At 37.1% G+C, this 72,089-nt stretch overlaps 1 protein-coding gene and 3 pseudogenes across 1 annotated transcript; 1 reads left to right on the forward strand and 3 right to left on the reverse strand.

Moving 5' to 3' along the window:
- Positions 1 to 4,215: 4,215 nt before the first annotated feature.
- LOC120316111 lies at positions 4,216 to 15,314 on the reverse strand (annotated as a pseudogene).
- Positions 15,315 to 19,419: 4,105 nt separating this feature from the next.
- LOC120316112 lies at positions 19,420 to 31,326 on the reverse strand (annotated as a pseudogene).
- Positions 31,327 to 32,480: 1,154 nt separating this feature from the next.
- LOC120316113 lies at positions 32,481 to 43,575 on the reverse strand (annotated as a pseudogene).
- An 8,659-nt stretch (positions 43,576 to 52,234) lies between these two features.
- Positions 52,235 to 59,689, forward strand: LOC120316114 (vomeronasal type-2 receptor 26-like). Its single transcript, XM_039361333.1, has 6 exons — positions 52,235 to 52,434; positions 53,779 to 53,956; positions 55,184 to 56,044; positions 56,770 to 56,997; positions 58,204 to 58,330; positions 58,759 to 59,689. Exons 1-6 carry the CDS (start codon positions 52,235 to 52,237, stop codon positions 59,652 to 59,654), a joined length of 2,490 nt encoding a protein of 829 aa, XP_039217267.1. The 3' UTR covers positions 59,655 to 59,689.
- The last annotated feature ends 12,400 nt before the right edge of the window (positions 59,690 to 72,089 follow it).

Consider the following 72,089-nt stretch of genomic DNA (forward strand, 5'->3'; position numbering starts at 1 on the left):
GAAGCATCTGTAGAACAGGCACACACAAGCCCATGAAGAAAAAGCTGTCACTCAACGTGAAGCTACAAGGGGTTCCATTATCTATGGAACTAGACACAGGGTCTGCCCTGTCCATCATTTCATTGCCTACATTTAGGAAGATTTGTTCCAGAAGTGGGTCTAAGGCCAAGTTAAGGCCTTCTGATATTGTATTAACAGATTTTCAGAACTCAAGAGTGTGTGTCAAGGGGGAGGCCACCCTTAACGTGCAATACAAGAGCTTTGAAGGTCCACTAGACTTATTAGTAGTAGGGGGTGAACGAACGAGTCTCATAGGACTCGATTGGTTTGAGGCCCTGGGGATACACGTCACAGGACTCAACAGCTTACAAACACTCGACCTACAGGAAGTCTGCAAAGAATTTGCAGATGTTTTCAGCCCCCAGCTGGGCACATTAAAAGGACCACCTGTGTCCTTAAAGCTAGACCCCACTGTCACTCCCATTAGGATTAAAGCAAGAAGGGTCCCTTTTGCTTTAAAAAGTAAGATTGACACTGAACTAGACAAACTAATCCAACAGGGAATCCTAGAAACTGTTGATTCCAGCCCGTGGGAGACCCCCATTGTCACGCCTCTAAAGGCAAATGGGGACATTCGCATTTGTGCTGATTACAAATGCACACTCAATAAGGCATTGCAGCAACATGCCTATCATGTTCCTGTGGTCAGTCACATCCTGGCCTCTCTCAAGGGGGGGCGTGTTTTTGCAAAGCTTGACCTAGCTCAAGCATATCAACAGCTGCCTGTTGATGATGATGCTGCCATAGCTCAGACCATTGTGCCCCACAGGGGAGCCTTTAAAGTAAAAAGGCTACAGTTTGGAGTAAATGTCGCTCCTGGGATTTTCCAAAGCGTAATGGAAAACACACTACGAGGTATACCAGGGGTCTGCCCCTACTTTGACGATGTCTTGAGTGCAGGAGACTCCACACACATTCTAGCTGAAAGACTTAGGGCTGTCCTGTTAAGATTCAGGGAATCAGGCCTCAAGCTCAGAAAAGACAAATGCAAGATTGGGGTGCCTTCTACTGAATTTCTGGGATTCAAAATTGATGCTGCTGGGATCCATCCTGCTGAATCCAAACTAACTGCTATTTTAGAAGCACCCAGGCCAAAGTCTAAGGCCGAACTTCAGGCCTTCTTAGGCCTCCTGAATTTCTACAATTCTTTTCTTCCACATTAACGCTAGTTGTAGCTGAGCCTCTTTCAAAGGCTTACTAGACAACAAGCTGTGTGGCTGTGGTCACAAGCACATGAGGCTTGCTTTAAAGAAGTCAAGGCCTTGCTCACTTCTAACAGTGTTCTTGCACATTTCAACGAGTCTCTTCCTGTGTGCATCGCTTGTGATGCATCCCCCGACGGGGTTGGAGCTGTCCTGAGTCACCTCAGGTCTGATGGAACTCAGGTTCCTATTGCATACTACTCCAGAACACTGTCTTCTGCCGAGCGCAACTACGATCAGATAGACAGGGAGTCTCTGGCTGTTGTTGCTGGAATTAAAAAATTCCACGATTTTCTATATGGCAGGCATTTCACGGTCTTCAATGACCATAAGCCTCTGCTGGGACTGTTTACCACACGTAAGCAGACTCCCCACATCATTTCCCCTAGAATGCTTAGGTGGTCTATTTTCTTGTCTGCATATGATTTTTCATTACTCCACAAAGCCTGGAAAGAAATGGGCCAGCTGGATGGCCTCAGTAGATTGCCTCTGCCAGTAGGTCAGAAGCTGACCCCGGCCAGCTTGTGCAACATTCTATACAATCCAAGCCTTGCCCGAGCTCCCTCTTAGTGCCAGGGATGTTACCGCTGAAACAGGTACAGATCAAACACTTTCACGTGTCCGCTCCTGGGTCCTGTCCGGGTGGCCTGAGCACTGCCCTAGTCCTGAGTTTCAGAGTTTCTGGTCCAAAAGGAACGAACTGTCCCTTTCTCAGGGTTGTATGCTTTGGGGAAACAGAGTTGTCATTCCCACCTCAATGAGGACTAGGGTCTTAGAATCCCTCCACGAGGGTCATCCTGGCATTGTTCGTATGAAGGCTCTTGCACGAAGCCACTTGTGGTGGCATGGTTTAGATAAAGATATTGAAGCTAAGGTACACGCATGCCACCTGTGCCAACGATCTCGCCCAGAGATGCCCCAAGCTCCTGTGCATAGATGGGAGGAAAAACAGTCCCCATGGTCTAGGGTGCACATTGACTACGCTGGGCCCTTTCAGGGCCAGTTCTTCTTGGTCCTTGTTGACAGCCATTCAAAATGGCTTGAGGTTGTGCCTGTCTCGACCACCACCACTGCAAAGACTATTCAGGTACTGAGGGGGATTTTGCTGCACACGGGCTGCCAGATGTCATTGTGTCTGACAACGGCCCTCAATTCACCTCCTCCGAATTCCAAGCTTTCTTACAGGCAAACCTGATTCGTCATGCCACATCTGCGCCTTTTCACCCGTCACCAACGGTATGCGCGGAACGCCATGGTGCGGCATCGCAAAGGACGCCTTGAAAGAGACTCACCTACGGGGACTGGCATCACAGGTTGGCTGACTTTCTTCCTTTCTTATCGCACCACACCGTGCACTTCTACAGGAGAAGTCAGCTGAACTTCGTTGGGTGGCCCAACTTACCTACTTAGACTTGGACCGGTTGCATCCGGACAGACGCCTTCACTAACCTCACATCTAGGGCACATAGACAACTACTTGTGGATGCCCGGTTTGGGCTCGCAATTACGGGCCTGGTTCATTAGCATGGGTCCCCGCTTCTGTTCCAGGATCACAGGTCCTCTCTCCTACGAGGTTGCCTGGACAACGGTCGTGTCCTGCGTCGGCACATCGGACCAACTTCGCTCTAGGCGAGACTTTTCTGCTGAGACTCTGGGGTCTTTTCCAGGAGGGGGAGGGGGACCCTTGGGAGCAAAGGGAAGGGCACGAGCTGCTGCCCATCTCCACTGATGGAGCCACAAACGGCCCATCCCAGGGTTCCGCAATGAGCTTACCTAACTACCAGGCATCCACGCCTACTCCAGCCAGGGAGTCACCCCGGGGGCATACTCACTTTCCACTCACATCACACAGCACTCCAGCAACGGAGGATACCCGGGGGCATCCCAACAAATCATTCCCCGCAAGAGAACTGGCACACAATTCCCAAGGTTGGCCTGACCTTACCCCAAATCCTACAGGGGGTCCAACATACACAGAGTTAGTCGAGGAACCAAGTCCCGACTACAACAACCCTAGCACAAATCAGGGAACACCTGATTTTGGGAAAGGTACAAAAACCACACGATCCCGAACCCAGAATTGGGTTTCAGGGAATGGAACAGCCTCCTGACAGGTCTTGGACTGGCCTAGGAGGTTCTAACAAGACGTCCCAGCAGTGCGGCTATCACTTCAAGGGATCCTGAGGGTCTACAGCTAGGTAGGTCACCAGGTCAAAAGTAACAGAAGCCCTGGCTGACGAGCCCGGTGGGCAACAAGCAGGGCCATCATCTGAGGGCACAGTCCTTGTGAAGACACCAGGGAACACAATAGAAGAAGAACAGGCTCACATGCCTCCCCACAGTCAGGGACTTAATTGCCAGTACTCCACAGCTAAGAAGGTCGAATAGAGCAAAGAAGCTCCCCAGTCCTAGACTACTACATAACATTGGCTGGCAAGTGCAAAGGCCAGTAAACATGGAGGCAATGGGGAACAAAATGTCTATAAAATAAATGTTGTATGTTGGTAGTAGTTTAGCCCGGGGGAAAGGGGTGTTATGTCCCGAGCCTTGCAAACGGCTCGGGCGTTTGCAGGCAGTCCCGGGCAGGTGCAAAGCTGCCCGGGACCAGACAGGCTGTCGCCAGCGCCGTGCGCATGCGCGGGTGCTGGCGCGGGAAAAGTAACCCATTTACCCGGGAGTTGCCTATATAAGAGGCTGCGAGGCGTTTGGGCGAGGCTGAAGCCATCTTCCTGTAAGCTGAACGCTGAATAAAAGAAACTGAGAACTCCAGCTGCTTCTCGTGTCTGTTTTCCCGCCAAGGACGCAACAGATATATATAAAATTTATTAATTATATGTATTGGGAATAATATTTTAAGAATACACATATCATAAATTATCCTTAGATCTAATTATTAGATTTGATTTACTGGGAATAGATTTATTAGGGATATAATCTAATAAATTATTGTTACATCTATTTCTTTCTTTTTTTGTGAAAAAGTTTTTTATTTTCAATTTTACATTACATTCATAAAAAATACTTCAGATAAAGAGTAAAATAAATTTATATACACAACTTTCGGTATTGCTCACCCATTTCCCCCCAAACCGCATCCACTCTCTAACCTCTTCTCTCACTTCCCTCTTTCCCTCTTCTTCCTCACTCTCCCCCAGTCCTCCTTCTCCTCAACCTTCCTACTTACTTCTCCCCTTCCTTCTGTCTTCTCACTCCGGATGCAGTCCAGGGGAAATGCCCGAGCAATTCCTCTCTCCAAATTAAAACATCAATATTATATACAATAAAACTACATCTATTTCTTTGATTAGATTTCTTAGATTGGATTATTATTAGGAATATGTGTGTACTTGTGTGCCTTCAAGTCAATGTCAACTAGAAGAATAATTTTGCAGAAAATATGCTATGCTCTCAATACTTTTAGGGTGGAAGGAGGAAGAAAATAAAGTATATCTGATAAAAGACATGTTTCCAAATTCCTACAGAGATTTGGAACCATGAATACAATTTTCTTCTTCTACAATTTGTGTTTTATACTTTAAGTGTTTTCCTCATCTTTTCCTCTTCCTTACATTAAAAGTTTATATATGTGTACAAATATATTTGCTGCAAATGTGAGTAAATGATATGATTATGTAGCAACCGTTTATTTTATTAAATGACTAAACTAAAAACAATTGCTAGAAATGTTGGTCCAACAAAATAATACAATATTTGACTTAGAGAAAGTGTATGATAAAGTAAATCAGCCTGAACTACTGTATGGAAGTTTCTGCTTGAATATGAAACTGAAACCTGGCTGCTGAATGCACCAAGATATATGATACAATAGAAGTAAAACATATCTGAGAAGTCATTGGATGTTTTGAGAACAGTTCAAAACTTAGTAAGTAACACACCTCTGTTTGTTTAATGTATTTATCAATAAATGTTAATGGTTTGCTGATGTAACTCATGCCATCTACATGGCATGGGATCCAAATATCTGTGGGATCAACTTTTCACAACTGTCTCTGCTTGTTCCATCAGATCCAGCAGCAGTAGCATGCTCTAGGTACTGTCTGTTAAGGAGTGCTATGTAATAGCACCCCAGGAGTATACCTTTTATGTAACTGAACCTCCCATTTCTCCAAGATAAAGTTGTCCCTTTCTGATTGTTAGGAAGTTCTCTTCGCATGCAGGGAGGTTGAGAGGTTAGACAACCCTAGAAGTTATTGTTGGTTGTTATTTTTGGTTGCCATTTTTTCATTGTTCTTATTTATTAGTTGATGTTATTGTTGTTTGAATATTTTACCAATGTTTCTCCCAAAATCTGTTATTATACAACAATGCCCGAGATGAATTAAGTGATTCCATGATTGTCTTATCCTAATGCTTGGATGCTGTGAGGGTTTGTATGGGGAAAGAAAGGGTTCAACTGAACCCTGGCAACACTGAGTGGCTTTGGGCTTTGGGACCTGTCAGTTCTAAAACTATGATGCTGAATGAGGTTGCATTGCCCAAACAGATCCCAGATGTAATTTTGGACCCCCCCCTGAATTTCTGGCTCCTGGTTGAAGAGAAGATAGCAGCCATTGGTAGTATGAGCCCCAGTGTTGCAGTGGTTAAAATACAGTATTGCAGGCTAACTTTACCCACAGTTTGGAGTTTGATTCCAACTTTTTGAGGTTCACTTAGTGTTCAATTCTTCCAAGGTTGGTCAAATGAGGAGTAGATTGTTGGGGAAGACATGCTGATGTTGTGAATCTCTCAGAGAGTCCTATAAAGCACTATGGAATGTATGTAGCTTTAAGTGTTATTGCTATTACTATACAAATATACAATTTATACAGTGAGATAAATATAGTATCTTGTCTTTGTTCAGCAGACAATATACATAGGTCTAAGATCTGAGAAAGAAATATTGTAATCAAATATATTTATTTCCTAATGGTGTATCAACATTTTCAAATAAGCCAGGTCACAAAACGGATGCTGTAGTAATTCCAGGAATATTACTTTATTGTTATAGGTTATATTAACAGACATTTGATAGCTAGTTCAAAAGATCCACTGTCTGCATTTTAAGAGCAGTGAGGTCACGTTGGGGCTATTTTGAGTATTTTTCTTATACTTTCTATTCTTCTCAACTGAGCAACATTTTATCTCTCCAACTTTCTTTTCAAGGCCAGTGCTAAATTCTTCAAGATCAATGAATATCAGTAACTGTTATTTTTTTGTTTTTAGATGGTCTTTTTTGTTTAGTTCTGGTCTCAGTACAATTATGTAACATTTAGGGAAAAATATAGATCCCAATATTCCTATACTGGAAGCCAAGATGGAGAAGATCTCCACAGCTACCATGTATTTTCCTTTGGTGCTCAGATAGGTTGGGACAAAAGACACCCATACGCTACAGAACACCAGCATGCTGAAAGCAATAAACTTGGCTTCATTAAAAGTGTCTGGCAGCTTCCGAGCAAAGAAAGCCACAATGTAGCTGATAAGAGCCAGCAATCCCATATAGCCTAAAATATAATAGAACATGTTGCCTGATCCTTCATTGCATGTGACCACAATCTCTTCTGGAAGAGAATGCATGTCCAGATTTGGAAAAGGGGGACCAGTACATAGCCACAGTATGCAAATACTTGCTTGAATGCAGGAACAACAGAGAATCAGAGAGTTGGAAAATCTTTTCCCCACCCATTTTCTCATTTTTGATCCTGGCTTAGTGGCCATAAAAGCTAGAACCACTGTGATGGTTTTGGCCAAAACTGAAGAAACAGCAACTGAGAAGATGATCCCAAAAGCAATTTGGCGAAGAAGACAGGTCAGCAATTGGGGTTGACCAATGAATAGCAAGGAAGAGAGGAAGCAGAGGAAGAGGGAAACAAGGAGAAGATAAGTGAGATTCCGGTTGTTAGCTTTGACAATGGGAGTATTCCGATGTTTTATGAAAATTCCAAGTACTACCACTGTGGTCACAGAAAATGATAAAGCCAGAAAAGTCAAAGTGATGCCCAAAGTTTCATTATAAGACAAGAAATTTAGATTCTTGGGAATGCATAGATTTTTTTTCCTTGTTTGGATATTGTTCTTCTGGACAGTCTAAGCAGTCATCCATATCTGTGAAAATATATATTTCAGAATTCAGTATTTCAAATTGTGCATATTTTAGTTTACCAAATTTATTAATTAAAATCATTCTATGTCCCCAAAAATATGAATGGAAAACTTCCGGTGGTGATGCTGCGTTGATGGCGGCTTTTTTTCTGGCTGCCAGCCCTGGGAGTGCGTGAAAAGCGCTCGGAGACAGCGAAAATCAGATGTCCCACAGCTTTGGGGGGAGAGTTTTTCTCGGGTAGAGGTAGAGCTCCCCTGGGCCTCCTTAATTATTTGGTGGTCGGAGGATGAGAGTTCCCTCGGAGCCTGAGGCTTTCTCTGCACTCCTAGACGCCTTTGCTCTGAGCTTTAGGAGCAAAGTAAGACGCCGCATCCACATCTGCATTTTAAAGGGACTTGTGAGTAATGTAAAAGCAGACAGAGCTGACCAGGAGGAGTTAAAATTGTAAGTGCTGGAAACTTTAACTCAGGGAGAAACAATCTTTTCCATATTTTAATTTGACTTAAAAGGAAAAATGGTGCTGGAATGCTGTTTCTTTGTTTGAAAGGACAGTATCAAGGAAGAGATATATTTGGCAACAAAGTTTGTGTGCTTATAGCGTCTCTCTTTCCTTTAAAATAAAAAAGGAAAGAATTCTTACAGAAGGGGAAACTGAAACTTATAAGTAGTGGATTTATACAGGAAGGAAAATGGCTTCAAAGTGTTTGGGAATTTCTGCTGTTTCTAAAAGTACAATTCTTTTTCCTGTGGCACAGCCTGCAGTGCAACTTAAACCTAAATCCTCCCCACCTCCACCCCCACCACATGCTTTTACGCTTAAAGATATTCAAGATGTTTTAAAGCAAGCAACACAGGAAATAAAGGAGGAGATGGCTGATCTCCTTGACAGTAAAATGAAGGAGGAGATGGCTGACCTTCTTGAGAATAAAAATAGAGAAATGAGGAAAGACATATTGCTTGCACTTCAAGGGTTAGCTACACATATTGAATACTTGGATGACCGGGTGGATGAAGTTGTGGAAAATATTGAAAAACTTGAAAGCAGAGTTGTTAGAGTCGAAAATAAGATTGATATAATAGAGGATGAAGCTACCATCTCACAATATAGAGATATGGAATTTGTATTGCAAATAAGAGGATTAAAGGAGGATCCACGAGAAGATCTGAAAGAGAAGGTGGCAAAAGCTATAGTTCCTATTCTGGGATGTGAACCTGAGGAATTATTAAGAGAGATGGATAAAGTATTTAGGGTTAATTCATGGATGGTGAGGCAGAAAAACTTACCCAGAGATGTGGTTATTTATTTTTCCAGGAGATCACTTCAAAATGTAATTATTCAGGCTTTTTACAAACAGATTTCAAATTGCAGGTCAAAATATTATAATCTTTAAAAAAATACGTCCAAAAATTCTTAGAAAAAGAAAAGACTTCACCTTTCTGTCTGAGGAGCTTAAAAATTGACAGGTGCAGTTTAGATGGGAAATACCTATTGGAATATTGGTGAATTATGCAAGGATACAATATAGACTTAACACAATTTCAAAGGCAGAAGATTTTTATACTTACGTTTTGAAAGCAGGTTCAACACCATTTCCATGACCTAAGAGAATAGAAGAAAGGCTGGAAGATAAACAATCAGTTGAAGGTGTAGGAGATTTATTGCAGGCTGAGCCTATTGAACAGAGTTTGGAGGCAAAGGATGATTCAAAGGAACAGAGGATGACTCGTGCTGCGTATAGATGTAAAGAAAAGCGGCAGAAGTAGATGGCTAATTCTGGATTACTACAGAGCCTGTGGGAGGGGCACGATCAAAGAGATCAACAGTTGATCTTCAAGTAGTGTTTCAGAGGCTTAGTCCACTAAGGATGTTAATGGCCTGAATTTACTACAGAAAAGAAAGAAAGTATTTCACTACCTGAAACAACATAAAAATGACATTGTTTGCTTGCAGGGACTCACATTGTTGCGAAAGATCAAAAGTACTTGATTAGTTCTCAGTTGGGATTGTTGGAGATATGGTAGTTTGGATACTATTTATTTTCGTATCTGGTGGACTTGTAAAATATAAAAGCTTTTTGGATTAAGATTTGGTGGAACATTCAAAAGATTTTCAAGAGAAAGATAAAGTTTACTTCACAATTATTTTTATTGGGTGTTATTACAGATTGTGATACTAAAGAAACTAATTTGATGTTGAATTTGATAACAGCAGCAAGGTTATTGGTAGGGTAATATTGGAAGCAGGATTGCTTACTATAGAAGAATGGAAACTTAAAGTATCAAACTTAGCAGAAATGGCTGAGATTTCTGCATATTTGAAGGATCATTCACAAGAAAGGTACATTTCAGTTTGGAGAAGATGGATAGATTATATTCAGAATAAATATGGGACTAAAAAGTTCCACTTAGTTTATGAATAAATTTTAGAATATTATTATTAATAGCTTATTATAGTGGAATTTCTAGTTTTAATTATATGATATTATTATTCTTAGAATTAGTATTGTTTAATAATTTGCATATTGTATTGTTTAATAACTAGTTTAATAACTAGGATATTATGTTTGTTTATGTTTTTATTAGTATTATGTTTACTTTTAATTTGTTTATATTTATGCTAAAGGCGAGTTAAAGCACATTATGGACTTGGTTATTTATATAGTTGGTTAATGTTAGTTAGATTATGATTATTATAATTGTAACCCTGTACTCAGCTCTGGGAAGTGGGGGAGGGAGAGGGGGGGTTTAGGGTGGGTTGGTTTTGGGGTTTATATTGTAACCTTTATAAAACTCTTCAAAAAAAATATGAATGGACAGCTATGGGTCTTGGAACAGAAATGTGTGTGTCTTTATCGATATACCCATTTGCACATGTACAAGCATTACAATACAATATTTCCTACCTCTTTCATTTGAAAACTTTCTTGATGGACAAGTATTGCAATCATAACAACAAAATGGCTCCCCTTCCTTCCTTTTCTTTCTGGAACCTGGTGGGCAATGATCATTGCACAGAGCAAGAGGTATTGTCTATTCATTATTGAGAGAGAGAAATGTATTTTATTCCCTTGAATCCAACTTTTTTTGGGGAAATCAGTACATGCAACATAAACTTCTAGAAATATTCATATGCATGTGTTAATTTTGTCTGCTTGTGTCTTTGTGTTTGTAGGAAATCTACAATAAAAACATCCTTTTTATGATCTGCAATCTCTTAATTGGATGTAAAGTCAGGGTTATTGGATGGATCTGAGTGTTTACTGGCCAGATGCTCTTCCTGATGCCACACGTTGTTCACAGCAAATATTTTTTTCTTTGCCCCCTGAGGGGGAGATAGGATTGAACTCTCAACTTTTCAAGTGGGAGGCAACTGTCTTCAGCACAGGGCCACTATTCTGCTCTTATAGGAAATCTAAAATAATCCCCCAAAACTAATTGTATAAAGGACAGGGAGAAAACAAACAAACAACAACAACAGTAGTAGTTAGAAGGGACTTTGGAAGTCTTCTAGTCCAACCCCCTGCTCAGTCAGGAAACCCTATACCATTTCAGACAAATGGCCATTCAGTCTTTTCTTAAAAATTTCCAGTGTTAGAGCTTTCAGAACTTCTGGAGCAAGTTGTTCCACTGATTAATTGTTCTAACTATCACCATGTGGCCTGGGGCTAATGTGACTTGAAAGTTTAGGCAATAAGGAGGGCCTAAAACCTAGACCGGCAAGACTCAATAATAAAAATGCATCTCCTCGATCAGAGGTATTAAATATACCCAGTAGTCCCCCTTCCCCTTGCAAATTAGCTTTACTAATCCACAAATTTCACAAACAGGATCAAATACATCAAGTTTGTCCTCATCCAGACACTTATTTTTAAAATATTGGGAATCATTAATTGCTGAGAAGAAGGGTATCTATTTTGGTTTTCAAACTGGAAACAATTGGCGTCCTACCTGGTTATAATGGGTCGGCCATATGATTTTTCTTTCATTGATGGAGAACTTTCTCCCTGAGAGTGCTTGAGGATCCATTTGTCCCACTTTTACTTTCACGAAGGATTTGTTAGGGATAGTAACCCAGTTGACAATGTCAAATCCAGCTAGCAATTCACCCTTCTTGTCAAAAGACACCTTGTCTCCGGCACTATTATTAAAGGAGACTTGACTTAGGAAATGGTAAAGCTGGAATAAATGAAGTTTTGACAAGTATTACCAAAGTGGTGGGAAAAGTGAAAAATGTTTTGCTTGGAATAAAGTTTTGCTATACTCTGAAGCTATTTAATTATTTTATCAGTCCATTATTGGTGGTTTCATTATTTCCTTCCCCAATTAAATATTTTAGTTCAGCTGAGTTTTTAAAAGGATACTAAGAACTAGCAGATAATGTATTTCAAATTTAAAAATAAATAAATTTTCTTTTGGCATAGAAATATCTTGGTACACCTATGTCACTGGTATTTGAAAGTTATGATTTACTATCTGTCAGGGGAATACTACGACTATTACTACTACTACTACTACTACTACTACCACTACTACTACTATTTCTATTGAATTACTGTAAATTTATATGCTGTCTGCTTCCCAGTGACGCTGGGCAGGTATCCAAGTGATTATTGAGCAATTATGTATACTTTTCCTGATATCATTTATTGTGCAATTTTTTATTATTTATTTAGAATATTCTGCAAAATGACGGATTTGATATCCTAGGTACAAATTCTGGATTTTGTAGCATCATGCATTTGCAAAAATAAACCTCTCATTTCTTTCAAAACTTACAAAAATGATAGTCTCAAAAAACCTTCAGTCCTTTTATTACACTATGGAGTCTACTTGCATATATTTTACCTACATTGTTTTCAGGTAGTCCTAGACTTACAGCCATGCATTTATTGATCATTCAAGGTTACAATCGCACTGAAAAAATAACTTATGATTGGTCCTTGCATTTATGACTATGGCAGCATCCTCAAAGCCATGTGATCCAAATCTGGATGCTTGGCATCTGGTATATATTTAGACAGTTGCAGTGTCTTGGGGTCATATGATCACTATTTGTGACCTTCCCATCCAGCTTTTGATAGTAAAGTCAATGAGAGAAGCTGGATTCACTTAACAATCATGTAATTCTCTCAACAACTACAATGACTCACTTAACAATCAGGACAAAAAGAGTTATAAAATTGGGCAGGACTCACTTAACAACTGACTTGCTTAGCAATGGAAATTTTGATCCCCATTGTGGTCATAAATCAAGTGAATAATCACTGTCTCACCTTCACTGTATCTCCTTTGGGAATGCATAGTAATGCATTATATACAGCATGAGAATCCTTCTTATATAAATCAAAGCATTAATATTAACAATAACATTGATGATCAAAAAAATCTGCCTTCGAGCTGAAATGTTACCTGAAAATATTGTGATTTAGAAGTCCTTGGATGATCTCTAACCAACAATGCTCCATATTTCTCTTTGGATGAATATAATGTATGCAAAGCGTGCACCACAGCATAAACAGCATTATAAACACTGTAGCTTTGACTAGTCATGCTCATTTCAAAAAAAGGGTGTGAGAGGTTTTCTAGTCTCTCACTGCCAGTGCAGCTTCCCTGGTTCTTCATGTCTGTTGCAGAAGCTGGAAATGAGCATTTAAATGCTTGTTCCCAGAAGACTCTGATAAAATGATCGGTAAGAGAATGGGGATCCTGGAAGAGAAGGAAATTCTGAAATGCTGACATCTCAGAGGTGTGACTTGCGAAGGACAAGGCACCATGGAAGATCTGCATATTTAAGTTATTTAAAAAGGGCTCCATTGAAAAATCCCAATGGGCTGTCATCACCCATACCTTCTGAACAGGCAGCATCATGTCTGATTTGGCAAGATTGAGCACTAGCTGCAAATCTAACATCATGTGAGCATCAGCACTTATAACACAAACATTGACATTTGATTTACTCAGCAACAGGGCCATCTCTCTTAAGATGTTATTGAAATTATCAACAACATCTAAAATGTTGCTTTGGAGTGGCATTCGTTCAGCGAAGGCAATACAGATATCATTATCAGAAAAACTTTTTCCCAAGGTCTGCACAAAAGTTTCTCCTTTATCATCGTCCATGGCCATGATCCCAATCCACTTCCATTGAAAATGAAGCAACAGCTTGACAATCCCAGTATACTGATGTGCTTCATTTGGTACCATGCGGTATAAGAAAGATGGGTGAATTATATCATTCACTGGTGGAGCATATAAACAATAGGTGACCTAAAGAACATAATTCCATTTATATTGGGGAAATACAAAAATATCTACAGGGTCAAGTACTTTTCTGTAATGCTAGTTCTTTTTCTCATGTTGACAACCTCAAATTGCCTTCTCTTCTCCACTTTAACTTCATAAAAGTGTAGTGAAATAAAAAAAAAATGGCATGCAGTCACCCCTATGCTGAAGCTCAGTCAAAATATTCCATGTCCAACTCAAATCTTGCTTTTTCTTTATTTACAACCTAACCCTAACCCTAATCCAAAATAAATGAATGAATGAATAAATAAATAAGAAAATAAATAAGAACCATTTGTTCTGCATAACAGATTCCATATTACCATGACTTCTTTTTACCTGCCGTTATACATATTATTTCTTTTGTCATCCATTTTCCCATCTCTAGCTAACAACACATGAAGTACAAACATTTTTCTACTTGCTCTCATTTTTCACTATTTATTTCTGATTTATAATTATTCCTTTTATTTCCCTGGTTACATTCTAAGATCAGTCAGTGCCAACTAAGTGCTGTCACCTAGCATAACAATTAATATGAAACTTTCCTGTTGTCATGTTTGTCTGTTATGTAAGTTTATGTACATTTAAAAGAATTTTTAAAAGAATCAGTGATTATTTATGTACACTAGAAAGATTATTTTTGATCCCCTTCTGTGATGTTATGATATTGGGAATAAAGAATGTAGAGAGCAAAAGGAACTGAAAGAAAGAACAGGAAAAAGAGAATAGTTAAGGCCAGCATAAATAGACACAAGGGAAAGATGATAACCACCATATTAAAGATAAATGCCAGTTGGCATTGTGAGAATGTAAAACATAAATCCTGTTGAGAAGGACAAAGTTTTATCCTTCCAACAAAGAACCCCTTTTTCATATTATTCATTGATAACTTGTATAATTAAATTGTGTTTTAAATGGTTGATTAACACTTTTATAAACAAACTTACCACAGAGCAAATGAGAAAAAAAATCTGACAACTCTCTCCCTTCCTGCAATATCACATTACCAGAGAAGGAGAATGAAATAGCATCACTTTAGTACAAGAAAAAAAATGAAGATTAAACATATTTCCTGGTGCTGGCAATGAGTTCTTAAAACTCTTTGTATTCCCAAACAATACTTAGAAGAAGTCATATTATTTCTACTCAGATCAACCTGCTTTTGGTACATCACTATAGAGAAAATGTAATCAATACAATGTAGATAGTAAGTTTCTTAATAAATGCAACTACTTTTTTAATAAATGCAGATAGTAAGTTTCTTTTTTTAGTATATCAACTTCTTGGATTTGAAGTCTATTCATCTTAAAATTATCAATATTGAGACACACTGTAGAAGATAAAAGTTGCTAAACAAATAGATCTGTAATCCACCTTACCTGAGGAATCTTGTAGATCCCTAAGATAGTAGCTATGTGAAGGGAAGTTTCCGAGTCAGTACCCCCAATGACAGCGGCTGGTATCTTCTTGCTGCAGTTGTAGTTGAGAATAGTTGGCTTCTGATTAAAGAGCAGGTTCAGCGTGTTCTGATAAGTTATCTGGGCATCAAAGTGGCTATCATAGACATGAAATCCCAGAGTTCTATTGGGTAAGATCATGCTGTTTCCATTGATTTCATTCACTGCAAATGCCAAGGCTAGGGTGTGCTGATATTTTTTCAGCATTATACTAAAGTAAAAGACACATCTTGAGTAAACCATGAAGGTCAGTGTTGTGAACATTTGCACATTATTCCTGCAAGAGGCACCCTATATTTACTGATGGAGAACATTGGAGAATGAGAAACCTGAAACTTAGAATGTAGTTACCTTTAATTAGAAGAATAGGTTGTTTGCTTGTAATGGTTCTGCCCTTCTCCAATATTTCAACTTTTCTAAACTCTAAGGCAGAAGTCCATTTTCAGAGAAAGTATGCTCAGGAACAAATATTGCTTGCTTCTGGCATCTCACAAGGTCAGAGACCTATGGACCTTATTGAATTTTCCCCCAATGATTTTTGAGTAGGAAGTCTAGGGTATAAATCTAGGTCTAAGGGTCTTCAAACCTGGCCCTTTTATGACTTATGGATTTTAACTCCCACAATTCCTCAGCCAGGCACGCCGTTATAAATAATGGTACGTATATAATAGCAAGGACTTTAAGTAATAGAAGATTGAGGCAAGACTGATGCAGGTTTTCCCACTTCACACATTCAAATATAGCATATCTTATTGATTTGATCTTATCAGATGTAAAAAGATCAGGTCTGGCAAATATGATAGAATCATAGAGCTAGAAGAGAAGTTTACATCATAATATCCAACTGCTTGCTCAGTGCTGGAGCTTTAAATTTAAGCCAAATAGTTGGGTTAAACCCAAGATCTGTAAGATAGAGGTTGCTGGGATGAAAAATAACAAGGTTACCACATATGTGTGTTGGGTCTGACCACTATTTCAATCTGTTTTCTATTACCAGAAGAGCAGAATAAATGGATGTAGGAGTAAAAATAATCTAACTACTAGAATCTATGCAGAGTTGCTGAAAGCACATCAGTGGCACTGCCAGGAAATAGCCAAGTATTACAGAAATCAATGGTTTTTCTTACACAGGTTCAACATCACACTTGGGTGTAGGGTGTGAGCTGAAGTCTGTTCCTTCAGAAAAGGAGAAAAGCTGTGAAATTATCCCACCAATTATCACATCACCTGGCTGAAAATATTGGTATTGCACTTTCAGAGACTCAGGAATAGTACACACTGCAGGAGATAGCACACAATCTGTTGGTGGCAGCAGCAGCAAACACACAAGAAGTCTCAGGGACAAGAAGGACCCTCTTGTGCAACAGGCAAGATGATTGTCCCTTAATTTAAGATCTCCTACTCCTTTGATCATCATCATCATCCAGCTATTTAGTTTGCCATGGTCTTTCTGATTCTGGTTCCTACCAGTAAATGTATATGCACTGGTCCACTGAATCCATGGATAGATGGATAGATAGTTGGATACATACATAGATATACACATACATATATTAACTGCCCCCTCTCTTTGATCAGTTCAGGAGTTATACACCTGTATGCAATTAGAATGAAAAAAATATTCTTTCTGCTTTGAGATTAATGAGGAGTTCATAATTATCACCTTAGATAATCATAAGGTGCATAGTTACATTTTCCAACCCTGAAGTCAGCAAAATTCTCAGAAGTAACTCCTCCTCCTTTTCTTCTTCCTCCTCTATCACTGCTTTGTGCCTAATAATGATTGTTTTGTAGATGTTAGAATAAAGTATTGGAGCTCCTGAACAAAAGGAAAGTTACCGATTAATTAGGAATATAATCTAATAAATAGATATATATATTAAATTTATTAATTAGATTTATTAGAAATAAAATAGATATATATTAAATTTATTAATTATATGTATTGGGAATAATATTTTAAGAATACACATATCATAAATTATCCTTAGATCTAATTATTAGATTTGATTTACTGGGAATAGATTTATTAGGGATATAATCTAATAAATTATTGTTACATCTATTTCTTTCTTTTTTTGTGAAAAAGTTTTTTATTTTCAATTTTACATTACATTCATAAAAAATACTTCAGATAAAGAGTAAAATAAATTTATATACACAACTTTCGGTATTGCTCACCCATTTCCCCCCAAACCGCATCCACTCTCTAACCTCTTCTCTCACTTCCCTCTTTCCCTCTTCTTCCTCACTCTCCCCCTCTCCTCCTTCTCCTCAATCTTCCTACTTACTTCTCCCCTTCCTCTTATCTTCTCACTCCGGATGCAGTCCAGGGGAAATGCCCGAGCAATTCCTCTCTCCAAATTAAAACATCAATATTATATACAATAAAACTACATCTATTTCTTTGATTAGATTTCTTAGATTGGATTATTATTAGGAATATGTGTGTACTTGTGTGCCTTCAAGTCAATGTCAACTAGAAGAATAATTTTGCAGAAAATATGCTATGCTCTCAATACTTTTAGGGTGGAAGGAGGAAGAAAATAAAGTATATCTGATAAAAGACATGTTTCCAAATTCCTACAGAGATTTGGAACCATGAATACAATTTTCTTCTTCTACAATTTGTGTTTTATACTTTAAGTGTTTTCCTCATCTTTTCCTCTTCCTTACATTAAAAGTTTATATATGTGTACAAATATATTTGCTGCAAATGTGAGTAAATGATATGATTATGTAGCAACCGTTTATTTTATTAAATGACTAAACTAAAAACAATTGCTAGAAATGTTGGTCCAACAAAATAATACAATATTTGACTTAGAGAAAGTGTATGATAAAGTAAATCAGCCTGAACTACTGTATGGAAGTTTCTGCTTGAATATGACACTGAAACCTGGCTGCTGAATGCACCAAGATATATGATACAATAGAAGTAAAACATATCTGAGAAGTCATTGGATGTTTTGAGAACAGTTCAAAACTTAGTAAGTAACACACCTCTGTTTGTTTAATGTATTTATCAATAAATGTTAATGGTTTGCTGATGTAACTCATGCCATCTACATGGCATGGGATCCAAATATCTGTGGGATCAACTTTTCACAACTGTCTCTGCTTGTTCCATCAGATCCAGCAGCAGTAGCATGCTCTAGGTACTGTCTGTTAAGGAGTGCTATGTAATAGCACCCCAGGAGTATACCTTTTATGTAACTGAACCTCCCATTTCTCCAAGATAAAGTTGTCCCTTTCTGATTGTTAGGAAGTTCTCTTCGCATGCAGGGAGGTTGAGAGGTTAGACAACCCTAGAAGTTATTGTTGGTTGTTATTTTTGGTTGCCATTTTTTCATTGTTCTTATTTATTAGTTGATGTTATTGTTGTTTGAATATTTTACCAATGTTTCTCCCAAAATCTGTTATTATACAACAATGCCCGAGATGAATTAAGTGATTCCATGATTGTCTTATCCTAATGCTTGGATGCTGTGAGGGTTTGTATGGGGAAAGAAAGGGTTCAACTGAACCCTGGCAACACTGAGTGGCTTTGGGCTTTGGGACCTGTCAGTTCTAAAACTATGATGCTGAATGAGGTTGCATTGCCCAAACAGATCCCAGATGTAATTTTGGACCCCCCCCTGAATTTCTGGCTCCTGGTTGAAGAGAAGATAGCAGCCATTGGTAGTATGAGCCCCAGTGTTGCAGTGGTTAAAATACAGTATTGCAGGCTAACTTTACCCACAGTTTGGAGTTTGATTCCAACTTTTTGAGGTTCACTTAGTGTTCAATTCTTCCAAGGTTGGTCAAATGAGGAGTAGATTGTTGGGGAAGACATGCTGATGTTGTGAATCTCTCAGAGAGTCCTATAAAGCACTATGGAATGTATGTAGCTTTAAGTGTTATTGCTATTACTATACAAATATACAATTTATACAGTGAGATAAATATAGTATCTTGTCTTTGTTCAGCAGACAATATACATAGGTCTAAGATCTGAGAAAGAAATATTGTAATCAAATATATTTATTTCCTAATGGTGTATCAACATTTTCAAATAAGCCAGGTCACAAAACGGATGCTGTAGTAATTCCAGGAATATCACTTTATTGTTATAGGTTATATTAACAGACATTTGATAGCTAGTTCAAAAGATCCACTGTCTGCATTTTAAGAGCAGTGAGGTCACGTTGGGGCTATTTTGAGTATTTTTCTTATACTTTCTATTCTTCTCAACTGAGCAACATTTTATCTCTCCAACTTTCTTTTCAAGGCCAGTGCTAAATTCTTCAAGATCAATGAATATCAGTAACTGTTATTTTTTTGTTTTTAGATGGTCTTTTTTGTTTAGTTCTGGTCTCAGTACAATTATGTAACATTTAGGGAAAAATATAGATCCCAATATTCCTATACTGGAAGCCAAGATGGAGAAGATCTCCACAGCTACCATGTATTTTCCTTTGGTGCTCAGATAGGTTGGGACAAAAGACACCCATACGCTACAGAACACCAGCATGCTGAAAGCAATAAACTTGGCTTCATTAAAAGTGTCTGGCAGCTTCCGAGCAAAGAAAGCCACAATGTAGCTGATAAGAGCCAGCAATCCCATATAGCCTAAAATATAATAGAACATGTTGCCTGATCCTTCATTGCATGTGACCACAATCTCTTCTGGAAGAGAATGCATGTCCAGATTTGGAAAAGGGGGACCAGTACATAGCCACAGTATGCAAATACTTGCTTGAATGCAGGAACAACAGAGAATCAGAGAGTTGGAAAATCTTTTCCCCACCCATTTTCTCATTTTTGATCCTGGCTTAGTGGCCATAAAAGCTAGAACCACTGTGATGGTTTTGGCCAAAACTGAAGAAACAGCAACTGAGAAGATGATCCCAAAAGCAATTTGGCGAAGAAGACAGGTCAGCAATTGGGGTTGACCAATGAATAGCAAGGAAGAGAGGAAGCAGAGGAAGAGGGAAACAAGGAGAAGATAAGTGAGATTCCGGTTGTTAGCTTTGACAATGGGAGTATTCCGATGTTTTATGAAAATTCCAAGTACTACCACTGTGGTCACAGAAAATGATAAAGCCAGAAAAGTCAAAGTGATGCCCAAAGTTTCATTATAAGACAAGAAATTTAGATTCTTGGGAATGCATAGATTTTTTTTCCTTGTTTGGATATTGTTCTTCTGGACAGTCTAAGCAGTCATCCATATCTGTGAAAATATATATTTCAGAATTCAGTATTTCAAATTGTGCATATTTTAGTTTACCAAATTTATTAATTAAAATCATTCTATGTCCCCAAAAATATGAATGGAAAACTTCCGGTGGTGATGCTGCGTTGATGGCGGCTTTTTTTCTGGCTGCCAGCCCTGGGAGTGCGTGAAAAGCGCTCGGAGACAGCGAAAATCAGATGTCCCACAGCTTTGGGGGGAGAGTTTTTCTCGGGTAGAGGTAGAGCTCCCCTGGGCCTCCTTAATTATTTGGTGGTCGGAGGATGAGAGTTCCCTCGGAGCCTGAGGCTTTCTCTGCACTCCTAGACGCCTTTGCTCTGAGCTTTAGGAGCAAAGTAAGACGCCGCATCCACATCTGCATTTTAAAGGGACTTGTGAGTAATGTAAAAGCAGACAGAGCTGACCAGGAGGAGTTAAAATTGTAAGTGCTGGAAACTTTAACTCAGGGAGAAACAATCTTTTCCATATTTTAATTTGACTTAAAAGGAAAAATGGTGCTGGAATGCTGTTTCTTTGTTTGAAAGGACAGTATCAAGGAAGAGATATATTTGGCAACAAAGTTTGTGTGCTTATAGCGTCTCTCTTTCCTTTAAAATAAAAAAGGAAAGAATTCTTACAGAAGGGGAAACTGAAACTTATAAGTAGTGGATTTATACAGGAAGGAAAATGGCTTCAAAGTGTTTGGGAATTTCTGCTGTTTCTAAAAGTACAATTCTTTTTCCTGTGGCACAGCCTGCAGTGCAACTTAAACCTAAATCCTCCCCACCTCCACCCCCACCACATGCTTTTACGCTTAAAGATATTCAAGATGTTTTAAAGCAAGCAACACAGGAAATAAAGGAGGAGATGGCTGATCTCCTTGACAGTAAAATGAAGGAGGAGATGGCTGACCTTCTTGAGAATAAAAATAGAGAAATGAGGAAAGACATATTGCTTGCACTTCAAGGGTTAGCTACACATATTGAATACTTGGATGACCGGGTGGATGAAGTTGTGGAAAATATTGAAAAACTTGAAAGCAGAGTTGTTAGAGTCGAAAATAAGATTGATATAATAGAGGATGAAGCTACCATCTCACAATATAGAGATATGGAATTTGTATTGCAAATAAGAGGATTAAAGGAGGATCCACGAGAAGATCTGAAAGAGAAGGTGGCAAAAGCTATAGTTCCTATTCTGGGATGTGAACCTGAGGAATTATTAAGAGAGATGGATAAAGTATTTAGGGTTAATTCATGGATGGTGAGGCAGAAAAACTTACCCAGAGATGTGGTTATTTATTTTTCCAGGAGATCACTTCAAAATGTAATTATTCAGGCTTTTTACAAACAGATTTCAAATTGCAGGTCAAAATATTATAATCTTTAAAAAAATACGTCCAAAAATTCTTAGAAAAAGAAAAGACTTCACCTTTCTGTCTGAGGAGCTTAAAAATTGACAGGTGCAGTTTAGATGGGAAATACCTATTGGAATATTGGTGAATTATGCAAGGATACAATATAGACTTAACACAATTTCAAAGGCAGAAGATTTTTATACTTACGTTTTGAAAGCAGGTTCAACACCATTTCCATGACCTAAGAGAATAGAAGAAAGGCTGGAAGATAAACAATCAGTTGAAGGTATAGGAGATTTATTGCAGGCTGAGCCTATTGAACAGAGTTTGGAGGCAAAGGATGATTCAAAGGAACAGAGGATGACTCGTGCTGCGTATAGATGTAAAGAAAAGCGGCAGAAGTAGATGGCTAATTCTGGATTACTACAGAGCCTGTGGGAGGGGCACGATCAAAGAGATCAACAGTTGATCTTCAAGTAGTGTTTCAGAGGCTTAGTCCACTAAGGATGTTAATGGCCTGAATTTACTACAGAAAAGAAAGAAAGTATTTCACTACCTGAAACAACATAAAAATGACATTGTTTGCTTGCAGGGACTCACATTGTTGCGAAAGATCAAAAGTACTTGATTAGTTCTCAGTTGGGATTGTTGGAGATATGGTAGTTTGGATACTATTTATTTTCGTATCTGGTGGACTTGTAAAATATAAAAGCTTTTTGGATTAAGATTTGGTGGAACATTCAAAAGATTTTCAAGAGAAAGATAAAGTTTACTTCACAATTATTTTTATTGGGTGTTATTACAGATTGTGATACTAAAGAAACTAATTTGATGTTGAATTTGATAACAGCAGCAAGGTTATTGGTAGGGTAATATTGGAAGCAGGATTGCTTACTATAGAAGAATGGAAACTTAAAGTATCAAACTTAGCAGAAATGGCTGAGATTTCTGCATATTTGAAGGATCATTCACAAGAAAGGTACATTTCAGTTTGGAGAAGATGGATAGATTATATTCAGAATAAATATGGGACTAAAAAGTTCCACTTAGTTTATGAATAAATTTTAGAATATTATTATTAATAGCTTATTATAGTGGAATTTCTAGTTTTAATTATATGATATTATTATTCTTAGAATTAGTATTGTTTAATAATTTGCATATTGTATTGTTTAATAACTAGTTTAATAACTAGGATATTATGTTTGTTTATGTTTTTATTAGTATTATGTTTACTTTTAATTTGTTTATATTTATGCTAAAGGCGAGTTAAAGCACATTATGGACTTGGTTATTTATATAGTTGGTTAATGTTAGTTAGATTATGATTATTATAATTGTAACCCTGTACTCAGCTCTGGGAAGTGGGGGAGGGAGAGGGGGGGTTTAGGGTGGGTTGGTTTTGGGGTTTATATTGTAACCTTTATAAAACTCTTCAAAAAAAATATGAATGGACAGCTATGGGTCTTGGAACAGAAATGTGTGTGTCTTTATCGATATACCCATTTGCACATGTACAAGCATTACAATACAATATTTCCTACCTCTTTCATTTGAAAACTTTCTTGATGGACAAGTATTGCAATCATAACAACAAAATGGCTCCCCTTCCTTCCTTTTCTTTCTGGAACCTGGTGGGCAATGATCATTGCACAGAGCAAGAGGTATTGTCTATTCATTATTGAGAGAGAGAAATGTATTTTATTCCCTTGAATCCAACTTTTTTTGGGGAAATCAGTACATGCAACATAAACTTCTAGAAATATTCATATGCATGTGTTAATTTTGTCTGCTTGTGTCTTTGTGTTTGTAGGAAATCTACAATAAAAACATCCTTTTTATGATCTGCAATCTCTTAATTGGATGTAAAGTCAGGGTTATTGGATGGATCTGAGTGTTTACTGGCCAGATGCTCTTCCTGATGCCACACGTTGTTCACAGCAAATATTTTTTTCTTTGCCCCCTGAGGGGGAGATAGGATTGAACTCTCAACTTTTCAAGTGGGAGGCAACTGTCTTCAGCACAGGGCCACTATTCTGCTCTTATAGGAAATCTAAAATAATCCCCCAAAACTAATTGTATAAAGGACAGGGAGAAAACAAACAAACAACAACAACAGTAGTAGTTAGAAGGGACTTTGGAAGTCTTCTAGTCCAACCCCCTGCTCAGTCAGGAAACCCTATACCATTTCAGACAAATGGCCATTCAGTCTTTTCTTAAAAATTTCCAGTGTTAGAGCTTTCAGAACTTCTGGAGCAAGTTGTTCCACTGATTAATTGTTCTAACTATCACCATGTGGCCTGGGGCTAATGTGACTTGAAAGTTTAGGCAATAAGGAGGGCCTAAAACCTAGACCGGCAAGACTCAATAATAAAAATGCATCTCCTCGATCAGAGGTATTAAATATACCCAGTAGTCCCCCTTCCCCTTGCAAATTAGCTTTACTAATCCACAAATTTCACAAACAGGATCAAATACATCAAGTTTGTCCTCATCCAGACACTTATTTTTAAAATATTGGGAATCATTAATTGCTGAGAAGAAGGGTATCTATTTTGGTTTTCAAACTGGAAACAATTGGCGTCCTACCTGGTTATAATGGGTCGGCCATATGATTTTTCTTTCATTGATGGAGAACTTTCTCCCTGAGAGTGCTTGAGGATCCATTTGTCCCACTTTTACTTTCACGAAGGATTTGTTAGGGATAGTAACCCAGTTGACAATGTCAAATCCAGCTAGCAATTCACCCTTCTTGTCAAAAGACACCTTGTCTCCGGCACTATTATTAAAGGAGACTTGACTTAGGAAATGGTAAAGCTGGAATAAATGAAGTTTTGACAAGTATTACCAAAGTGGTGGGAAAAGTGAAAAATGTTTTGCTTGGAATAAAGTTTTGCTATACTCTGAAGCTATTTAATTATTTTATCAGTCCATTATTGGTGGTTTCATTATTTCCTTCCCCAATTAAATATTTTAGTTCAGCTGAGTTTTTAAAAGGATACTAAGAACTAGCAGATAATGTATTTCAAATTTAAAAATAAATAAATTTTCTTTTGGCATAGAAATATCTTGGTACACCTATGTCACTGGTATTTGAAAGTTATGATTTACTATCTGTCAGGGGAATACTACGACTATTACTACTACTACTACTACTACTACTACTACTACCACTACTACTACTATTTCTATTGAATTACTGTAAATTTATATGCTGTCTGCTTCCCAGTGACGCTGGGCAGGTATCCAAGTGATTATTGAGCAATTATGTATACTTTTCCTGATATCATTTATTGTGCAATTTTTTATTATTTATTTAGAATATTCTGCAAAATGACGGATTTGATATCCTAGGTACAAATTCTGGATTTTGTAGCATCATGCATTTGCAAAAATAAACCTCTCATTTCTTTCAAAACTTACAAAAATGATAGTCTCAAAAAACCTTCAGTCCTTTTATTACACTATGGAGTCTACTTGCATATATTTTACCTACATTGTTTTCAGGTAGTCCTAGACTTACAGCCATGCATTTATTGATCATTCAAGGTTACAATCGCACTGAAAAAATAACTTATGATTGGTCCTTGCATTTATGACTATGGCAGCATCCTCAAAGCCATGTGATCCAAATCTGGATGCTTGGCATCTGGTATATATTTAGACAGTTGCAGTGTCTTGGGGTCATATGATCACTATTTGTGACCTTCCCATCCAGCTTTTGATAGTAAAGTCAATGAGAGAAGCTGGATTCACTTAACAATCATGTAATTCTCTCAACAACTACAATGACTCACTTAACAATCAGGACAAAAAGAGTTATAAAATTGGGCAGGACTCACTTAACAACTGACTTGCTTAGCAATGGAAATTTTGATCCCCATTGTGGTCATAAATCAAGTGAATAATCACTGTCTCACCTTCACTGTATCTCCTTTGGGAATGCATAGTAATGCATTATATACAGCATGAGAATCCTTCTTATATAAATCAAAGCATTAATATTAACAATAACATTGATGATCAAAAAAATCTGCCTTCGAGCTGAAATGTTACCTGAAAATATTGTGATTTAGAAGTCCTTGGATGATCTCTAACCAACAATGCTCCATATTTCTCTTTGGATGAATATAATGTATGCAAAGCGTGCACCACAGCATAAACAGCATTATAAACACTGTAGCTTTGACTAGTCATGCTCATTTCAAAAAAAGGGTGTGAGAGGTTTTCTAGTCTCTCACTGCCAGTGCAGCTTCCCTGGTTCTTCATGTCTGTTGCAGAAGCTGGAAATGAGCATTTAAATGCTTGTTCCCAGAAGACTCTGATAAAATGATCGGTAAGAGAATGGGGATCCTGGAAGAGAAGGAAATTCTGAAATGCTGACATCTCAGAGGTGTGACTTGCGAAGGACAAGGCACCATGGAAGATCTGCATATTTAAGTTATTTAAAAAGGGCTCCATTGAAAAATCCCAATGGGCTGTCATCACCCATACCTTCTGAACAGGCAGCATCATGTCTGATTTGGCAAGATTGAGCACTAGCTGCAAATCTAACATCATGTGAGCATCAGCACTTATAACACAAACATTGACATTTGATTTACTCAGCAACAGGGCCATCTCTCTTAAGATGTTATTGAAATTATCAACAACATCTAAAATGTTGCTTTGGAGTGGCATTCGTTCAGCGAAGGCAATACAGATATCATTATCAGAAAAACTTTTTCCCAAGGTCTGCACAAAAGTTTCTCCTTTATCATCGTCCATGGCCATGATCCCAATCCACTTCCATTGAAAATGAAGCAACAGCTTGACAATCCCAGTATACTGATGTGCTTCATTTGGTACCATGCGGTATAAGAAAGATGGGTGAATTATATCATTCACTGGTGGAGCATATAAACAATAGGTGACCTAAAGAACATAATTCCATTTATATTGGGGAAATACAAAAATATCTACAGGGTCAAGTACTTTTCTGTAATGCTAGTTCTTTTTCTCATGTTGACAACCTCAAATTGCCTTCTCTTCTCCACTTTAACTTCATAAAAGTGTAGTGAAATAAAAAAAAAATGGCATGCAGTCACCCCTATGCTGAAGCTCAGTCAAAATATTCCATGTCCAACTCAAATCTTGCTTTTTCTTTATTTACAACCTAACCCTAACCCTAATCCAAAATAAATGAATGAATGAATAAATAAATAAGAAAATAAATAAGAACCATTTGTTCTGCATAACAGATTCCATATTACCATGACTTCTTTTTACCTGCCGTTATACATATTATTTCTTTTGTCATCCATTTTCCCATCTCTAGCTAACAACACATGAAGTACAAACATTTTTCTACTTGCTCTCATTTTTCACTATTTATTTCTGATTTATAATTATTCCTTTTATTTCCCTGGTTACATTCTAAGATCAGTCAGTGCCAACTAAGTGCTGTCACCTAGCATAACAATTAATATGAAACTTTCCTGTTGTCATGTTTGTCTGTTATGTAAGTTTATGTACATTTAAAAGAATTTTTAAAAGAATCAGTGATTATTTATGTACACTAGAAAGATTATTTTTGATCCCCTTCTGTGATGTTATGATATTGGGAATAAAGAATGTAGAGAGCAAAAGGAACTGAAAGAAAGAACAGGAAAAAGAGAATAGACAGCATAAATAGACACAAGGGAAAGATGATAACTACCATATTAAAGATAAATGCCAGTTGGCATTGTGAGAATGTAAAACATAAATCCTGTTGAGAAGGACAAAGTTTTATCCTTCCAACAAAGAACCCCTTTTTCATATTATTCATTGATAACTTGTATAATTAAATTGTGTTTTAAATGGTTGATTAACACTTTTATAAACAAACTTACCACAGAGCAAATGAGAAAAAAAATCTGACAACTCTCTCCCTTCCTGCAATATCACATTACCAGAGAAGGAGAATGAAATAGCATCACTTTAGTACAAGAAAAAAAATGAAGATTAAACATATTTCCTGGTGCTGGCAATGAGTTCTTAAAACTCTTTGTATTCCCAAACAAAACTTAGAAGAAGTCATATTATTTCTACTCAGATCAACCTGCTTTGGGTACATCACTATAGAGAAAATGTAATCAATACAATGTAGATAGTAAGTTTCTTAATAAATGCAACTACTTTTTTAAAAAATGCAGATAGTAAGTTTCTTAGTAAGGTTTTTTTTTAGCATATCAACTTCTGGGATTTGAAGTCTATTCATCTTAAAATTATCAATATTGAAAAACGCTGTAAAAGATAAGTTGCTAAACAAATAGATCTGTAATCCACCTTACCTGAGGAATCTTGTAGATCCCTAAGATAGTAGCTATGTGAAGGGAAGTTTCCGAGTCAGTACCCCCAATGACAGCGGCTGGTATCTTCTTGCTGCAGTTGTAGTTGAGAATAGTTGGCTTCTGATTAAAGAGCAGGTTCAGCGTGTTCTGATAAGTTATCTGGGCATCAAAGTGGCTATCATAGACATGAAATCCCAGAGTTCTATTGGGTAAGATCATGCTGTTTCCATTGATTTCATTCACTGCAAATGCCAAGGCTAGGGTGTGCTGATATTTTTTCAGCATTATACTAAAGTAAAAGACACATCTTGAGTAAACCATGAAGGTCAGTGTTGTGAACATTTGCACACTATTCCTGCAAGAGGCACCCTATATTTACTGATGGAGAACATTAGAGAATGAGAAACCTGACACTTAGAATGTAGTTACCTTTAATTAGAAGAATAGGTTGTTTGCTTGTAATGGTTCTGCCCTTCTCCAATATTTCAACTTTTCTAAACTCTAAGGCAGAAGTCCATTTTCAGAGAAAGTATGCTCAGGAACAAATATTGCTTGCTTCTGGCATCTCACAAGGTCAGAGACCTATGGACCTTATTGAATTTTCCCCCAATGATTTTTGAGTAGGAAGTCTAGGGTATAAATCTAGGTCTAGGGATCTTCAAACCTGGCCCTTTTATGGCTTATGGATTTCAACTCCCACAAGTCCTCAGCCAGGCACGCCGTTATAAATAATGGTACGTATATAACAGCAAGGACATTAAGTAATAGAAGATTGAGGCAAGACTGATGCAGGTTTTCCCACTTCACACATTGAAATATAGCATGTCTTATGGATTTGATCTTATCATATGTAAAAGATCAGAATAAACTCAGAGCATACAAGGAGGTCTGGCAAATATGATAGAATCATAGAGCTAGAAGAGAAGTTTACATCATAATATCCAACTGCTTGCTCAGTGCTGGAGCTTTAAATTTAAGCCAAATAGTTGGGTTAAACCCAAGATCTGTAAGATAGAGGTTGCTGGGATGAAAAATAACAAGGTTACCACATATGTGTGTTGGGTCTGACCACTATTTCAATCTGTTTTCTATTACCAGAAGAGCAGAATAAATGGATGTAGGAGTAAAAATAATCTAACTACTAGAATCTATGCAGAGTTGCTGAAAGCACATCAGTGGCACTGCCAGGAAATAGCCAAGTATTACAGAAATCAATGGTTTTTCTTACACAGGTTCAACATCACACTTGGGTGTAGGGTGTGAGCTGAAGTCTGTTCCTTCAGAAAAGGAGAAAAGCTGTGAAATTATCCCACCAATTATCACATCACCTGGCTGAAAATATTGGTATTGCACTTTCAGAGACTCAGGAATAGTACACACTGCAGGAGATAGCACACAATCTGTTGGTGGCAGCAGCAGCAAACACACAAGAAGTCTCAGGGACAAGAAGGACCCTCTTGTGCAACAGGCAAGATGATTGTCCCTTAATTTAAGATCTCCTACTCCTTTGATCATCATCATCATCCAGCTATTTAGTTTGCCATGGTCTTTCTGATTCTGGTTCCTACCAGTAAATGTATATGCACTGGTCCACTGAATCCATGGATAGATGGATAGATAGTTGGATACATACATAGATATACACATACATATATTAACTGCCCCCTCCCTTTGATCAGTTCAGGAGTTATACACCTGTATGCAATTAGAATGAAAAAAATATTCTTTCTGCTTTGAGATTAATGAGGAGTTCATAATTATCACCTTAGATAATCATAAGGTGCATAGTTACATTTTCCAACCCTGAAGTCAGCAAAATTCTCAGAAGTAACTCCTCCTCCTTTTCTTCTTCTTCCTCTATCACTGCTTTGTGCCTAATAATGATTGTTTTGTAGATAAAGTATTGGAGCTCCTGAACAAAAGAAAAGTTACGGATTAATTAGGAATATAATCTAATAAATAGATATATATTAAATTTATTAATTAGATTTATTAGAAATAAAATAGATATATATTAAATTTATTAATTATATGTATTAGGAATAATATTTTAAGAATACACATATCATAAATTATCCTTAGATCTAATTATTAGATTTGATTTACTGGGAATAGATTTATTAGGGATATAATCTAATAAATTATTGTTACATCTATTTCTTTCTTTTTTTGTGAAAAAGTTTTTTATTTTCAATTTTACATTACATTCATAAAAAATACTTCAGATAAAGAGTAAAATAAATTTATATACACAACTTTCGGTATTGCTCACCCATTTCCCCCCAAACCGCATCCACTCTCTAACCTCTTCTCTCACTTCCCTCTTTCCCTCTTCTTCCTCACTCTCCCCCTCTCCTCCTTCTCCTCAACCTTCCTACTTACTTCTCCCCTTCCTCTTATCTTCTCACTCCGGATGCAGTCCAGGGGAAATGCCCGAGCAATTCCTCTCTCCAAATTAAAACATCAATATTATATACAATAAAACTACATCTATTTCTTTGATTAGATTTCTTAGATTGGATTATTATTAGGAATATGTGTGTACTTGTGTGCCTTCAAGTCAATGTCAACTAGAAGAATAATTTTGCAGAAAATATGCTATGCTCTCAATACTTTTAGGGTGGAAGGAGGAAGAAAATAAAGTATATCTGATAAAAGACATGTTTCCAAATTCCTACAGAGATTTGGAACCATGAATACAATTTTCTTCTTCTACAATTTGTGTTTTATACTTTAAGTGTGTTCTTCATCTTTTCCTCTTCCTTACATTAAAAATTTGTATATGTGTAAAAATATATTTGCTGCAAATGTGAGTAAATGATATGATTATGTAGCAACCGTTTATTTTATTAAATGACTAAACTAAAAACAATTGCTAGAAATGTTGGTCCAACAAAATAATACAATATTTGACTTAGAGAAAGTGTATGATAAAGTAAATCAGCCTGAACTACTGTATGGAAGTTTCTGCTTGAATATGACACTGAAACCTGGCTGCTGAATGCACCAAGATATATGATACAATAGAAGTAAAACATATCTGAGAAGTCATTGAATGTTTTGAGAACAGTTCAAAACTTAGTAAGTAGTAACACACCTCGGCAATAGAAGAAGGGGACGACAGAAAATGAGATGGCTGGATGGAGTCACTGAAGCAGTAGGTGTGAACTTAAATGGACTCCAGAAAATGGTAGAGGACAGGAAGACCTGGAGGAACGTTGTCCATGGGGTCGTGATGGGTCGGACACGACTTCGCAATTAACAACAACAACAACACACCTCTGTTTGCTTAATGTATTTATCAATAAATGTTAATGGCTTGCTGATGTAACTCATGCCATCTACATGGCATGGGATCAGAATAGCTGTGGGACCAACTTTTCACAATTGTCTCTGCTTGTTCCATCAGATCCAGCAGCAGTAGCATGCTCTAGGTACTGTCTGTTAAGGAGTGCTATCTAATAGTACCCCAATAGTATACCTTTTATATAACTGAACCTCCCATTTCTCCAAGATAAAGTTGTCCCTTGTTGATTGTTAGGAAGGTTCTCTTCCCATCAGGGAGGTTGAGAGTTTAGACAACCCTAGAAGTTATTGTTGACTCTACTACATTTGTTCTAACTGATGTTCAGACCACTACTGACTATGGTATAAATCAAAATGTACCAGAAGAGGAATTTACAGAGATAGAAGAGGAATGGAATTTATTGAATTTATTATGTTACTTGTGGGAAATAGAGAGATGACAGTGAATGTATTAAGTTGAGCGGTTTATCTATTTTTTTTTACTTTAGAATGTTTGTTTACCCAAATACCACGGTGTGTCTTAAGTACTTTTTGTTAAAATTAAAAAACCAATAAAATATATTTTTTAAAAAATACAGTATTGCAGGCTAACTTTACCCACAGTTTGGAGTTTGATCCCAACTCTTTAAGGTTCACATAGTGTTCAGTCCTTCCAAGGTCAGTCAAATGAGGAGTAGATTGTTGGGGAAGACATGCTGATGTTGTGAATCTCTCAGAGAGTCCTATAAAGCACTATGGAATGTATGTAACTTTAAGTGTTATTGCTATTGCTTTACAAGTGAACCTAAATATACAATTTATACAGTGAGATAAATATAGTATCTTGTCTTTCTTCAGCAGACAATATACATAGGTCTAAGATCTGAGAAAGAAATATTGTAATCAAATACATTTACTTCCTAATGGTGTATCAACATTTTCAAATAGGCCAGGTCACAAAACGGATGCTGTAGTGATTCCAGGAATATTACTTTATTGTTATAGGTTATATTAACAGACATTTGATAGCTAGTTCAAAAGATCCACTGTCCGCATTTTAAGAGCAGTGAGGTCACGTTGGGGCTATTTTGAGTATTTTTCTTACACTTTCTATTCTTCTCAACTGAGCAACATTTTATCTCTCCAACTTTCTTTTCAAGGCCAATACTAAATTCTTCAAGACCAATGAATATCAGTAATTATTATTATTTTGTTTTTAGATGGTCTTTTTTGTTTAGTTCTGGTCTCAGTACAATTATGTAACATTTAGGGAAAAATATAGATCCCAATATTCCTATACTGGAAGCCAAGATGGAGAAGATCTCCACAGCTACCATGAATTTTCCTTTGGTGCTCAGATAAGTTGGGATAAAAGACACCCATACGCTACAGAACACCAGCATGCTGAAAGCAATAAATTTGGCTTCATTAAAAGTGTCTGGCAGCTTCCGAGCAAAGAAAGCCACAATGTAGCTGATAAGAGCCAGCAACCCCATATAGCCTAAAATATAATAGAACATGTTACCCGATCCTTCATTGCATGTGACCACAATCTCTTCTGGAAGAGAATGCATGTCCAGATTTGGGAAAGGAGGGCCAGTACATAGCCACAGTATGCAAATACTTGCTTGAATGCAGGAACAACAGAGAATCAGAGAGTTGGAAAATCTTTTCCCCACCCATTTTCTCATTTTTGATCCTGGCTTAGTGGCCATAAAAGCTAGAACCACTGTGATGGTTTTGGCCAAAACTGAAGAAACAGCAACTGAGAAGATGATCCCAAAAACAATTTGGCGAAGAAGACAGGTCAGCATTTGGGGTTGACCAATGAATAGCAAGGAAGAGAGGAAGCAGAGGAAGAGGGAAACAAGGAGAAGATAAGTGAGATTCCGGTTGTTAGCTTTGACAATGGGAGTATTCCGATGTTTTATGAAAATTCCAAGTACTGCCACTGTGGTCACAGAAAATGATAAAGCCAGAACAGTCAAAGTGATGCCCAAAGTTTCATTATAAGACAAGAAATTTAGATTCTTGGGAATGCATAGATTTTTTTCCTTGTTTGGATATTGTTCTTCTGGACAGTCTAAGCAGTCATCCATATCTGTGAAAATATGTATTTCAGAATTCATAGCAGTATTTTAAATGTTGCATACTTTTGTTTACTGAGAAGTGTTTACTAAATGAAAACATCTTTATGTCAGAAAAAAAATCAGTGGACAGCTATGGTTCTTGGAACTGAAATGTGCAACAATTCATTGCCTTCAGTCGTCCTAGCCAGAAGTGCTGGCAGATGTAGTCCAGCAACACTAACACCCATTCACATCTCTGTTAAAGAGATCTCTATTAAATCTTGCTATTTGAGAGGTTAACTAGAATGGAACTCTTATGAATAATGAAGGTGACTTGTATGTGTGTGATAGCCATCTTGTTGTGATATCTCTCTCTGTGTCTTTATGGTTATACTCATTTGCACATATACAAACATTACAATACAATATTTCCTACCTCTCTTATTTGAAAACTTTCTTGATGGACAAGTATTACAGTCATAACAACAAAATGGCTCCCCTTCCTTCCTTTTCTTTCTGGAACCTGGTGGGCAATGATCATTGCACAGAGCAAGAGGTATAGTCTAAGAGAGAGAGAGAGAGAGAGAGAGAGAGAGAGAGAGAGAGAGAGGGAGGGAGGGAGGGAGGGAGGGAGGGAGGGAGGGAGAGAGAGAGGGAGAGAGAGGTATTTTATTCCCTGGAATCTAACTATTTTCTGAAATCAGCATTAAGTTATAAGAAATTTCCATATGTAGTCTATTAGTTGTGTGTATGTGTGTGTGTGTGTGTGGTTTTTTTGTGCAGGTACGTATACTATATTATATAAGAAAGAAATGATTCAAAATAATGTGTTATTGATGAAAGGTACCTTTACTTTGAATACACTTTTTTCATCACTAATATGTTGCCATAATTTACTGTATACAATTAGTATCTTGTCATTATTCTGTTTTGCTTGTACTTGACTTCAGGGCTGCTCAATCTATAGCATCATGAAGTCAATATATATATATTATTGTAACTTTACAGTAAAGATAGTGTTAGTACTCATAGAACTGTTTTTTTGCCTGAAGGCCTGACATGTGGCTTCACACTGCAAACTTCACCTCCTTTAGATGTCCATTCAATTTCACAAGACAAGTAGAAAAGGGGGGATCTCATTGCTTGTATCATTCTGTCCCTTTCTTCACTGCCACCAAAGAAGCTCCTGAATATATTAATTAAAGCACAGGAAGAATATAGAGAATGGGGGCTGTGTGTATGTTGGGGTGTGTGTGAAGAATCCACAATAACCTCCAAAAGACTAATTATATAAAGGGCAGGGAGAAGTCAACTATCATCTTGTAACCTGGGACTGATATGATCTTATCTTGGATGCTGAGTATACTTGCCTCATGTGGACATTAGTACTTGGAAATCTACATATTAAGAAGTAGATTAAATATTAAACATTAAATATTAGACTGTCTGCCTCTCACCTGGCTTAAGTCTAGGAAACCAATTTGGGATAACATACTAAAGTCTTACAAACTAGATGAAGAATGGTGATTAAGATGGGCAACTTTTAACCAAACAGATCTAACAAAACCACTTCCAAGAGTGCAGTTGCCTTGAAAAACATGTAGCCACCTGAATAGAATCAGGACAGGCCATGCCAGAACAAAGGCAAAGCTCTTTAAGTGGGGAATGGCCAAGAGCCCACAAGGCAACTGAAGTTCACCTGAACAAACTATAACACATATAGTTCAAGAATATTTCCCTAAGGAAATTTCAAGGTAGGATCTCACCACAACCACACCATAAGCAGTTAGATGGTTAGCTTTCTTAGATATAGAAATATATAAATATGCATATATATATATATATATATATATATATATATATATATATATATACACACACACACACACACACACACACACACACACACACACACACAGAGAGAGAGAGAGAGATCCTGAGCTTTATTTAAATTAAATTTATATATCAGTGATTGCATGACCTCTAGAGATGCCATATACTAGATAAATATATACATAAATAATTGTTCAAAATAATTGTTGAAAACAAGGCCATCTATGTTTGTTTCAAACCAGAAAGTCCATTTTCATCACACCTGTTTAAAATGAGTTGGCCATATGATTTTTCTTTCATTGATGGTGAACTTTCTGCCTGATGGTGCCTCAGGATCCATTTGTCCCACTTTCGCTTTCACAAAGGATTTGTTAGGGAAAGTAATCCAGTTGATAATGTCAAACCCAGCTAGCAATTCATGCTTCTTGTCAAAAGACACCTTGTCTCCAGCACTGTTATTAAAGGAGACTTGACTTAGGAAATGGTAAAGCTGGAATAAACAAAGTTTGACATGTTTTACTGAAGTGATGAAAACAGTGAAAAATGTTTGACTTGGAATAAAGATTTGCTACACTCTAAATATATTTAATTATTTTATCACTTCATTATAGGTAGGTCCATTATTTCCTTCCCCAATTAAAAATTTCAATTCAGCTTAGTTTTTAAAAAAGATACTAAAAACTATCAGATAATGTATGCCAAATAAGCAGACTGCAGTGGTACCTTGGTGCTCACTTGCTTTGAAACTCATCGAATTTGGTACTTGACACATTTTGAAGCAAAAGGATTGTCCCAAAAATCAACTTGTGTTGATTTTTAATACATTATTCTTTGTGGGAAAAATGTGTTTGGTACTCATCATTTTTGATACTCATCATCGATGACAAGTACCGAGGTACTACTGTAAATTTCCTTTTGGTATAGAAATATCTTGGTATATCTGTATCACTGATGGGAGACAAAGTATTTCAAGGCAAAGGTTTACTATCTGCCATGGGAAGACTACTACCACTAAATTAAATTTATAAGCTAACTTTCTCCCAATGACTCTGGGCTGGTATCCAAGTGGTTATTAAGGAGTTAGGTGTCTGTTATAACTTATTGTGCAATTTTTATTTCTTACTTAATTAGAATGTAGAACAGTGATAGATCTGATGCACTAAGTATAAATTCTAGATTTTGTAGAATCATGCATCCTCAAGAATATATCTCTCTTTTCTTTCAAAGATTATCAAAATTATAGTCCTTTAGTCCTGTTTTTTGCATTATAGAGTCTACTTACACATATTTATCTATATTGTTTTCAGGTAATCCTCAACTTATAGCCCTGGCGTTTGCTTTGCACTGTCTTTTTCTATGCCCTTCCCCCAAGAGAAGGAATGCGTCTCCCTTATCTGAGAGATGGTTGGTGCTTGGAGCTTGAAGGAAATGAAAGCGAGAGAGGCCTTGAGATGTGTGCCAACAGAGCCAGTTACCAAAACACTGTACCACCTGTGGATTGGCTGGAATTGAAATGGACATTGGGACTTTGGGGGGAAGAGTAGTGATACTGCTTTAACTATATTGCCTATGTGGGATTTTCCCCAGATCTCATCTTGATTTCCCTGCTATCACTAGCCCCTAATAAAATTTCCTTTTGAGACAATGCCTGTTTCAAGAGTTCTGCTTTCTTGGGTGGTTGAGGTAGGTCCTTACATTACCTGAAAATACTGTGATTCAGAAGACCTTGGGTGATCTCTAACCAACACTGCTCCATATTTCTTTTTGGATGAATATAATGCATGCAAAGCATGCACCACAGCATAGACAGCATTATAAACGCTGTAGCTTTGACTAGTCATGCTCATTTCAAAAAAAGGGTGTGAGAGGTTTTCTAGTCTCTCATTGCCAGTACAGCTTCCCTGATTCTTCATGTCTATTGCAGAAGCTGGAAATGAGCATTTAAATGCTTGCTCCCAGAAGACTCTGATAAAATGATCTTTAAGAGAATGGGGGTCCTGGAAGAGAAGGAAATTCTGAAATGCTGACATCTCAGAGGTGTGACTTGCAAAGGACAAGGCACCATGGAAGATCTGCATATTTAAATTATTTAAAAAGGGCTCCACTGAAAAATCCCAATGGGCTGTCATCACCCATACCTTCTGCACTGGGAGTATCATGTCTGATTCGGCGAGATTGAGCACTATCTGCAAATCTAACATCATGTGAGCATCAGCACTTATAACACAGACATTGACGCTTGCTCTACTCAGCAACAGGGCCATTTTCCTAAACATATCATTGAAACTAACAACACCTAAAATGTTGCTTTGGAGTGGCATTCGTTCAGAGAAGGCAGTGCAAATTCCATTATCAGAAAATTTTTTCTCCAAGGTCTGCACAAACTTTTCTCCTTTATCATCGTCCATGGCCATGATCCCAATCCACTTCCATTGAAAATGAAGCAACAGCTGGACAATCCCAATATACTGATGTGCTTCATTAGGTACCATGCGATATAAGAAAGATGGATGGCTTATATCATTCACTGGTGGAGCATATAAACAATAGGTGACCTAAAGAAGAACATAATTCCATTTATTTTGGAGAAATACAAAAATATCTACAGAGTCAAATACTTCTCTATAATGCTAGTTCTTTTTCTCATGTTGACAACCTAAAATTGCCTTATCCTCTCCACTTTAACTTCATAAAAGTGTAGTGAAATTTAAAAAAAAGGCTTGCAGTCATCCCCATGCTGAAGCTGAATCAAAATATTTCATGTCTAACTCAGATCTTACTTTTTCTTTATTTGCAACCTTTTGTCCTCTCTGTTTTCTCTGTGCTTTGGAATAAACATTAAAGTAAACTCCAAATAGGTATATTCTGTTTAGGAAGTAATATATCAGTCATTTTATATTTCACTTCACTATGTTCATATCTTAGGATCACAGATATGAAGAAGAAGTTATAAAGGTATGAAGAGTTGCAGTGATGGTGATAGGGGGCAGCATATAAATTTAGTCAATAAATAAATAAATAAATAATGAACAAACCAATCTTCAAGTCCCCTTCTATGCTCTAAATTCATCTTCAGAGATCTTGGTGTAATCTCAGATTACTGTAAAGAAGTAAGTTATCTCCATTGCTGACACTAAGTTCTCCATGGTGATGGATATCAGGATCTGCTTTACTCTTTTTCAAGCAGGAATAAAAAAGGCTTTTTACTTCTCCTAAGCACTTCTTAATCTATTAATTGTCTGGTGCCATATTTTTAAATTATATACATTCCCTCTTAGTTTATTTTTAAAATAGAAATCTATGTGTTTGCAATAGTGGCAAATATCTGTAGCTCGGGTGTAGGATGAGGGCGAAATTTTGTTCTCCAAGCTTGTGGATTGATTTCTGAATGTTTCATTACCAGGCTAGATAACATTTTCAGTAGAATTTAGGGGATTCCCGCAAACTCTACTGAAGCTGTTACCTAGCCTGGTAACAAAACCTTCAGAAACCAACTCACAAACATGGAGAGCGAACCTTCACCCTCAATCTATGTGTTATTTAAAATATTAATTGTGAAGTTGTAGTGTTTTAAACCACATGGAGAAATATAGTTGTTTTCCTGTCTAGCACCCATGTCACATCTGCTTAAGTATTTATGCTGAACTAAATTCTGTCTTAATTATAGAGTGAAATACTTCAATAGATTGATTTCATTTAGGATGAAATCACAATCCATATACCCATCGCATGCTCTTGTATGTCTGCTATTAAACCTGACAACAACTACCACATAGGATCCAATATGGGTCAGTAACCAGGACCAGAGGTTTAGTATTCTGAGCTTTCAGATTTGTGCTGGAGCCCATCTTCAGAGAACTTCTCTCTCATTAGAATGTGTGCTTTAGGCTATTTTATTTATAGTATAGTATTTATGTGGTGCCTGGTTGTGTGTGACTTCAGTAAGGCATTTGATAATGTAGACCACAACCTACTACTTTATAAGATAGAAAAATGAGGATTAGGCAGCATCACCACTAGATAGATTCATAGCTGGATGACCAGCCGTATTCAGCGTGTGGTCCTCAATGGAACTGCATCTACATGGAGGGAAGTGTGTAGTGGGGTGCCCCAGGGCTCTGTTCTGGGCCCAGTGCTCTTCAACATCTTCATCAATAATTTGGATGAGGGGATAGATGGGGAATTCATCAAATTTTCAGATGACACCAAGCTGGCAGGAATAGCCAACACTCCAGAAGACAGGCTTAGGATACAGGAAGATCTGGACAGACTTGAACACTGGGTGCTATCTAACAAAATGCAATTCAATGGTGAAAAAAGTAAGGTTCTACATTTAGGCAAGAAAAACCAAATGCACAGGTATAGTAGAGGTGGTACTTTGCTCAAGATTAGTAACTGTGTGAGGGGTCTCAGAGTCCTAGTGGACAATCACCTAAATATGAGCCAGCAGTGTGCTGCAGCTACCCCAAAAGCCAACACAATCATAGGCCGCATTGACAGAGGGATAGAGATCACATGAAGTGTTAATACCACTTTAAAATGCCTTGGTAAGGCCACACTTGAAATATTGCATCCAGTTTCAGTCATCATGATGTAAAAAAGATGTTGAGACTCTAGAAAGAGTACAGAGAAGAGCAACAAAGATGATTAGGGGACTGGAGGCTAAAACATATAAGGAACAGTTGCTGGAATTGGGTATGTCTAGTTTAATGAAGAAAAGGACGAGGGGGGACATGATAGCAGTGTTCCAATATCTCAGGGGCTGCCACAAAGAAGAGGGAGTCAAGCTATTTTCCAAAGTGCCTGAAGGCAGGACAAGAAACAATGGATGGAAACTAACTAAAGAGAGAAGCAACCTAGAACTAAGGAGAAACTTCCTGACAGAACAATTAACCAGTGGAACGACCTGCTCCAACACTGGAAGTTTTTAAGAAGAAACTGGACAGCCATTTGTCCAAAATAGTATAGGGTTACCTGCCTGAGCAGGGGATTGGACTTGATGACCTCCAAGGTCCCTTCCAACTTTATTATTATTATTACTATTACTATTATTATTATTATTTAGATTGGTTTACTACATAACTATTTTAATTGGATAAGAGAACTGGCATAATTTATTTAGAAATCTCCCTGGCCTCTATTTCCTTCTATTAAGTTTCCCAGAATATGGGAAAATTAAGTTTTGTCATCTTCATCCTAGATTGTTAATTTATTCCAATGGTATTTAGTTACAGCCAAGTTTAGTCTGCTTTCCCCTAAATGCCTGGCAAACTGGCACAACAAAGAAACTAATGAATATTAAAGGACCAAAAATTCTAAAACAATTGTCATTCTATAGTTTAGAATGATAAAATTTATAGCCATGAAATCAGATCAAGGCAGCAAAGAGGGGACTGTACTGCTGATAGCATGAGTTCAGTGAAATCCTGAATGAATAGAGATAATGATGTTGACAAGCAATTGAGAATGATAAAAGCTTAAGGTAAAAACTCTCTCAAACTTGCTGACTTCAAAAACATGTCTATGTTGTTTTCCAGCTCACAATATGGAAGTAATTTAGGAATGCCTTCTTCTGGTGTTTTGTTTTCAGCTTTCTAGTGTAATCTATAGTTTGGCCTAGACCAGCTAGATCAGATTACCTCATGGTAATCTTCTTTATAAGTGCCAACCTAGCCTGACCTATATATTCGTACACATTATACTATCATGTTTGTGGAGAATCTGTTATATAGAACACAGAAAAGGACAAGCAGTAATAAATCAAGGAAGTTAAAAATATGAAATCAGAGGAAAAAAATAAGTAAAAGGAAATATAGCTAACTATAGTTTAAAGAGTCAGTTTATAGTTTAGTTAACTCTATGATCTATACACTACTAAAGTTCCTGTATCTGTAATTGGGTGAAACAGTGCGTTATAGGGCAAAACGTTTTCAACCAAGGTGCCTCAAATGAACTAATTTACAGAATGTACCTAGAAACCAGGAACTATGACAACAGGAGAATTAAAATTTGGCAAATTTTATAAAATGTTTTATGATATAAAAATTATCATAAAGCAATTTATGACTTAATACAAAGTGTCATAAAAGATTTCCTGTGGTCAGTTGCTCATGTTTGACGGTGGTATACAGTTCAAAATGTGCTATTTTTCAAGGCAGATACTTCTATGAATGTCTCCCTGATTTTTTTAAAGAACTACACATACAGTAAAAGCTCTGTCACTGTCGAAGGTATTGAGGAATTTGGTAAAGAAATATTTCTGAAGCAACAACCCAACATGCTTCACCAGGCTTTTTGATTCCTGCACTCTCCTTTTCTCTGCCATGTCCATATAGAGCATCATACATTGCTTTTTGTTTCTTTCAATGCCTCCTCCCTTTCTATTTCAGGATCTCATCCACAATATCCAGTTGACATTCTCAGTTTTTACCTTCCTTTAGACCAGGCATGTCAAACTGCCGACCCGTGGGCCGGATGCGTCAAGCCGAAACCGTGCCCACCCCATTGCCGGCAATGGGTAAAAAGTCACAATACATCACATGACATCACGTGATGTCGCGAGTTTGACATGCCTGCTTTAAACCCTGAATTGTCCTTGATCTATTTGTTTTGCAATATGATTCTCATGTCTTCTTTGTATATGAGAAAATTGTAAACATGCACCTCTTTCTTATTCACTTTTGTGTTCATTCCAAATTCATTTCTCACCTGTCCATTCTTGTTTTTATCTCTAATGTTATTACAACACATACTTCTGAAGTATTCAATTTGCACTGCATTCAACTGACTTTTATGGTTCTCCTTACATACCTAATTCTCTTTTCCATAGCAAGGTGTGGAGAAGAACACAGTAGTTTTTACTTTTTTTTTTTTTTTAAAAAAAAATAGTTTTCAGCACCTACAAGCTGCTCCAACCAGAAACTGTCTCTAAGTAGTATATAGTTTTCTCCTATCTTATTGTGGATTGAAACCAAACCCATTAAACAAACAAACAAATAATAAAATACACAATATTTTCCTCACAACAGATTCCAGATTACCATTTCTTTTACCTGCCTTTACACATATTATTTCTTTTGCCATCAGCAATTTCCCCGTCTCTAGTTAACAACCCATGAAATAAAATTGTTTCTCTGCTTGCTCTAATTTTTTGCTATTTATGTTTAAATCATAATTATTCCCTTTATTTTCCCTGCTTTATAATAAAAGATCAATCAGTATCAACTATATGCAGGCCACCTACATAACAATTAATATGAAGCCTTTCTGTTATATTTATCTTTTCAATAAGTTTAAAAGACTTTTTAAATGTATGGGTGATTTATCCTGTATGCCACCCAGATTACGTTTGAACCCCTTCTGTGATTTAATGATATTGAAAGTAAGGAATATTGACAGCAAAAGAACTGAGAGAGAGAGAGAGAAAAAGAGAATAGTTAAGGTCAAGATAAATAGACAAAAGGGAAAGAAGATAGTCACCATATTAAAGATAATCACCATATTAATGATAAACACCAATTGGCATTGTGAGAACATAAAACATGAATTCTGTTGAGAAGGATAAAATTTTGTCCTTCTAAGAAGGAGCCACTATAATCCACTTATAATCCAACCATAACTTAACCATAACATATAGTTAGATCAAGTTTTAAGTGATTCAGCTTTATAAACAAATTTGCCACAAAGCAAATGAGAGAAATAATGCAATAACTCTCTTCCTGCCTAAAATATCACATTACCAGAGAAAGCAAATGAAATAATATCACATTACTGGAAGAAAAAAGTGAGGATCATACATATTTTGTGATGCTGGCAATGAGATCTTAAAACTCTTTGTATTCCCAAAAATAGACATCATATTATTCCTGTTCAAATCAAGCTATATCACTATAGAGAAAATGTAAATAATAAGATGAAGATAATAAGTTTAACAAATGCAAATCCTTTCTTAATAAATGCAGATAATACATTTCTTAATAACTTTATTTAAAGTCCATTCATCTTAAAATTGTCAAAATTGAGATACACTGTAACAGATGATAAGTGGCTAAACAAACAGATGTGTAATCCATCTTACCTGAGGAATCTTGTATATCCCTAAGATAGTAGCTATGTGAAGGGAAGTTTCCGAGTCAGTACCCCCAATGACAGCGGCTGGTATCTTCTTGCTGCAGTTGTAGTTGAGAATAGTTGGCTTCTGATTAAAGAGCAGGTTCAGCGTGTTCTGATAAGTTATCTGGGCATCAAAGTGGCTATCATAGACATGAAATCCCAGAGTTCTATTGGGTAAGATCATGCTGTTTCCATTGATTTCATTCACTGCAAATGCCAAGGCTAGGGTGTGCTGATATTTTTTCAGCATTACACTAAAGTAAAAGACACATCTTGAGTAAGCCATGAAGGTCAGTGTTGTGAACATTTGCACATTATTCCTGCAAGAGGCACCCTATATTTACTGATGGAGAACATTGGAGAATGAGAAACCTGACACTTAGAATGTAATTACTTTTAATTAGAAGAATAGATTGTTTGCTTGTAATGGTTCTGCCCTTCTCCAATATTTCATCTGTTCTAAACTATAAGGCAGAAATCCATTTTCAGAGAAAGTATTCTCAGAAACAAATACTGCTTGCTTCTGGCCTCTCACAAGGTCAGAGAATTATGGACCTTACTGAAGAGATTTTTCCCCAATGATTTTTGAGTAGGAAGTCTATGGGTGTAAATCAGGGGTCTTCATACTTGACCCTTTTATGACTTGTAGACTTCAACTCCCAGAATCCATCAGCCAGACACACTGGCTAAGGAATTCTGGGAGTTGAGGTCCATAAGTCATAAAAGGGCCAGGTTTAAAGACCCCTGGTATAAATAATGTTACACATATAATAGCAAGGACTTTAAGCAACAGAAGATTGTGGCAAGAGTGATGCAGGTTTTCCCACTTCACACAATCAAATCTAGCATGTCTTATTGATTTGATCTTATCAGATGTAAAAGATCAGAATAAACTCAGAGCATACAAGGAGGTCTGGCAAATATGATAGAATCATAGAGCTAGAAGAAATGACAAGGCTAGGATGTGCTGATATTTTTTTTCAGCATTACACTAAAGTAAAAGACACATTTTGAGTAAGTCATGAAGTTCTATGTTGTGAACATTCCCACAGCACTCCTACAAGAAGTGCCTTAGAATAACCTATTTTTAGTGGTGGAGAACATTGGAGAATGAGAAACTTGACGAATGAAGTTACATTTAACCAGAAGAATAACTTGGTTTGCTTATAATGGATTTGCCCTTCTGCAGTATTTCAACTGTTCTAAACTCTAAGGCAGAAGTCCATATTCAGAAAATGTATGCTCAGAAACAAATACAAGTCTGTTACATTCCGAAGACACTAAATATTGCTTCATTAACTTATGCAGTAAAACTTTTCAATGGTGGATTGTGTTTTCTCTAGCTTACCTTTCTAGATCAGACCAGATTGCATGTAACCCAGCATACTAGTCACAAAACAATCACTTGCTTCTAGCCTTTCACAAGGTCAGAGAAATATGAACTTTACTGAAGAGATTTTAAGGACTTTAAGCAATAGAAGACTGCTTAAAGGTAAGATTGATGCAGGTATTCCCACTTCACACAATCAAATCTAGCAAGTCTTATTGATTGATTTGATCTTATCAGATGTAAAAGATAAGAATAAACTCAGAGCATACAAGGAGATCTGGAAAATATCATAGAATCATAGAGCTAGAAGAGAAGTTTACAGCCAAATAGTTGGGTTAAAGCCAAAATCTGTAACATAGAAGTTGCTGGGATGAAAAATAACAAGGTTACCACATGTGTGTCTTGGGATTGGCCACCATTTCAACCTCCTGTTTACTATTACCAGAAGAGCAGAATAAGTAGATGTAGGAATAAAAATATCTGACTACTAGAATCTATGCAGAGTTGATAAAAGCATGTGAATGCTGCTGCTAGGAAATAGCCAAGTATTATAGAAATCAATGAGGTTTTTCTTACACAGGTTCAACATCACACTTGGCTGTAGGGTGTGAGCTGAAGTCTGTTCCTTCAGAAAAGGAGAAAAGCTGTGAAATTATCCCACCAATTATCACATCACCTGGCTGAAAATATTGGTATTGCACATTCAGAGACTCAGGAATAGTACACACTGCAGGAGATAGCACACAATCTGTTGGTGGCAGCAGCAGCAAACACACAAGAAGTCTCAGGGACAAGAAGGACCTTCTTGTGCAACAGGCAAGATGATTGTCCCTTGATTTGAGATCTCCTACTCCTTTGATCATCATCATCCAGCTACTTAGTTTGCCATGGTCTTTCTGATTCTGGTTCCTACCAGTAAATGTATATGCACTGGTCCACTGAATCCATGGATGGATGGATAGATAGATGGATACATACATAGATATATACATACATATATTAACTGCCCCTTCCCTTTGATCAGTTCAGGAGTTATACACCTGTATGCAATTAGAATGAAAAAAAATATTCTTTCTGCTTTGAGATTAATGAGGAGTTCATAATTATCACCTTAGATAATCATAAGGTGCATAGTTACATTTTCCAACCCTGAAGTCAGCAAAATTCTCAGAAGTAACTCCTCCTCCTTCTCCTCCTCCTTCTCCTCCTCCTCCTTCTCCTCCTCCTCCTCCTCCTCCTCCTCCTCTATCACTGTTTTGTGCCTAATAATGATTGTTTTGTAAATGTTAAACTACTGGAGCTTCTGAACAAAATGGAGAGATACAGATTTTTTTGTATATATGTATGTATATGTATATGTATATGTATATGTATATGTATGTATGTATGTATGTATGTATGTATGTATGTATGTATGTATGTATATATATATATATCCTTTAAAATAGTAAAAATGTGAATCCTGGGCATCATATTAGCCAAGTTAGAAAGAAAAACGAACACCAGGATATGTAGTTAAAAAGAAAGAACTAAGCTTTCATTGCCCGACGTCATCAGAGTTGGAATAAAAGGAGATCTGGGAGCCAGATCATATAGCCTCCTGCCTCTGCGCCTGGCTCCTTAAGCACGTCATTGGCCCGTTGATTGTATTCACCCGTATGGCGCCAAGTTGTTCTGCATCTGGCAACCTATCCTTGGCCCCGCAGGTTGTTTTACAATTCTCAAGCGCTCTTCTGGCATGTGTGCAAGCGCCTGGGGGGAGACTGTCAACACATCCCTGCGATTGGTCTCCCTCCTCTCCCATTCTGGGGGGATCTTGAGTGTTGTATCTCATGCTGCAATTTAGGCATACTGTTGGGCTTTTATCCTCCCTCACCCCCAAGGCTGTTGCTATCCCACTCATGACTCCCTCACCCCAGTCCTGCAAAGAGCAGCTGTTCCGGCATTTCTGCTCTCTGTCTTCCCCCTCCCTCACCCTCCTTCCAGATCGTCTGTGTGTCCATCCCTGGTTTACAGCTATGGCGCACTGTTGGTTGGTTGCCTCCTCCCATGAAAGTCATGGCTGCTTTACCTGTAGAACTGTTGCCCCAATCATGCAAGGAGCTGTCCTGTTGTTTCGATCTCTGGTTTCTCTCCCCTTTAATCATGTCATCATCCTCTTTAGAGATCATACTTGTCTCATCAGTCCTTCTGCCGCCCCAATGCTGCAAGGGACAGGCTGAGTGTCTTCTCGGTAGACCATAGTGCTGTCTTTCCCACCCTCTGAAGGTCTGATAGGCCGGCAAAAAATCTATATGCTGGTTGATGGAATTATCATTGGAGAGTCAGGCTTCTTTGAGTAGGTGGCCACCCTTGGTGGTCTCATGAGCTATAACCTCTGCATTGGTCAGATCGAAAGTGTGGCCAAAGTTGGGCATGTGGGCCCACACTTGTGAGTGTTGTTCTTACCTTCTAATTGCTAGCTCATGTTCATGGACCCTAGTCCTCAGCCTTTTAGTTGTCTCCCCAACATAGTTCCTCACACAGTCCTTGCAATGGATTCTGTAAACTACAGAGATCTTTGACCACTGGGGAGTGGTTCTTTGGGGTGCATGATCTTGGCTCTTAGGGTCTGCTCGGGCCTGTGGGCAATGCTTACATTTTAGGGGGGCAGTAGCCATGCCGTGGCCTCAGAGATGCCATGGATGTAAGGGAGGGTTGTCAGTGTGGCCGGCGCTACTGTCACATTGGAATGTGAGTCTCTGTGAGTCTGGTTTGGTCTACTGTACCGCTTTACAAATCCCATGGGATAGCCATTGTACTTAAAGACATGGTAGAGGCATTTTTTCTCCTTGACTTTGGCTCTGCCTGTGCTACAATGGGAGTTGACCCATTTGAATAATGTCCAGATATAGTTAATTTTGTGTGCTACAGGGTGATTACTTCTATAGTGTAGCGTTCTGTCCATATGGGTGGGTTTACAGTATATGGATGTACATAATGTGCCATTGGGGCGTCAGCTAACCAATACATCCAGAAAGGCAAGCCTGCTTTGGGTCTCTTCTTCTGTTGTGAAGCAGATGTCTGGATATATGGAGTTCAGTTCTTCCAGGAATTTGATGCTGTCCTGTCTTTTAACAATCACAAAAGTGTCATCTACATAATGTGGCCAAAATTTTGGGTGGTACTATTGAGACATCACTATTGCCTCTAGCCGCTGAAGAACTGCCTCAGCAATACTGCCTGAGATGGGGGTTCCCATTGGCATCCCCTTTATTTGTTCGTATATCACACCTCGGAAGGTGAAGTATGTCTTCAGGCACAGAGTTAGCAACTGTATCAAATCATTGGTATGGAGAGAATCCTGATGTTGTTCTGGCCCCTCTTGTAGGAGCGCCTTTATTACTCTGACCTCCAGATCTTGAGGGATAGAGGTAAAGAGTGAAATAACATCAAATGACATCATTACCTCATCTTTCTCTATCCTTAGGGGCTTTATTCTCTCTAGAAACTCCTCAGCCGATTTCACTGTGGTCTCACTGTTATCGACCAGATGGCTAATGCGACCGCTAAGCCATTTGGCCAGTTCCAAAGTGGGTGTGCCCCTGAAAGATACAATAAGCCATAGGGGGACCCCCTCCTTATGTACTTTGGGGAGGCCATAAAATCTAGCCATGGCTGTGTCGCTAGGGCATATCTTCCTCAATGTGTCATCGTTGATTTTTCCCTGATGTTTGAGGTTGCTAAGTAACTTGTTAGCGGTTGGTGTGTATTATCTTTTTTTTTATTGAAAATTTTTTAAATTTTACAAAACAAATCCCCTCCCCAGACGCCCCCCACCCTCCCTTACCCTCCCCCACCTCCCCAAGCCTCCTAAACCCTCCTCCAACCTTCCCAGAGTTGAGTAGAGGCTTAATTAAAATTTTCCAAAAAAAGAAAAGAAAAACTTGAAACACATATAAATCCTAAACAAATCTAAATACCTTAAATTAAATAGATTATCTTCTCTAAAAAATAATAATTACTCTAAACATTTTCTAATATACTTATAATGTTATCCATCATTCTATATAAACTCCCTCCAAAAGACAAATTTAAACATTACTTTCTTTAAACATCTATACCTACAATATAAAATCTAATATAAATCATAAACAAATCTGAATACATTTAATTAAACAAATTATACTCCCTCCAAAGCACAAATTTAAACATTACTTAAAACTTAAAACATTAGAATCCCCTTATACGCATTAAAATCTTTACCAATAACAAATTCCATCTTAAAAATAATAATAATAATAATTTAAAAAACCCAAACATTGAACACATTATAATATACTCCGAACCTTTTCATATCATACTTATATTATTATCCATCATTCTTTATAAACTCCCTCCAAAACACAAATTTAAACATTACTTAAAACTTAAAACATTAAAATTCCCTTATACGCATTTAAATCTTTACCAATAAAAAATTCCATCCACAATAAACACATTAAACATTTAAATCTTTACCAATAACAAGTTCCATCCACAAAAAACACAGTCCTTATCAGTCTCAATTGTCCATATAAAATTTTCATTCGATCTCCATCCTTATCAGTCTCTCTTATCCATAAGGCTCGAAAGAAATGCTTTGAGATCTGCCCTTAAAGGTTGCTCCGAAATTATAAATCCTGACTCTCCCGCCGGCTCAGAAGCCAATACATGTGAAGATTCCTTAAACTCCTTCTTCTGTTGGTCTTTTTCTTTACAGTTATATGTTGCACAAGTTGTCCTCCGCCCCTTCCTCTCTGCTTGTTGAAGCCCCTCAGACTGAGATTTCCCATTTTCCATTTCTTCAGACAGCAATTTTACCCTTGAGGGTTGCTCCAAAAACTTTATAAGTCTTACTTCTCCCGCAGGTTTAGAAGCAAGTTGGTGTGTATTATCATTGGATCTTTGGTGATGACTCTGTAGGCCGTGGTGTCATTGAGTAGCGCCTGGGCTTTGTTGGTGTATACTAGTCTGTCCATTACCACAGTTGCCCTGCCCTTGTCAGCTGGTAAGATGACAATGGTGTTATCCTTTTTTTAGTTATTCCAGGGCCTCTTCCTCCTCTCTAGGAAGCACCTGACACCGTTTGTGGCTTATCAGCAGGCCTATGACCTGCTATCTGATTGTATTTCTTTGTCATTGGCCTCAATACGTTGGATGGTTGGTTCTAAGGCCACCACGAAGTCAAGCGCCCGTGCCTCCGTCAGGTTGTGACCTGCATCCTATTCTAAGAGGGAGATCTATTCCTGGGTCAGGGGTTTGGAGGAAAGATTGTGGACTAGCTTACTAGCATGTCCACCATTGTTCGGTGCCCGTAAGATGACCATTTTGCTTTGGAGTGCCGTTGCTTTTTGCCGGCTTGCCCTTGCAGTGGCCTGGTGGACCAATTGGTGGAGTGACTGGTAATGTTGGTGGGTCAATATGGCACAGCAGAACTCATGGCATTTCTGGGTTCCTATCATCCACATTTCTATGTGCCTATGATGTTCGTTGATTAGAGCGCACATGGTGCAGTGCTGGAATTGGTGGGTGATCCTCTGGCATTCTGTTGAATCTATGAGGGGTTTCCTTCACAATGACTTGGGCAAATCTCCTCGGAGGCAATCATGGAGAAAGGCCAGTTTGCGGTAGCCAATGGATATGTGCCATGCAAGCTTCTCCCATCTCCTAAGATGGATCAAAACAGCTCGCTCATAGTTATCCTTTAAAATACTAAAAATGTAAATCCTGGGCATCATATTAGCCAAGTTAGAAAGAAAAACGAACACCAGGATATGATAAACCAGACTGTTTAATATAAACAAGCCTGTAGTTAAAAAGAAAGTCACTAAGCTTTCGTCGGCCAAACTGCCGACATCATCAGAGTTGGAATAAAAGGAGATCTGGGAGCCAGATCATATAGCCTCCTGCCTCTGCGCCCAGCTCCTTGAGTGTGTCATTGGCCCATTGATTGTATTCACCCATATGGTGCTGAGTTGTTCCACATCTGGCAACCTATCCTTGGCCCCGCAGGTTGTTTTACAATTCTCAAGTGCTCTTCTGGCGCATGTGCAAGCACCTGGGGGATGACTGTCAACACATCCCTGTGCTTGGTCTCCCTCCCCTCCCATTCTGGAGGGATCTTGAGTGTTGTATCTCATATTGCAATTCAGGCATACTGTTGGGCTGTTATCCTCCCCCATCCCCAAGGCCCTTGCAATCCCACCCATGCATCCCCCACCCCAGTTCTGCAAAGAGCAGCTGTTCCAGCATTTCTGCTCTCTGTCTTCCCCCTCCCTCCCCCTCCTTCCAGATCATCTCTGCATGTCGATCCCTGGCTTACAGCCATATTGCGCTGTTGGTCGGTCGCCTCCTCCCGTGAAAGTCGTGGCCACCTCATCTGTAGAACTGTCACCCCAATCATGCAAGGAGCTGTCCTGTTGTTTCAATCTCTGGTTTCTCTCCCCTTTAAACAGGTCATCGTTCTCTTTAGAGATCATACTTGTCTCATCAGCCTTGGCGCAATGTTGGTAGGTCGCCTCCTCTCATGAAGGAGGAGGCTTACTTCATGGCTTACTCAAAAGAACCTAAGGATTTCAAATTAGCATCATTGCCTTGCCTACCTTTATTAAAGAGACCCTAATCAAAAATATTTTTCTGCAAAGATTTGTAGCACCAATTAAATTTCACAATTAAATAGTAAGGAATACACTGAATGATAGGTCATTTTTTCCCCCATTTCCCACATCTCTAATCAAGAGGCCTTGTTGGAGGTCTGTAAAATATCAGTTGTGAATAAGTTGATTGATTTGATCACCTGGAGGCTCATGTCATTCACCAACCCAGAAATAAAAATACGACCCACTTCATGTTACTTTGAGAATATGGATTAAAAGTTATTTGAAATGAATTAAAAGACCCAAGCAGTAGTTTATTTTGCAACTGTGATAAAAATACGGCTCTCCAAGATTTTAGAACTTTCTGTTCTGAAATTGATTCACCTTGTAAATGGAGCACTATTAAAAACGTATCAACAATGATATTTCTTTATTATTTGCTTACTTACAAGGCATTACACACTGCTCCACTCCAAAAGGACTATTAGGAAGGTTAAAATCAAATGGGTAATTATTCTATTGTTCCAGAGAATTTCATTTTTACAGCTACAGAATTAGCAAAATATTTTGAATGATATTTGTTCATTTGAACAGGTTTTTCCCTATTTTAGCTCCTATATAATTGTCAGTTATGGATCCTTTGGTCCTGAGCCCATGGATATCATCATTCTGTTTCTAACTCAAAGTGTCTAAGCAGCTTCACTGAACATCCATTGATTTCTCCTATAATTACCAACACAGTCTTGATAATCAAGCTTCTTCTCAAACCCTTAGGGATGTCCAAGGGGCAACCTGCAAAAACAAGTGAAAACTGAAAGGTGCTATTTGTCGTGGGACAAGAGGGCTAGAAATGTAACAGTCTGAGAAAGGATATATATGCAGACTATTCTAAACAATGAAAGTTTCTTTTTTGTCCATGTTTCATTGTTACAAATGGAATTGGTTCATATTTGGTGATGAAAGTTTTCTTGAAGAAGATAGTATTTTTCTTGGCAGTAATGTCAGTCCTACTGCCACGGGCTACATGTTCTATGCCTCCTACTAAAACTTGTGCTGTGGGGAAACCTCAATTTATTAAACACAAATATTTTCGGTCAGGGGATTTCACGATAGCTGGGATACTATCTCAGTTCTACATGATATCTGATCAAGTGGATTTCACAAGACATCCATCTGAAGAATTGGTTGATGACATCATGTAAAGACTTTCTCTTTTTAGCTGTAGCATGTCTCAAACCAGATATCTTTCTCTAACAAGATGCCTGGACTGAGTTAATTAGTGGTATTGCTTGCAGCACAAATTATTTCTTCTGGTTTCTTGCTGGTTAGTTCCTTCATTCTTAAGCTAATAGAAATGGATTCTCACTGATATTTCTTATCTGGCAAATAAATAAAAATACACTAACATATGCCCACACTTAAGGCAGATCTCATGCCAGTGCTTTTGTTCAAATTCCATATTGGTCTTTTCTCATTTTCTTACAATGGAATGAATCATCAGTGCTATACTACTGAAGCATTGTTTATAGCTAATTCAATGCCAAGCTTTAACAATTTAATTGTTCTTCGGAATATTAGAGAACAATGGCACTGTGTAGTACTTTTAATTTGTTTCCAGGTAGCTGTTCAGCATGTATGGAATACAAATGTAGGGTTGCCCCAATGAAACAGTTACATCTTTTCCTAGGATAAGGGATTCCAGAAATAGAGTTACATATATCTTTTATATGTAACATATGAAGAATGGTTGCAGGAATTGAGCATGTCTAGTTTAATGAAAAGGAGGATGAGGGGTTGACATGATAGCAGTGTTCCCATAAAGGAGCTGCCACAAACAAGAAGAGGTCAACCTATTCTCCAAAGCATCTGAATGCAGGACATGAAGCAATGAATGGAAACTAACCAAGGAGAGAGCAACCTAGAACTAAATAGAAATTTCCTGACAGTGACAACAATTAATCAGTGGAACAACTTGCCTCCTGAAGTTGTGGGTGCTCTAACAACACTGGAGGTTTTAAAGAAGAGATTGGACAGCCATTTGTCTGAAATGGTATAGGGTTTCCTGCTTGAGCAGAGGGTTGGATTAGAAGACCTCCAAAGTCCATTTCAACTCTGTTATTCTGTTTGCTCTCAAGGTTCAAAACACATTTTCTTCCTCTATCCATAAAAGTAGCCAATGTGAAGATTGAAGTATGTCACCAGATTTCACAGTTTTTCATTAGAATATATACATTTTTTGGTTGTGTAATTTACTCATATCATTCAATCCATATGTAGCCATGGGAAAAATTTTGGAGTGCTAGTGCATTTACATGATTTCCTGCACAGTACTCTACAATCTATTTTTTTTTCTGTATAGCGTTAGCTGAATTGTAAATGAAGTCTATGTAATACCAGAAGAAGTATGATTTGGAATATATCTGTGTAGATTTTTTCTACAGAACTATCAACATATCCTGGCCTTGGTTTTTGCTGTCAAAGAGATCAATGAAAAGAATTACATTTTATTCAACATGACTCTCGGTATGCACATCTTTAACAGTTATTTCATGGCGAGATGGACCTACTTGGCTTCAATGGAACTTCTCTCAACACGGGGCAGATTCATCCCCAATTATAAGTGTGATGCCAAGGACTGGGCAGTATCTGTTATTGCAGGACCTAATTCTCACATTTGTCCCTTCATGGCAAACATCTTGAATGTCTACAAGATGCCCCAGGTAAGATTTGCTCTTGAAATACATATAACGGGCTGTGACAATAACCTTCAGAGATAGGTAAATGATCTGGTAAAATAAATCTCAGCCCAAACCAATTTGAGAAAGCATTTCAGGATTGACTGTGAGAGAGAAGGAAGGAAGGAAGGAAGGAAGGAAGGAAGGAAGGAAGGAAGGAAGGAAGGAAGGAAGGGTCATTCTGCAATATAAAGATCAAGATAAATATTCCCCAATATTAATACACTGAATTGCTTAATCAAGTCCATAAATACTTAATATTATTATTAAAAGATGGCGATAAAGTGTATTGATGAAACTATATTAACATTTCTATTAAGTGTAAGTCAAGGAATCAAAGTACGTTATTAGTTTGGATTCAGATTAGCAGTAAATCTAGCATAGTGCCTAAACATATCACCACTACTGCATTAGTCATCATGTGGATGATTTGTGTTGTATTTTTAAACGTAACTTTGTAGACAAAACAGAGAGAAAGGAAATGCTTTCAGACTTGAAGATTGTGGTTTCATGGTCTGAACTATCTCAAAGAATTGACACCAATCTTGCCTGTCTCAAAGTGCTTCCCCCCTCAGCTGCCTTTTCACTGCAACAAACCGGGGAGACACAATTCTGAGATGATTATAACATTTCCTGAATGAATGTATTTCTTCTTTTAATTTTTTATTAGAATTTATTATATGATAAAATAGTATAGAAACAAAAATCAGAAAAAATAGAGAAAGAAAAAAAAACACAGATATAGAAAGAAAAAGAAAAAAAATTGATGACTTCTGATTTTTTTTATTGCAGTAGACTACAAGAAAAAGTTACAAACAACCTTCTGTTTACATTTCCAGTTAATTCAAATCATTTCAATAACAAGAAAGTTGACTTAATCATCAAAACCTAATATCAAAGTTTCATTTTTTTTTCATTTTAAGTGATAATCTAGAAACAGTTTCCAAGTGGAAACAAAACTAGGTAATCTCTTCTCGTTAATTAAAGCTGTCAGTTTTGCCATCACTGCCAACTCAGTTACAAATGCATGCATTTCTATCTTTAGCTTTGGACTTATACTACTTCTAAATATATCTAATTATTTTTATGACCATGATTAGATATCTATTAATGTTTGCGACAAAGATGATAAATGAAGAACAGATTTTTTAAAAAATAATGAATATTTCATTTTGGAAAATCATGTCCCTCCCTTTTTTTTTCTATATTTAGCTGATATATGGATCTTCTTCAATGATAGATGACCAGGTACAAGCTGTTTTCTTTCATCGTTTTTTCCCAGATGGTGACCGACAGATTATGGGTATTCTCCAGTTGCTGTTGTATTTCAGGTGGACATGGATTGGGTTGATTGTCCAATGTAATGAGAGTGGAGACAGGTTCATTCAAAATGCTGTTCCTTCATTTTCCCAAAAAGGAATCTGCTTTGAGTTCATGGAAGAGATGGCCAAGGAAACATTTTCTAATGATATTGCAGGAGCATTTAAAGATTTTGGTAAAATGTATATTATTATCATGAAGAGCACTGCCAATGTTATTATCCTATATTGTGAAAACCAGGTCACAGCGATTTTTAGAATGTTGCCCTACTTTACAGAATTTGAAGAGATACCCATCACGAAAAAAGATAAAGTATGGATAATGCCAGCCCAGATGGAGTTTACATCCCTTCCCTTTCAAAAAACTAGGGGAATGGACATTTTCCATGGTGTTATAAGTTTTGAAGTTTCTTCCAAGGAGATTTCTGGGTTCAATAAATTCCTTCAGATGAGAAACCCAACTTCAGAAGTGGAAGACCATTTAATGAGAGTGTTTTGGGAACAGGCTTTTGAATGTTCTTTTCCTAAAGATAAGTTAGATAAAGACAATGGGATGCTGTGCACTGGAGAGGAGAAGCTGGAGAATTTACCTAAGTCTGTGTTTGACACCACCCTGACTGGGCATAGTTACAGCATCTATAATGCAGTGTATGCTGTGGCACATGCTTTACAAGTCATGATTTCTCCCATGTCTAAACACAGAGGAAGATCAGAACTTGGGAGAGAAACATTTTTTACTCAAAATGCATGGCAGGTAATCAAAGAATGAATAACCTTTCCCATTGCTCTTCTGTCTAATGCAATGAGCTGTTAGGTAATGCAATCAGATACAGGCAATGAGTACACTGGAGTGATAATTATCAGTCTCCTGCCAAAACATTTTTTTCATCCTTTTCTGACTTAGAGAAACTTTTGCAATTGTGAATAGATAAAAAATGCTAGGGAAGAAAATATTTAGATGTAACAGCATTGGCATTATTGGCAGAGATTCAAATGTGTGTGGTAGAGAAGAAATATGGACGAACAATCATATTGTATTAATGAACCTAGTCCTATGAAATCAATACCCCTAACTTAATTCTCTTTCTTTCTTTCTTTCTTTCTTTCTTTCTTTCTTTCTTTCTTTCTTTCTTTCTTTCTTTCTTTCTTTCTTCTCTCTCTCTCTTTTCCTTTATTCTCCTATCACCTCCCCTTCTCTTCCCTCCCCTCTCCTTTTTAATTGTCAACTTTTGCTTCTTTTTAGTTGCATCGCTATTAGTACAATTTCTTTCTTTCTTTTTCTTTCTTTCTCTTTCTTTCTTTCTTTCTTTCTTTCTTTCTTTCTTTTTATTTCTCCTCCCCTCCCTTTCCTTCTTTTCCCATTCTTTCCCTTCCCTTCCTTTCCCTTCCATTCTCTTCCCTTCACTCCACTCCACTCCACTCCACTCCACTTCACTTCACTTCACTTCTTTTTAATTGTCAACTTTTACTTCTTTTTAGTTGCATCACTATTTGAGAACCATCTCATTTAATAACAGTGCAGGAGATAAAATTTCCTTTAATGAAAATGGGGATTTAGATGCCGGATTTGACATTATCAACTGGGTCACATTCTCAAACAGGACCTTTGTTAAACTGAAAGTTGGAAAAATCGACCCAACAGATTCTCCAACTAATCTGTTCACAATTTCTACACCAGATATCATCTGGCCCACCATGTTTAACCAGGTATTTCTTGCTCAGATTTCAAACTGTGCACATTCTTTCCTTTCCCTTCTAGCTTTCAGCATTATAGATTTGAAGGGATAACAGCACGTAATCTCTATATAGCAAAGATTAAAATAATTTACTGTATTTCCTCATTAAATCTTTACAGTTTTAACAGAACTCAGTGCTATGGCTGCTGTCTATTGCTGGTGGCATTTCAAGTCTGCCTGGTTTAAAAAAATATCTGAATGTTCACTAAAATAATTAAAGCTATTTATCATATTACTATCATATAGTAATAACAAGACAATTTGTTTCAATTTGTTTATTAAACAGTCCCATTCATCTGAAAGCTGATTTTTTCCTACAAAACATAGAATTTTCCCTCTAGCTTTCCTTTTCCTTGAATGACATGTCCAGATTTTCAAGTTTCCATTTGGTAATCATTTTATTTGGGAAGCAGTCAGCTTCTATTTGATCCAGGAGTTTCAAGATCTTCAATAGTCTTTCATACAGGGATTCTGAGCTGCCCGGTTACTTTTTAATTATGGCATGGGTAGTGTTCAGCAGTAGAGTAGTAAAATAGTGTTTTAAAAAAAAGGAATTAGCAGAGAAATAGTGAAATGCAGGAAACAGAGACAAATACTGTAGATGGGTTGGTTGATGGCTGGATGGATGGATGAATGGTGATTCTGCCAATTTCCCCTTTATGCCCGAAATGACAGGAAAAATAGTTAAACTGTTGTTCATACTTTGTTACTTTTTCCATCAGTCCTCGAAAGACAAAGAAAACAGTTGGTGGTTACCTTTCTGGCAAGGATGGGAAGGAAAAAAGCAAGGGGAGAATTCCGTGTCAAGGACCATATATGGTCCAAACAGAACACCTGGTTGTTGCTGTGATCAAAGTAGAGGAAGGAATTGCAATTCAGAGGGAAAAGAATAATTGATTTCTATTTCCAGATGATGTATACATGGGAAATAAGTTTTTTTGGATCTTTATTTTCATCTAGCTAAGCGAATCTATTTTCTCAGTGTTCCTATCTTCACTTTTGATTCCTGCTCTCCCTCCCTGCAATACTTCCACTTATTTAATATAATTGTTTTAAAATGGAAAGATATTTGGGACATCTACATCCTATGTTCATCGTGTAAAAGTAAAATCCACATTGAAATAGGATGTTCTGAAACTTTTGAGCTTTAATAAGTCTTGGTTTCACTTCTTGATAGGTCCTACCTCTTTCTGTATGCAATGACAATTGCTATTCAGGGTCCAGGAAGATGAAAATAGAAGGGAAGCCATTTTGCTGTTATGATTGCCTTTTCTGTGCAAAAGGGAAAATTTCAAACCAAATGGGTAAGTGTTATATGTGCAAAACTATTCAGTCTTCTTAACTGTGATTCAAAATGCTAATTTTAAAACTTCCTATAATTGACTTCTAATGTGGTGACTAAACCAATGATATTGCTATATGAATACTAAAAATGAAATTATTACTACAAGCAATATGTAAGTAGCAGAAGATCTGGCACACTTACAGCATGACACTAAATATAAGTAGGCATTACTTAGTTTGGTTTGGACAAAACTCAGCAGCACTTTTTCATGCGGCTGCTGATAAAACAGGATCGCCTACATGATCACCAACGTCCGATAATGGATATGGCACAAGAAGAAGAAGAAGGCATTACTTAATTAGGAAAAAAAATAATCCCAATATATTAACTTTCAGTCCTGCTACCTGAGTATTTTTAAAAATTGACCATGATGTTTTGTTTTTCCAGATGCAATTGACTGTTTTCAATGTTCAGAAGACCAATATCCAAACAATGCTCAAAATCTTTGCATTCTAAAAAAGGCAACCTTTTTGTCTTACAATGAGCCATTGGGAATCACCTTGGTCAGTGTTTGTTTCTTCCTTTCTTTCATCACAGTTTTGGTGCTGGGGATCTTCATTAAACAGCGGGACACCCCCATTGTTAAAGCCAACAACAGAAGCCTCACCTACATTCTTCTCATTGTTCTCCTGCTCTCCTTCCTTTGCAGTTTGCTCTTCATTGGGCAACCTGACCAAACGAAATGTCTCATGCGACAAGCTGCTTTTGGCATCACCTTCTCTATAGCCCTTTCTTGCATATTAGGGAAAACTATCATTGTTGTTCTTGCTTTCATGGCCACCAGGCCAGGCTCCAAAATGAGGAAATGGGTGGGGAATAGGCTGGCTCTTTCTATTGTCCTATTTTGCTCCCTAGCACAATTTACCATTTGTACAATGTGGCTGACAATTTCTCCCCCATTCCCAGATTCTGATATGCACTCTATAACTGAAGAAATTGTCCTAGAATGTAATGAAGGTTCAAGCACAATGTTTTATATTGTTCTTAGTTTTCTGGGGTTCTTGACTTCTGTCAGTTTCACAGTAGCCTTCCTAGCTAGGAAGTTACCAGATAGCTTTAATGAAGCCAGATTTATCACCTTCAGCATGTTGGTCTTTTGTAGTGTCTGGATATCATTTGTTCCAACCTATCTGAGTACCAAGGGCAAATATATGGTGGCTGTGGAGATCTTCTCCATTTTGGCTTCAGCAGCTGGATTACTGGGCTGCATCTTTTCCCCTAAATGTTATATTATTATTTTGAGACCTGATTTGAATTCAAAGAGACAGTTAGTAAGGAAATAATTTGAGTATGGAATTCAGGTTGCTCAATGATTCAATGCACCTTTCCCCCTACTACAATAAAATAATGCAAAGTGACATTAATAGCAATCTTTATTTTCTCCAGCTTGAAATCTCCATCACTCCATTTGGTTTTTAAGCTAGAAGTTGAAGCACTTTCATGATGACCATTCTCTTTTAGCAGGCTTTTCCTACTAAGCATGCCTTCTGAAAGTATCTGTAGTACAGCAGAATTCATTTTTCTTTGATTCTCAGAATCTCGTGCACATCCAGTTGCACTTGTTTCTTTTTCACAACCATGTACATTTCTTGGATCCAGGTAATGGATCCAAATAACATTAATCCAAGCAATCCATTCCAATTCCCAAATATCTGAGTAGTTTATAGAGATCGGTACAATTAAGCTTTGCTCCACCATAATATTTTTTCCTAGGCTGCTTAAAAACAATGATACTTATTGTTAGAAAAAAAATATCTAGGAAACCAAGGGCATAGGAAAAAATCATGACTTTGCAGCTGGGCTCAATTTAAATAGATAGATAGATAGATAGATAGATAGATAGATAGATAGATAGATAGATAAACCTGCTTCCCACTAATGATTAAGAGGATAGGACTGAAGATTATGAAATCCATGAGCATATCCTATTGATGTATTGATGAAATACTTGAACCCATGTCTCACTAGGTTCAAGTATTTCATCAATACATGCCAATAAGAATCACAACTATGAGTAGGTTGTGGGAAAATGTACTTTTGTCAAAATATTGAAAATTACAGCAGAAAAAGACCTAGTAGTTCATCTAGTCTGCCTTTTGAGTTTCTTTGTTTTATATTTTCTTTTTAATTTATTGCCATACACTTCTTTGTATATGGAGATGGAGATGGCAATAAGAAATCACATGGTCCTTGATGTAGCCTTCTTAAATAGTGGATGAATTGATTGGCAGTTCATTTTGGCCAGTTGTTAAAAATATTTAGCTTATTCATTTTATTCTGAACTTACATTTGATATGAACTTACAATAATTATTTGGAATACCTAAAAGAACCAGTGTATGTGCTTTACATTAAAATATGTTAAAAAACATGACTCTGATTGATTTAAATTTGACTGTCTTTATACATGTAGTTCAATTATGAACTAACACCCAATACAAAATAATAAGCCAAATAGCATGATATAACTAGATTAGAAATAAAATCAACTTAGTGCTTATAAATAAAGGATGATGGGAGCTTATAACCTTAGGAGTGTTCTTCTCATAGCCATTCAACCACAAAATTTCTATGGGTGGAAAAAAACAGTTACAATCATTTTGACTTGGTGGATCTTCCTTACTGAAGCTCTGCAAACAGATCTAGATGCTGGCTATACATCTGGTGATGAGTTCTGAGCTTCTTGCAATCTTCCAAAACTTCCTTAACCTTCTCATTCTGTAAATTAGGACATACACAATAGCCAGCATGACTAAGACAGATATTATTCATGAGCCATAAAAAAACTAAACTAAATAAGAGGTTTAATTTATTTTAAATAAAACGCCTTTGCCATATACATATACATAAAGGAAGTATGACTAAATTTTATTAAAAGTTTTGCAAAGAAGATAAAACACAAACTGAGAAGACAGAAAAGAAGGAAAGTAATAAAGTAGTTCAGAAAGAAAACAATAAAAAGAAACACAAAATTTTTGCTAATTTCCTTTGCAAAAAATTAAGTACAATTACAAATCACCTCTTACTTTATGATTACCAAAAAACCCCTCACTTTTTTCTATTATCCAGTTTTGTTTCCAATCATCAAAACAACAAATCATAAGTGCACTTGTTTATGTTTTATACAAAAAAGTCTATAAGTGGTTTTTGGTTAACGTAAGTATCGATATCTAAATCATGAAAAATTTAACAGATTCTTTTTAATCAAATGCACCTTTCTATTAAAGTGAGATCTTAACACAAAAACATAGCATTTTGAGGAAAAGATACACAACTGTATTCCTTCAATGGAGGCCAAGATGGGCCTCCTTTGAGGTAGTTCAGACCATGAAACCACAATTATGAATACCAATACTACTTTTATTTATTTATTTAGAAAATGTATATAGCTGCCTACTTGCTCACAGAGACTGTAGGCAGCTTACAAACAATTAAACCACAGTCAGCCAGCTACAAATTTATCTGGTGGTGATGCTGTCAAACCCACATTTTTCTATCTTATCGAGTAGTAGGTTGTGATCTACTTTATCAAGTGCCTTACTGAAGTCCAAATAAATTATATCCACAGCATTCCTCTGATCCACTAATTTTGTCACTTGGTCAAAGAATGCAATAAGATTTGTTTGGCATGATCTGTTCTTTTTTTTTTGAACAAGTTTTATTAGTTTTTCAAGTTTTTACATCCAGGTGCTTAGGAAGCAGCATGGTGATAGGGTAATCAATAGTCCAATAACAAAATCATTCATGTATATCTCAGGTTACATCAATAAGGATTCCTTCTCTAGTTCCCTTAAATATTATATCATGTTCATATTAATACATTTCTAACTAAAACTCAGTCAATCAATATATTTATCAATAACATTTTACTTATACATATCCAAGTCTTGTTTTTAAGTTTTGCTTAATTCCAATTCCGTGTTTCAATTTAGCCTTTTATAGCCAATATTTAAGTTTTGGATAACCTTAATTTCCCTCATTTCATTATAAGATACTTAAGATAACTAGAATAGACATGTTCCAAAATTTGCCTTCTTACTTTGTTCACAAATATATTCTATTTCATTTACTAACAAAAATCTTCCATTATCACAAATGTATTTCCATCTGACAATCAAAACTATAATCTAACAATTAATTTTAATTTCCCTTATAAGTCTTAATCCTGGATATATTTTTTTTTCAAGTAATTTTTACTACCATTTTCCTTTATACAACTCTAATACATATTCAGCAGACTATGTCATTTTTATATACTTCGGATCAACATTCTATACAATGTGTACACTATATACATTCAATATCTAACTCACAGTAACCTTATGTATGTTTCCAATTTTTGTTTCTATTATCTATCCATATATACCATTTTTCTCAAATCACGTAAAATTCCGAATCATCTTTTTCTTTTAGTTCTAAAGTGAGTTTATCCATTTCAGCACATTCATATATCTTCTGAATGATCAATCCCTCTGGTGGTATATTGCATTCCTTCCAGTATTGCGCGGACACAATTCTTGCTGCAGTTAATATGTGTAGAATCAAATATCTTATTTTCCTGTCAAATTTCTTTTTAAGTATTGCCAGGAAAAATGTTTCCAGGTTTAGGTTCTATTTGGCATTTTGTTAGCTCGTGTAGCCACCCTTGTATCTTAGGCCAGCATTTTTTCACTTCGGGACACGACCACCAAGCATGAAAGAAGATACTTTGATGATGGTTACATTTCCAACATTTTGGGTTTTGATTTGGGTACATTTTTGCCAGATTTGCTGGGGCTAAGTGCCAGCGGTATAGCATTTTATACTGATTTTCCTTATATACAGCAAATTGGTGTGTGTGTGTATGTGTGTGTGTGTGTGTGTGTGTGTGTTTGTGTGCACCACTCACTTCACCCAGGATGGAGATAGATAGCTGGGTGTCATCAGCATATTGGTGATATCTCAGCCTATGGTGGTGGATGATCCCCCCTCAGAAAGGTTGGTTTTGCAAATTGCATTCAGTCAAATTGTAGGTGATTTTATGGCTCTGGGATACAGGTAAAACAGACAATATGAATAATGATAGATTGACATAAAAAGTAGGCTAAAACAATGGCAGAGAAAACTTGAAATTTGGGGGGATATTAATAATAGACTAGACTAGACTAGACTAGATTAGACTAGACTAGAGCTGGAAAGGAGCTTGGAGATCTTCTAGTCCAGCCTCCTGCTCAAGCAGGAGAACCTATACCATCTCAGACAAGTGACTGTCCAGTCTCTTCTTAAAAATCTCCATTGATGGAGTGCCCACAATTTCTGAAGCTAAGCTGTTCCACTGGTTAATTGTCCTCACTGTTAGGAGCCTTCTGCTTAATTCCAGGTTATTTCTCTCTTTGATCAGTTTCCAACCATTGTTTCTTTTCCTGCCCTCTGGTGCTTTGCAAAATAATTTGATGCCCTCTTCTTCATGGCAGTCTCTCAAATACTGGAATACTGCTATTATGTCACCCCTATTTTGTTTCCAAACACACAATTTCAATTATAATTCTTAACACCTTATACAAGGATAGAGAAGTATCCCATTATTTAGGATAAAAAATACCAAATTCCCATACCATAAAAAAGCGTGCCACCCCAACTGTAAATCATGCCCCTCCAGATATAACAACTTTTTATTTTTGAGAATTATCCATTCTTTTACCCATGTTAATATGGATGCTTGATAATATAGAACCCTCTCTGGTAGGCCAAATCCTCTATTTTCCTTGGCATCTTGTAACAATTTCATCTTAATTCTAGCTTTCTTTCCTTGCCAAATAAATTTCAAAATTAGTGAGTTCAAATCTTCAAAAAAAAATTCTCCAATTTTATAGGTATTGTTTGAAATAGAAATAAAACTTTTGGTAGTAAATTCATTTTCACTATGGCAATTCTTTCTAATATTGACAATTGCAATTTTTTCTATTTTTCCAAAATCCAGTTTTATTTGAGTCAATAATTTTATGTAATTATCTTCTTTTATCATTGAACATCTTGCTGTTAACTGTATCCCCAGATATTTAATCTTTTTAACTATCTGCAATTCTGTCTTTTCCGATATTTGTTTTTTTTGTTTATCTGTAAGGTTTTTAACTATTACTTTAGTTTTTTTCTCTGTTTATTTTCAGTCTTGCCATTTCTCCATACTGTTCTATCTTTCCCAATAGTTTAGGAATCATCTCCTAATAATCAGCAAATGCTTGTAATTTATATGTTTCGCCTTTTATTTCTAATCCTTTAATTTCTCTATCTTGTCTAATATTTCTGTTTAAAACTTCCAAAGTGAAAATAAATAACAGTGGAGATAATGGACATCCTTGCCTTGTGCCTTTCCTTATCTCAAAGTTTTCAGTATAGTCTCCATTCACAATCACTTTCGTTGTTTGTTATATATCGTTTTTATCATGTTTGTAAAATTCTGTCCAAAGTGCATTATTTGTAATTGTTGAATCATAAATTGCCAGGAAACATTATCAAATGCCTTTTGGGCATCTAGAAATACTAGTGCCATTTGTTTTCCTGGATGCAATTCATAGTATTCTAATACATCCATTATCACTCTTAAATTGTTTTTAATTTGTCTCTTTGGTAAAAAAATCATCCTGGTCTGAATGTATACATTCATTTAAGTATTTTTTCAGTCTCTCTGCCATTATTGAAGTAAAGATTTTATAATTCACATTCAGTAATGATATCGGTCTGTAATTTTTTATCTGTGTCAAATCTGAATCTTCTTTTGGTATCAAAGTGATATTTGCTTCTATCCATGTATTTTGAGGTTTAGCCTCCAACAAGAGTTCATTACATGTCTTTCAATGGTTCTGCAAGGACCCACCTCAATCTCACACCTTAAGAAAGCAGAACTCTTGGAGACGGTTTCCTCCATCAGGAACTTTTATTAAAAGTAGTTGATAGCAGGCATAATAGACAGGATCTGAGGAATTCCTTTACAGATCGATACTTTAACGTGTCCCCAAGCAAACCCCACCCCACAGTTCATCTGGATGGTTCAGATTGGCCAATCCCCAGGTGTTAAATCCATTGTGGGAAAGGGGAGATAACATTGGTCTGGCTCCAGTCATAGCACAATGTTCAAGCATCTCTTCACACCTCCTTTTGAGACGGGAGAAATAAGCCAGGCTCTGGAGGTTGTATTTCTTCCCCCCCCCCCTTTCCTAGCTGATAGGTTAGGGATAAGAAAGTTCAGAGAGAGATGCAGTGTAGAAAGCAAATTGTTACATTGTAGTGGGCAGCAGACACAGAAGCAATAAACAAAACAAAAGATTACATTGAAGCGAATAGAGGAAGTGAAAGCAATAACCCTGCAGGCATATCCCCCTTCCCCCTTGGGAGTATGGCAGAACCCAGGGAAAAGTGAAATTCGTTTTTAGATCAGAGGAGATAGAAATGAAATAGAAATGGGTTCTGACAGGTTCACTTAGTGTATCTTGTAGAGTTTTATATAACTCCGCCAGTAGTCCATCTGTGTTTTTTCATTTTTTTTGTCTTCTTATGGCCTCCGTTATTTCCATTGTTATTTTTTTCCTCTAACATAGTCTTATAAGTTTCTGCAATTTTTAGAAGATTATTTCTTTCCAAATATTGGATCATTCTCTCTCTTGGATATTCTTCTATGTCATAAAGTTTCTTGTAGTATTCTTTAATTAGCTTTTTTATTTCTTCATTTTAAAATTGTAGACTACCTTTTTCATCTACTAATTTGTTTATCATTTTCTTCTTCTGTTTTTAAGATTATAAGCTAACCATCTTCCTGGTTTATTTGCATTTTCAAAAAAGTTTAGTTTTGCTCTTTTTATTTGCTGTGCCAATTTTCTGAGTCAAAAAAATTTAATTTATGTTTTATTACTTCCATTTCTCTTTTCAAGGTCTTCTTGTCCATTTCCATTTGCAGTTCTGATTCTAATTTTCCAAATTTCTCTTTTAATAGTACATATTGCTATCTTTTCTATTTTTCTTTGCCATGTAAGTTATAACTATACCTCTGAAATATGCTTTGGCTGTGTCCCATACATTTTGTAGTGTTGTATCTTTTTTTTATTTTCTATGGAGAAAAACTCCATTTCTTTTGTTATTAATTCTATAAATTCTCTTTCTTTTAATATAGATTGGTTCAAAGTCCATCTTGATTTTTTTTGTATTCCTCTCCACTTCACTTTTAAGGGGTTATGGTCTACCCATGTACCTGGTTCTATCTCAATTTCCTGTATATTCATCCTCAGTTCAGGTGTCATCCAAATCATATCGATTCTGGACCAGGGTTTTTGACTATTTGAGTAAAATGTATATTGTAATTTTCCCGGATTAATTTCCCTCCAAACATCTTGTACTCCAATCTCCTCTATCATATTAAACAAAGTCTTAGGTAGTCTTCTTCTTCCAGTTTTCCCTGTTTTACTGCTTTTATAGTCTATTGTCCCATCCACAATTGCATTAAAGTCTCCTCGTAAACAAATGCTTTGGTACTCCAATTCTATTATTTTTCTATGGAGATTTTGATAGAATTCTTCCTGGTTGTTATTTGGTGCATAGATTACTACTAACAACATTTGTTTTTGATGTAAGTATATTTCTACCATCACAATTCTTCCTTCTTCATCTGAATAAATTATTTTAGAATCTATTGTCTCTTTAATATATATAGCAATGCCTCTTTTCTTCTGTTGTGCTGATGCATAATAAAGTTTCTCAATTTTGGGGTATTCCAACAGCTTATAATATTGTTTTTTTATGTGTATCTCTTGCAAGCAAATTATATCTATATTTAATTTCTGTAGTTTCCTAAAAAAATTCTTCTTTTTGATGGGGAGTTTAGTTCATTTATGTTCATTGAAAAAATTCCATTTTCTTTCTCCATTTCAGTTATATATTTAGGTCTAGTGGATCTCGTGATCCTCTGTTCTCTGGCCATTCCTTCACTCTCTTGCTCAGATTTCTCTTTCTGTTCTGATTGTGTAATTGCTTCTTCAGTTGCCTCTTCATTTGTTTCTGTTCCTTTCTCTCCTCTTGTCGATGTTGCTCTCCTTCATCTAGAAATGCTCTGTTTCTTTCGTCAAAGTCTTCTTCTTTCCAGATTGAATCCAAGCGGTATCTTGTATTATTCCCGTTGATTAAAATTCCTTCTGGCATTAACCATCTAAAGTTTATGCCTTTTGAGATCAGCTTTGTGGTTTAACTTTCTCCTCTAGTCCTTCTGGTGTCTTTGCTTTTTAGCTCTTCCCAGTCAGGGGATCAACATTTTTAATTGTAGTTCCAAAAGGAAACGTAAAAAAGAACTGACTCACCCAGTTTCAATATGCTGTTGACAATTAGCTGTTTGGCGGAGCGCCGCAGTTCCTTGCTTTTCTTACGGTTCGTGCTGACTTGGGCTGCCTGGGGAAACCCAGTAGCCTTTCCTCCATCCTTTCAGAAGGTATCTTCAGTCTGCCTGGACCGACTGCCATCTGGTTCGGACTCCTGAAACATCCCTCTTTTTTCATTGCCCCTCCAGGGCAACTTTCCGACCTCTTAGGGTCACTAGGCAGAACAAAATTGGGCTGGGAAGCTGGAGCCCTGGCTTCTTTCACCCATCTCATTGTGTACCAAACCAGAAGTCCAGGCCTGCGTTTCTAAGTCACAGCGCTTTCTGGAAGGCCTGTGAGCCGAGAACTGAGCTATGGATTCAATCCATAGCTCAGTACTCAGCTGCATAAGCCTTCCAGAGGGGCCTGACTGCAAAATGCAGGCCAGAATGCATCTTCAGAATGAAGCTGCTCCTTCGGCCCCAGAATAAGTGGACCGGCTGGACAGGGCTGTCGGTGCCAGAGGTGAGTATAAAAGACAACCCCCAAAAATAAGCCTGGTGCAGCTTTTGGAGACAAAAATAAATAAATAAATAAATAAGACCCAGTCTTATTTTCAGCGAAACACGGCTATGCCATGCTATGCTATGCTATGCTATGCTATGCTATGCTATGCTATTCATCATGTTAACTTCTACATTTATTAAATTTAACACTAAATAAGTTTATTATATGTGAGAATGCACCTGTTGGGTTTATTCTGAATATTATCTCAATAGGGCTAGTCATTACAAACTCCAGCTTGTAATGTCTTCAGCTAATACACTAGTCTTATTGTAAGCACCATGAAAATGGATTATCTGTCTTTTAAAGTACCTCTCAGATTGATGTACCAAGAGATTCACCTAATGCTAATCCCATGTTGGAAAAAGACAAAGGACAATTTGCTTAAATGATTCTCTTTATGAGATGCTCCCTTTTATTGAGGTGAGGCCTCATGATGATGATGTAGCATTTGGGGAAAAAGACAAAAGTTAGAAGACCAGCGCTGGAGGACAAGAGGGAGAAAATCTCCACAGCCACTGTATATTTCCCTTTTGTGCTCAAGTAAGCAGGGACAAAGGACAACCAGACACTACAAAAGACCAACATGCTGAATGTGATAGATTTGGTTTCCTGGAAAGTATCTGGTAACTTTCTAGCCAGGAAAGCTACAATAAAACTGACTATGGCCAGGAAACCCATAAAAGACAAGACACTATAAAACATGACAACTGACCCCTCATTGCATTCCACAACAATTTCAGAATTGAAGGAGTGCACATCAAAGTCTGGGAAAGGGGGGTAGATTGCCAGCCACACAGCACAAAGAAGGGTTTGCATAAAAGAGCAGGAGAGAACAATGGAAAGAGACAGTCTTTTCCCAACCCATGTCCTCATCTTTGATCCTGGTTTGGTGGCCATGAAAGCAAGAACCACAGTGATAGTTTTGGCCAATATACAAGAAACAGCCACTGAGAAGATGATCCCAAAAGCAGTCTGTCGAAGGAGACAGGTCACTATCATGGGTCTGCCAATGAAAAGCAGAGGGCAAAAGAAGGAGAGGAGGATGAAGAGGAGGAGGGTGTAGGAGAGGCTGAGGTTGTTGGCCTTAATGATGGGAGTGTTGTGGTACTTCAGGAACACTCCTAATACAGAAATTGTGATGAAGGAAAGGATAATGGTCACTGTCAACAAGCTGCTTCCTAATGTTTCTTCATAAGAGAGGTATGTCATTTCCTTGAGAAGGCAGAAATCCTGCTTATTGTTTGGATACTGATCTTCTGGACATTGGAAGCATGTACCCATATCTGTTAAAGCAAATAGAAATAGAAAATCAAGAGATGACAGGCTACCAATCAGAGAATCAGGATATAAAAACTTATATTGGAAAATTATATTAAATCAAATAACTCACTGTAAAAGAGAGAGTTGAGTCATGTAAAAATGTAGATCATAATAATAGTAATGCTCTATCTCTGCATGTGGATTTCTGCTTGGATGAAAATGATTTTGTAAGTCCATTTTCTGGGTAGTTCTACATAGCAGGAGTTTCCACCCCTTGGGCTCTCTGCAAGCATCAGCACACCATCAAGTACCAACTTTTGTTCTCTCCCCAGCTGTCTTCTCTCCCAATTCCCTGAACTGTCTATTCTCCTTTTTTGCTCCTTCATTCCTGGTTCTCCACACCAGAAGTTGTGAATGCTCCAACACTGGAAGTTTTTGAGAAGAGATTGGACAACCATTTGTCTGAAATGATATACAGTTTTCTGCTTGACCAAGGAGTTGGACTAGAATACCTCCATGATCCCTTCCAACAGAATAACAAAATAACAGTTGTGTTATTCTGTTTATGAAGACACTGCAGCTTTACAAAAGGCTCAGGGAGCCATGTATTTGCCAGATACGTTGGGTCCAAAATGCAAGACAGAAAAGGGAGCTAGGTGCTTTTGCTCTGGCTCTGGTGGCTGGGCACAAAAGGAGAACGCTGAGTGCAGGGAACTGAGAAAGAAGGGGTGTAGGATAAAAATCAGTGTAGGGAACTTGAAGAAAAAAACAGTTGGAGAGTAGATAAATGTTGGTGCTTGCTGGTGCTTGAAAAATGGAGTACACACAGTGGTGGGATTCAAATATGTGAACAGCCGGTTCTCTGTATGGATGCCACTTCCAGAAGTCCATTCTGGGCCTGGGCAACAAAAAAATAGCTACTGGTTCTGCCAAACTGGTGCGAACTAGCTGAATCCCACCACTGGGCACACAGTTGTGAGAAGTACATAGTTGAGAAATTGAGTGCAATATCTAAATAATGGAGGGCATCTAGTCTCTACATCTCTTACCTGTTTGATTTGTAATCTCTCCCTGTGGACATGGAAGGCAGTCATAGCAGCAAAATTGTTTTCCTTCTAATTTTGTCTTTCTGTAACCTGAAGGGCAGTTATCATTACATAGGGAGACAGGTGATACCTGCCCGTGAAGGAAATAAAATATGTTAATTCACAGGTTGTCATTGCAACATTTTGAGATTGCATTGCCGAACAGAATTTTTCCATCCTGAGTGCTGAAATGGCACTTAGAAACATAAATAATTCAAGATCCATAATTAATAGAAGTCTTTTGATCAGGCCAAGAAGAAGAAGATGGATTTCTTACTCTACACATCAATTGGATGTTTTAGTTGTTGCAGGCAGTACTCTGGTTAACTCCCGTAAATTAGGAATTTAACTTGGGTGACTTAATAAATTATGAATTCTTAATCTTTTATTTTTGCAAGGTTAGCCTCTGGATCTTGTGTCTGCCTCCATTTCTAAAGAAAATTGAAGCTAAGTAATCAAAAGGCCACAGCTGAGAGACCTCTGACAAAAGCAAACAAAATAATATACTTAACCCTAATAAAATTATTGATTGATATCATCTTTTTTAATGTCAGGTACGTGAAAGTAACTTTAACAACAATAAAGTTTTTCTCTTAATTTCTTTTATCCCAATTTACTTGGTGTTCCTTACTTGTTTTCCATAACTTAAATATAATTGTTTTGCCTGGAAAGGAATAGCAAAATGTGTCCTTCTATAGATGAACTTCAACAATACTAACATTAGAACGAAAGTTGTGCTTAGAATTCTTCTCCCATTACGGTTTTGGCAACATGTGGTGGTATCTAATTTCATTGAGTTTTTTTAGAGAAGGATTGAAATTCTCCCCAGAAGAAAATTCACAATTTAACAGAAATTTACCACAAATATTCAGAGAATGAGAATATTCAGAGAATATTTGGAAAAGAATCTGACAAACATTATTTACCAATATCATTTTTGAGATCATTGCTTAGCTTGTAATAATAAGTTGCATAAAACTATTGAAGGGGGGAGGGGGAAGAAAAAGCAACCAAACAATGTTTCATATATTATCTTCTTTGAATTAACAAATATATCTGCAATGAGGAAAAGATTTATATTTTCTCAAAGATTACTACAAGCAACAAGAATTGATCTATTGGTTGAAAGGGAAAAAAGACATTTACTGCAGAGGAAGGGACGTACATTTTCCCAAAGATTACTACAAGCATCAAGAATGGATTTACTGGTTGAAAGGGAAGCGCTTTTATGGAAGCCTGGGTGGCATAGAATGAAACCTAGAATTAGACTGAAAAAGAAATTTAAAAATGTTTAATGGAGTAAAAGGCAATGTTGATTTTATGGATTGTTTTAAGGATAATGATCTAGAGCCAGAACTAAGAAAAATGCAATTATATACATGCGTGTTTAAATTAGTAAGTGCTTAAATTGATTAGGTGATTTTTGTGTATAATAATATGATCTGATAAGGTATGATAATTAATTGGATGGAATTTGAAGTTTGTGTAAT

The sequence above is a fragment of the Crotalus tigris genome, unplaced genomic scaffold (genome assembly GCF_016545835.1).
Source record: "Crotalus tigris isolate CLP2741 ecotype Arizona unplaced genomic scaffold, ASM1654583v1 scf7180000019249.191612, whole genome shotgun sequence".
Taxonomy (NCBI): domain Eukaryota; kingdom Metazoa; phylum Chordata; class Lepidosauria; order Squamata; family Viperidae; genus Crotalus; species Crotalus tigris.

Excerpts from the sequence above, each read along its gene's own strand:
- LOC120316114 (XM_039361333.1), top strand. The coding sequence starts at position 52,235 with ATGTCAGTCCTACTGCCACGGGCTACATGTTCTATGCCTCCTACTAAA. Across the intron at positions 56,045-56,769 it reads TTACTCAAAATGCATGGCAG|TTGCATCACTATTTGAGAAC; the intron begins GTAATCAAAGAA and ends ACTTCTTTTTAG. Across the intron at positions 56,998-58,203 it reads GGCCCACCATGTTTAACCAG|GTCCTACCTCTTTCTGTATG; the intron begins GTATTTCTTGCT and ends ACTTCTTGATAG.